The sequence below is a fragment of the Dipodomys merriami genome, unplaced genomic scaffold, assembly GCF_024711535.1.
Source record: "Dipodomys merriami isolate MVZ:Mamm:240054 unplaced genomic scaffold, mDipMer1.0.p SCAF_53, whole genome shotgun sequence".
Lineage (NCBI taxonomy): Eukaryota > Metazoa > Chordata > Mammalia > Rodentia > Heteromyidae > Dipodomys > Dipodomys merriami.
In genome coordinates this window covers 3673324-3745412 of record NW_027206102.1, presented here as the reverse complement: position 1 = coordinate 3745412, position 72089 = coordinate 3673324, and positions in this window count along the sequence as shown.

Sequence of the window (72089 nt, the reverse complement as noted above, 5' to 3'; positions counted from 1 at the left end):
CTAACCCTCACCCTAAACCTCACCGTCACCCTAAACCTATCCCTAACCCTAGTAATAACCATAACCCTCACCCTAACACTAACCCTCACCCTTATCCTAACCCTCAACCTAACCCTCAACCTAATCCTAATCCTAACCCTCTGCCTAACCCTCAAAATAACCCTAAGCATAACCCTAACCCTAACCCTCACACTAACCCTCACCCTAACCCAAACCCTAACCCTAACACTCACACGCACCCTAACCCTCACACTAACACTTAACCTCATCCTCTCCCTAAACCTCACACTTAATCGAACCCTCACCATAACTCTAACCCTAACCGAAACCTTCACCATCACCCTCACGCTAATCATACCCCTAACCCTCACCCTAACCCTAAACCTCACCCTAATCCTCACATTAAACCGCACTCTCACCCTCACTCTCACCCAAACCCTGAACCCAACCCTCATCCTAACCCTCACTCTAACCCTAACGCTAACTCTAACACTCACACTAACCCTCATACTATCATTTACCCACACCACAAACCTAGCCCTAAACTGAACCCTCACACTCAAACTAAACCTCACCCTAACCCTAAACCTAATCATAACCCTAACCCCCACCCTCAAACTAACCCTCATCATAACCCTTACCATATCCCTCACTCTCACCCTAACCATAACCCTCACACTAAACCTAACCCTCACCCTAAACCTAACCCACCCCTCACCCTAACCCTCACCTTAAACTTAGCCCTAACCTTAACCCTCACCCTCATGCTAGCCCTCACCCTAACCCTAATTCTAACCCTAACCCTCATCCTCACCCTAAACCTCACACTAACCTTAACCCTAATCCTCAATCTAACCCTAACCCTAACACTTACCCTAACCCTCACCCTAACCCTAACCCTTACCCTTACTGTAACCCTCACGTTCAGCCTAACCCTCAACTTTACTCTTACCATAACGCTAATACTAACCCGAACCCTAACCCGAACCCTCATCCTAACACTCCCCCTAACCCTAACCCTATCCATCAAAATAACCCTAACCCTTAAACTCACCATCACCCTCAGCCTAAACCTATGCCTAAACCTAAGCCGAACCCTAAACTTCACCCTCACCCTAGCCCTCACCCTAACCCTAATCCTATCCCTAACCCTCATGCTAACCCTCACACTAACCCTAAGGATAAACATCACCCTAAGCCTAATACTCATATCCACCCTTACCCTCAGCCTAACCCTAAGCCTAAGCCTAATCCTAACCCTAACCCTCACACTCACCCTCACCGTAACCCTAATCCTAACCTTAATCCCAACCCTAAACCTAAACCTCAACCTAACCCTCACCCTATACCTAATGCTAACCCTAACACTAACCCTAACCCTGACCCTCACCCTAACCCTCCCCCTCAACCTAACTCTAACCCTAAACCTCACCCTGACCCTATCCCTAATCCTAACCCTAAGCCTAAACCTCACCCTAACCCTAAACCTAACCCTCACCCTCTCCCTCACCCTCACCCAAAACATAGTCAAACCCTAACCCTAACATTAACACTAATCCTAACCCTAAAACTAACCCTAACCTAACCCTAACCTTCAACCACAGCCTCACCCTCACTGCAAATGTAACAATAATCATAACACTTACAACAACCCTAACCGTAATCCTAACCATCACCCACTCCCTAACCCTAATCCTAACCCTAACCATCACGCTAAAATTAACCCTCACCCTCACTGAAACCCTAACCATCATCTTAACTCTCACCCTAACCCTAAGCCTAACTCTCACCATAAACCTTAACGTCACCCTAATCCTAACACTAAGCCTAACCTAAACCTTACCCTAACCCTCGCCCTCAGCCTAATCCTAACCCAAACCCTAACCCTCAACCTAACCCTCACTCTAACCCTAACCCTAACCCTAAACCTCACATTTAACCTAACACTCACCCTAACCATAACCCAAACCCTCACACTAACCCTGATGCTAAATCTAACCCTCACCATTACCAGAACCCTAAACCTAACCATAAACCTCACCTTAAGGCTAACTCCAACCCTAAACCTAACCCTAACCCGCACCCTAACCCTAACCCTCAACTTCACCCTCACCCTCAGCCTAACCCTAAGCCTAAACCTAACACTAACCCTAACCCTCACACTCAACCTCACCTTAACCCTAATCCTAAACTTACCCTATCCGTAAAACTAACCCTCACCTTAAGCCTAACCCTAACACTAACCCTAACCCTAACCCTCACCCTAACCCTCACCCTAACCTTAACTCTAACCCTAAACCTCAACTTCACCCTAACCCTAAATCTAACCCTAACCCTAACCCTAAATCATAACCTAACCCTAACTCTAAACCTCACCCTCACCCTCAACATCACCATAAACATAAACCTAAACCTAACCCTAACAATAACCCTAACCCTAACCCTAAAACTCACCCTAACCCTTACCCTCACCCTAACGCTAAACCTCACCCTAACATTTACCCTCACCCTAACACTAACCCTCACACTAAACCTAACCCTCACCATAACCCTAAACATCACCCTAACCCTAACCCTCACCCTAACCCTAATTCTAACTCTAACCCTCACCCTAACCCTAACCCTCATCCTCACCCTAACACTCACCCTAACCCTAACCCTCACCCTTACCGTAACACTCGCCCTCAGACTAACCCTCAACTTTAACCTTAACGACACCCTCAAACTAACCCACACACTAACCATAAACTTAATCCGAACCCTAACTCTCACCCTGACCCTAACCCTAACACTCACCTAACACTAACCCTCATCTTCACCCTCACCCTCAGCCTAACACTAAGCCTAAACCTAACCCAAACCCTAACCGTCACACTCACCGTCTCCCTAACCCTAATCCTAAACCTCACCCTCACCCTAGCCCTCACCCTAACCCTAATCCTAAACCTAACCCTCACCCTAACCCTAACACACATCCGCAGCCTAACCCTCACACTAACTCTAACCCTAACACCAGCCCTAACAATAACCCTCAGCCTAACCCTCACCCTAACCCTATCTCTAAAGCTAAACCTCAAACTCACACTGACCCTAACCCTAACCCTAATCCTCACCCTAACACTAACCCTAAACCTCACCCTCACCCTAACCCTAATCCTAAACCTAACCCTCATCCTAAACCTTACCCTCACCCTAACCCTAACCCTAACCCATACTCTCAACCTAACTCTCAGACTAACCCTAAGCCTAACCCTAAACCTAACCCTAACCCACTCACTCACCGTCAACCTAACCCTAATCCTAACCATAAGCCTAACCCTAAATCTCACACTAACCCAAACATAAAATTAACCCTAACCCTAACCCTCATCCTAACCCTCACCTGAACCCTAACTCTCACCCTAAACCTCAACCTTACCCTAACCCTAACCCTAACGGTAACCCTAAACCTCTCCCTAACCCTAACCCTCACTCAAACCCTCACCGTAACCCTGACCCTCACCCTAACAATAACCCTCACCCTAACCCTAACCCTTACCCTAACCCTTACCCTGACCCTAAACATAACCCTCAACCTAACCCTAACCCTCAACTTAACCAAAACCCTCATCCTAATCCTAACCCTCTCCCTAACACTTACCCTCACCCTAACACTATCGCTCATTATACCACTAACCATCACACTAACCCTAACTCTCACCCTAACCCTAAACCTCACCCTAACCCTAACCGTCAGCCTCACCCTAGCCCTCACTCTAACCCTATTCTAACCCTTACCCTCACCCTAAAACTAAACCTCATCCTCACGCTAAACTCACACAAACCCTAACCCTAATCCTCAATCAAACCCTCACCATTACCCTAACCCTCACCCTAACCCTTACCCTAACCCTCACCCTAAACCTAACCCTCACCCTTAGGGGAACACTCACCCTCAGCCTAACCCTCACCTTTACTCTTACCGTCACACTCATCCTAACCCTAATCCTAACCCTAACACTCATCCTAACACTCACCCTAAACCTAACCCTGTCCATCAACCTAACCCTAACCCTCACCCTCACCCTCAGCCTAACCCTAGGACTAAGCCTAACCCTAAACCTAAACCTCACCCTCACCCTAGCACTCAGCCTTAACCTAATACTAACCCTAACCCTCATCCTAACCCTCACCCTAACCCTAACCCTAACCATCACCCAAAACCTATTCCTCACCCCCACCCTCATCCTCAGCCTAACCCTAACCATAACCCCCACCCTCATTCTCACCCTCACCGCAAACTTAACCCAAACCAAAACACTAACAATAACCCTAATTTTAACCCTAACCCTAACCCTAATCCTCACCCCCAACCTCACCCTCAGCCTAAACCTAAGCCTAACACTAGGCCTAACCCTAACCCTCAACCTAAGCCTAACCCTAATCCTAACCCGAACCCTAATCCTAAACCTAACCCTAATCCTCAGCCACACCCTCATCCTAACCCAAATCCTAACCCTAACTCTCACCCTAACGCTAAGTCTAAGCCTAACCCTAATCCTAAAGCTCACACTCTCCCTCACCCTAACCCTGATCCTAAACCTAACCCTATCCCTAACACTAACCCTCACCCTAACACTAACCCTAGCCCTCACCCTAACCCTAATCCTAACCCTAACCCTCACCCTCATACTCCATCTAAGCCTAAGCCTAAGCCTAAGCCTAACCCTAACCCTATCCCTCACACTTACCCTAACAATAACACTAACACTAACTCTAACCCTAAAACTAACCCTCACCCTAGCCCTAACTCTGACCCTAACTCTAACCCTAATCGTCACCCTCACCGTCACTCTCATGCTAACCCTAACCTTAACCCTCACCCTAACCCTAAACCTCACCCTAATCCTGACCTTAAACCTCACTCTCACCTGCACCCTCACCCTAACCCTAATGCTAACTGTAACACTCACCCTAACCCTCACGCTATCACTTACCCGCACCACAAACCTAACCCTAAACTTAACCCTCACCCTCACCCTAAACCTCACCCTAACCCTAAAACTAATCCTAACGCTCACCCTCACCCTAACCCTCACCCTCACCCTAACCCTCACCATAATCCTTACCCTCACCCTCACCCTCACCCTAACCGTAACCCTCACACTAAACCTAACCCTCACTGTAAACCTAAACCTACACCTCACGCTAACCCTCAACCTAAACTTAACCCTAAAACTAACCCTCACCCTCACGCTAGCCCTTACCCTAACCCTAATTCTAACCCTAACCATCACCCTAAACCTCATCATCACCCTAAACCTCACACTACCCCTAACCCTAATCCTCAATCTAACCCTAACCCTAACCCTCAACCTAAACCTAACCCTCACCCTTACTGTAACCCTAAGGCTTATACTAACCGTCAGCCTAACCCGAACCCTCATCCTAACCCTCACCCTAATCCTAACCATAGCTATCACCATAATAACACTAACCCTTACCCTCACCATCACCCTCAGCCTAAACCTATGCCTAAGCCTAAGCCTAACCCTAACCCTCACTTTCACCCTAGTCCTCTCCCTAACCCTACTCCTAAACCTAACCCTCATCCTAACCCTCACCCTAACCCTAATGCTAACCATCACTCTAAGCCTAATACTCACCCCCACCCTCACCCTCACCCTAACCATAAGCCTAACACTCACCCTAACCCTAACCCTCACCCTCATCTAACCCTCATCCTATCCCTAACCCTAACCCTACTGCTCACAGTCACCCTAACCCTAACCATCAAACTCACCTCACCCTCACCTTAAACCTAAGCCTAACCCTAACCCTAACCCTAACCCTCACAATCACCCTCACCCTAAGCCTAACCCTAACCCTAACCCTAACCCTCACAATCACCCTCACCCTAAGCCTAACCCTAACCCTAAACCTAACCCTCACCCTCACCTTCAACCTAACCTTAACCCTAACCCAAACCCTCAACCGAAACCTCACCCTCAACCTCACCCTAACCCTCACCCTCAACCTAAACATCACCCTAAACCTAACGCTCACCCTAACCCTTAGCCTAACCCTCACCCTAACCCTAAACCTCACCCTCACCCTCACCCTCAGGCTCATCATAACCATAATCCTAACCCCAACCCTCACCCTCATCCTCAACCTAAACCTATCCCTAACCCTAACCCTCACCCTAACCGAAACCTCTAACCTAACCCTAAGCCTCAACATAACCCTAACACTAATCCTAACCCTAACCCTAACCCTAACCCTCACCCTCACCCTCAGGCTAAGCCTAAGCCTATCCCAAACCCTCACACTAACTCTTACCCTAAAACTAACCCTAAGCCTCAACCTCAACCTCAACCTCAACCTAAACCTAACCCAAACACTCATCGGAACCGTCACCCTCACACTCACACTAACCCTCAACCTCACCCTAAACATCACCCTAACCCTAACCCTCACCCTAACCCTAACCCTCACATTAACCCTAACCCTCACTCTAACCCTAACCTTCAACCTAACCCTTACCCTCATCCTAACACTAAGCCTAATCCTAACTTGAACCCTCAGAGTAACCCTAACCCTCACCCTAACCCTAACCCTCACAGTAAACATAACCCTCACCCTAACCCTAACACTACACCTCACTCTACCCCTCACTCTAACCCTAACCCCAACCCTAACCCTCAACCTCACCGTCACCCTAACACTCACGCTAACCCTAACCCTCACCCAAACCCTAACTCTCACACTCTCAAGAACACTCATCCTAACTCAAACACTCACTGTGAAAATAAACATAACCCTAACCCTAAACTTCACCATGACCGTAACCCTAACCCTCACACTAACAGTAACCCTAAACCTCACCCTCACTCCAACCCTCACACTTACCTTATCCTCACCCTAACCCTAACCCTCACACTAAACCTAACCTTAACTCTAACCCTACCCCTCACCCTAACTCTAACCCTAACCCTCACCACAAACCTAACCCTTATCCTCACCCTCACCATAACCCGCACCGTAACATTAACCCTCACCCTAACACTAACCCTCATCTATACCTTAACCTTCACTGTCACCCTCACCCTAACCCTCATCCTCATTCTACACATCACCCTAAACATAACCCTCACCCTAACCCTAACCATATCACTTACCTTAACCCTAACACTAACCCTATCCCTCACTCTAACCCTAACTTCCAACGTAATATTAACCCTGACCCTAACCCTAATGCTAACCCTCACCCTAACCCTAAACCTCACCTGACCCTTAACCTCACTCAAACCCTAACCCTCACACTATCCCTAATCCTCACGCTAAACCTAACACTACCCCTCACCCTAACCCTCACTCTAAACCTAACCCCAACCCTAAAACTCACCCTCACCATCAACCTAACACTCACCTTAACCCTCAACCTTACCCTCACCCTAACCGTAACCCTAACCCTAAACCTCACATTAACCCTAACACTCACCCTAACCCTAACCCAAACCCTCACCCTAACCCTGATGCTAACTCTAACCCTCACCATTACCAGAACCCTAAACCTAACCATAAACCTTACCTTAAGGCTAACTCTAACCCTAAACCTAACCCTAACCCGCACCCTAACCCTAACCCTCACCTTCACCCTCACCCTCAGCCTAACCCTAAGCCTAAACCTAACACTAAACCTAGCCTTCACACTCACCCTCATCCAAACCCTAAACCTAATCCTAACCCTATCACTAACCCTAACCCTCACCCTAAACCTCACCCTACCCCTAACCCTAACACTAACCCTAAACTTCATCATAACCCTCATCCTAACCCTAACTGTAACCCTAAACCTCAACTTCAATCTAACCCTAAATCTAACCCTAACTGTAACCCTAAATCTCACACTAATCCTAACCCTAAACATTTCCCTCACCCCAACCCTCACCATAATCGTATCCCTAACCCTAAGCCTAACAATAAACCTAACCCTAACCCTAAACCTCACCCTAACCCTAACCCTCACCTTAACCCTAAACCTCACCCTAACACTTACCCTCACCTTAACACTAAACCTCGCACTAAACATAAACCTCACCATAACCCTAAACCTCACCCTAACCCTAAACTTAACAGAACCCTCACCCTAACCCTAATTCTAACCCTAACACTCACGCTAACCCTAACCCTCATCCGCACCCTAACTCTCACCCTAACCCTAAACTTAACACTAAAACTCACCCAAACCCTAACCCTCACCCTCAGCCTAACCCTAAACCTAACCCTAACCCACACACTCACCCTCACCCTAACCCTAATCCAAAAACTATCCCTAACCCTAACCCTCCCCCTAAGTCTCACCCTAACCCTAAACCTAACCCTCAACCTAACCCTCACCCTAAACATAACTCTAACCCTAAACCTCACCCTAACCCTAAACCTAATTCTAACCCTAACCCAAACCCTAAACCACACCCTATCCATCACCCTAACCCTAATCATCACACCCTCCCTCACACTCAGCCTAACCCTAAGCCTAAGCCTAACCCTAAACCTTACCCTCACAGTCACTCTCAACCTAAGCCTAATCCTAACCCTAAACCTAACCCTTAACCTCAACCTAACCCTCACCCTAACCTTAACCCTAACACTCACCCTAACCCTAACCCACGAACTAACCCTCCCCCTAACCCTAAATCTAAACCTAAACCTCACCCTCCCCCTAACCCTTATCCTAACCCTAACCCTAACCCTCACCCTAAACCTAACCCTCACCGTCACCCTCATCGTCACCCTCACCGTAACTCTAATCATTACCCTAACAATAACACTAATCCTAAAGCTAAAGCTAAACCTAACCCTAACCCTAACCCTAAAACTCAGCCTAACCCTAACCCTCGCCCTCACCATAACTCTAACCCTCATCCAAACCCTCTCCCTAACCCTAACCCTAACCCTAAACCTCAGCCTAACACTAAACCTAACTGTAACCCTCACCCTAACCCTAAACTTAACCCGAACCCTAACTCTCACCCTAAACGTAACCTTAAACCTCAACCTAACCCTAACCCTACACCTCATCCTCAACCTCAGCCTAACCCTAAGCCTAAGCCTAACCCTAACCCTCACACTCACCCTATCCCTTACCCTAATCCTAATCCTAACCCTAAGCCTAACCCTCACCCTCACTCTAACCTTCACCCTAACCCTAACTCGAACATTAACCCTAACCGTAAACCTCACAAACAGCCTCACCCTAACCCTAACTCTAACCATATAGCTCACCCTCACCCTAACCCTAACCCTAAACCTCACCCTAACCCTAACCCTAAACCTCACCCTCATCCTAATCCTCACCCTAACCCTAATCATAAACCTAACCCTCATCATAAGCCTCAACATAACACTAACCCTAAACCTAACCCTCACCATCACTGTAACCCTTACCCTAATGCTCACCCTAAATCTACACTTAACCCGAACCCCAACTCTCACCCTAAACCTAAGCCTAACCCTCACCCTAACCCTCACCTTAACCCTCACCCTCAGCCTCAGCCTAATTCTAAGCCTAACCCTAAACCTAACCCTCACCCTTACCGTCACCCTCACCATAACTCTAACTCTAACCCTAACAATAACACTAATTCTAACCCTAAACCTAACCTTAACCCTAACCCTAACCCTAATCCTAAGACTCACCCTCACCCTACCCTAATCCTAACCCTAACCCTCACACTAACCCTCACCATCACCCTCATTGTAACCCTAACCTTCATCCAAAACCTCACCTAACCCTAAAACTAACCCTAAACCAAAACCAAACCCTAACACACACACTCACCCTCGCCCTAACTCTAATCCTAACCCTAACCCTATAACCCTGAACGTCCCCCTAACTCTCACACTAACCCTAACCCTAACACTAACCCTAACCCCAACCCTCAACCTAACCCTCACACTAACCCTAACTCTAACCCTAACCATCACCCTCACCCTCACCTTCACTGTAACTGTAACAGTAACCCTAACCCTACAATAAAAGCAACCCAAACCCTAACCCTCACCCTAACCATAACCCTCACCCTAACCAAAACCTCACCCTAACCCTAACCCTAAACCTAACCAACACCCTCACCCTAGACCTCACCCTAATTCTAACCCTCACCCTCACCCTAACCCTAACCCTTACCTGAACCCTAAACCTAACCCTAACACAAACCCTTATCTTAACCATCACCCTTAGCCTAAACCTCAGCCTTAACATTAACATAATCCTCACCCTAACCCTCACACTCACCCTAAACCTCATTAAAACCGTCAACCTAAGCATCACCCTAAACCTAACCCTCAACCTCAAACACACACTCAAACTAAGCCTAAGCCTAATACTAAGCCTTACCCTAACCCTCACCCTAGCCTTCACCGTAACACTAACCCTAACCCTAACCCACAAACGTTAGTTTGTGGTTAACCTTAACCTTAACCTTAAGGTTAACCCTAACCTTAACCCTTGCCCTAATCCTCAACCCCACCCTTACCCTCAGCCTAACCCTAGGCCTAAGCCTAAACCTATCACTAACCCTAACACTCACCCTCACCTTAACACTAATCCTAACCCTAACCCTAACCCTAAACCTAAACCTCAACCTCACCCTCACACTAACCCTAATCCTAACCCTAACCCTAAACCTCACCCTAACCCTAACACTCACCCTCAACTTCAACCTCACCGTAACTCTAAACCTAACCCTAATCCTAAACCTAACCCTAAGACTAACCATAAACCTCAACATAACCCTAACCCTAACCTTAACCCTAACACTAAGCCTAACCTTAACCTTCGACCTAACCCTCCCCCTAACCCTAAATCTAACTATAAACCTCACCCTCACCCTTACCCTAAACCTCACCCTAACCCTAACCCCAACCCTCACCCTCACCCTCACCCTCACGGTAACTCTAACCCTAACCTTAACAATAACACTAATCCTAACCCTAAACCTAACCCTAACCTTAACCCTAACCCTAATCCAAAAACTCACCCTCACCCTAATCCTAAACCTCACCCTCACCGTAACCCTAACCCTCACCCTCACCGTGACCGTAACCCTAATCGTAACCCTCACCCTAACCCTAACCCGAAACTTAAACCTCTTGTTAACACCTACCCTAACCCTCTACGTCACCCTAGCCCTCACCCTAACCCTAATCTTAACCCTAATCCTCATCCTACCCCTCACCCTAACCCTAACCCTAACTCTCATCCTAAATCTAAACCTAACCCTAACCCTCAACCTAATCCTAACACTCATCGTCACACTAAACGTAACCCGAACCCTAACACACACCCTAACCCTAACTCTAACCCTCACCCTAATCCTAAACCTCACCCTCAGCCTAAACCTAAGCCTAACCCTAACCCTAACAGTAACCCTCACACTCACCCTAACCCTTACCCTAATCCTAATCCTAACCCTAAGCCTAACCCTCACCCTCAACCTAACCCTCAACCTAACGCTAACTCTAATGCTAACTCTAACCCTAACCCTCACCTCACACTCACCCTTACCCCAATTCTATCCCTAAACCTCACCCTCACCCTAACCCTAAACCTCACCCTCGCCCTAGCCCTCATCCTAACCCGAATCCTAACACTAACCCTCCTGCTAACCCTCACCCTAACACTAATCCTAACCCTAACCCTCACCCTCACCCTAAACCTAATCTTAACCCTCAACATAACCCCAACCGTCACCCTCACCGTAGCCCTTACCCTCACTTACACCCTAACCCTAAACTTAACCTGAACCCTAACTCTCAGCCTAAACATAGCTCTAACACTCAACCTAACCCTAAGCCTCACCCTCACCCTCACCCTCAACCTAAGCCTAAGCCTAAGCCTAACCCTCACACTCACCCTAACCCTAACACTAATCCTAACCCGAATCCGAACCCTAACACGATCCCTCACCCGAACCCTCACCTTAACCCTAACCCTAACATTAAACCTAAACCTAACCCACACCCTCAGATTCACCCTAACCCTAACAATAAACGTAACCCTGACCCTCACCCTAACCCTAAACTTAAACCTAAACCTCACCCTAACCCTAAAACTCAACCTCACCCTCAGCCTAGCCCTCACCTTAACCCTAATCCAAACCCTAAATCTCATCCTAAACCTCTCCATAATCCTAAGCCAAACCCTCACCCTAACCCTAACTTTCTCACCCTCAACCTCACCCTCAGCCTAACCCTAAGCCTAACCCTAATCCTAACCCTCACCCTCAACCTCACCCTCAGCCTAAACCTAACTCTAACCCTAACCCTCGCCCTAACACTAACCCTCATCCTCACCATCACCATAACTCTAATCTTAACCCTAACCCTAACCCTTACCTTCACACTCACCCTCACTTTAACCCTAATCCTAAACCTAACCCTATCACTAATCCTCACTCCCACAGTAAACCTCACCCTAACCCTTACCCTAACACTAACCCTAACCCTAATCCTAACCGTCACCCTAACCCTAACTCTAACCCTTAACCTCACCCTCACCCTAACCCTAACCCTAACCATAATCCTAAATCCTACCCTAAACCTAAACCTTACCGTAACACATACCGTCACCCTAACACTAACACTAACCGTAACACTGACCCTCACACTAATGTTAACCATCACCTTAAACCTAAACCTCACCCTAACCCTAACTCTAACCCTCAACTTCAACTTAGCCATCACCGTAACCCTAACCCTCATCCTCACACTAAACCTCACACTAACCCTAACAATAATCCTCAATCTAACCCTGTCCCTCACATTAACCATAACCCGAAACCTCACCCTTACCTTAACCTTCACCCTCAGCCTAACCCTCACCTTTATTCTTATTGTCACCCTCATCCTAACCCTCACCCTAACCCTAACCCTTATCCTAACCCTCACCCTAACCATAACCCTAACCATCACCCTAACCCTAACCTTAACCCTCACCCTCACCTTCAACCTCAGCCTAACACTAAGTCTAAGCCTAAACCTATCCCTAAACCTCACACTCACCCTAGCCCTCACCCTAACCCTAATCCTAACCCTAACCCTCATCCTAACACTAAACCTAACCATAAACTAAACCAGGATTCTAAACCTAATCCTCATCCTAATCCTCACCCTCACCCTCAGCCTAACCCTAAGCCTAAGCATAAGCCAAACCCTATCCCTAACCCTCACACTCACCCTCACCCTAACCCTAATCCCAACCCTAACCCTAACCCTAAACCTAAACCTCAACCTAACCCTCACCCTAAACCTAACCCTAACCCTAAACCTCACCCTTACCTTAGTCCTCACCCTAACCCTCACCCCAAACCTAAGCCTCACCCTCATCCAAACCCGAACCTTAACCCTCACCCTAACCCTACGCTTAACATTAACCCTAAACCTCACCCTAACCCTAACAATAACCCTCACAATCACCCTAGCCCTCACCCTAACCCTAATTGTAACCCTAAACCTCATCCTAAGCCTCACCCTTACCCTAACCCTAACGCTCACCCTAACCCTAAACCTAATTCTAACCCTCAAACTAGACCTAATGCTGACCCTCACCATAACCTTAACCCTAATCCTCAGCCTAAATCTAAACCTAACCCGAACAATAAACCTCACCCTAACCCTATCCCTAATCCTCACGCTCACCCTAGCCCTCATCCTAAACCTAATCCTAACCGGAACCCTCATGCTAACCCTCACCCTAACCCTAACACTAACCCTAACCTTAAACCAAGCCCTAATGCTATCCCTCACCCTATTCCTAAACTTAACCCTAACCCTAATCCTCACCCTCACATTAGCCCTCACACTAACCCTAATCCTAAACCTAACCCTCATCCTAACCCTCACCCTCAGCCTAACCCTAACCCTCACCCTCACACTCAGCCTAACCCTTAAGCCTAACCCTAACATTAACCGAACCCTAACCATCACACTCATCCTCACCCAAACCTTAATCCTACACCTAACCCTATCCCTTACCCTAAACCTCACACTAAAACTCACGCTAAACCTAACCCAAACACTAACCCTAACACTAACCCTCACACTAACCCTCACCTTAACACAAACTCTAAGCCTAAACCTCACCCTCACCCTAACCCTAAACCTCACCCTTAACCTCTCCCTCAGCCTTTCACTATGCCTAACCCTAACCCTAACCCTAACACGCACACTCACCCTCACCCTAACCCTCAGCCTTACCCTAAGACTAAGCTTAAGCATAACGCTAACACTAACCCTCACCCTAACCATAACCCTCACCCTAACCCTAACCCTCACACTAAGCCTAACACTAACCCTCACCCTCACCCACACCCTCACCCACACCCTAACCCTCACCCTGACCCTAACTCTAAGCCTCAACCTCATGCTCTGCCTTAGTTTAAGTCTAAGCCTAAGCCTAACCTGAACCCTCACCTAACCCTAACCTGAACACTAATCCTCTCTAACCCTAAACCTCACCCTCACCCTAACCCTAACCCTAACCCTAACTCTAAACCTCATCCTAACCCTAACCCTCACCCTCAACCTAGCCCTCACCCTAACCGTAATTCTAACATTAAATCTCATCCTAACCCTCACCCTAACCCTAACCCTAACCCTCACCCTAACCCTAGCCCTAACCCTAACCCTAACCCTCAAACTAATCCTAACCCTCACTCTCACCGTAAACCTAACCCTAACCCTCACCCTAACCCTAAACTTAACTGGAAAGCTAACTCTCACCCTAGCCCTAAACTTAACCCTCAGCATAACCCTAACCCTCACCCTCACCATCATCCTCAGCCTAACCCTATAGCTAATCTTAATCCTCACACTCACCCTAACACTTGCCCTAATCCTAATCCTAACCCTATTCCTAACCCTCACCCTAACCCTCACCCTAACCCTAAATCTAACCCTAGCCCTAACCCAAAACCTCACAATCAGCCTCACCCTAACCCTAACTCTAAACCTAAACCTCACTCTCACCCTAATTCTAACCCTAAACCTCACCCTAACCCTAACCCTAACCCTAAACCTCATCTTCACCCTAGCCCTCACCCTCACCCTAATCCTAAGCCTAACCCTCATACTAACACTCACCCTAACCCTAACCCTAGCCCAAAACCTCACCCTATGCCTAACCCTCACCCTCAACCTCAGCCTCAGCCTAAGCCTAAGCCTAACCCTAACAATAACCCTCACACTCACCCTAACCCTTACTCTAATCCTAATCCTAACCCTAACCCTAAACCTCACCCTCACCCTATCCCTCACCTTAACCCTAACACTAACACTAACCCTAAACCTAAACCTCACCCTCAGCCTCAACCTAACGCTAACACTAACCATAATCTCACCCTCAACCTAAACCTAACCCTACACCTCAACCTAACCCTAAACATAAACCTCACCCTCACTCTACCCCCAACCCTAGAACTCACCCTAACACTAACCCTCACACTTTCAGTAACCCTGACCCTCAGCCTAACCCTCACGTTTACCCTGACCATCAACCCCACCCTAAACCACACCCTAACCCTTAACCTCACCTTCATGCTCAGCCTAGGACTAAGCCTAAGCCAAAACTTAAACCTGACCCTCATTCTAACCCTAACCCTAAAACTAACCCTAACTCTAAACCTAAAACTAACCCTCACCCTCACCCTCAGCCTGAACCTAAGGCAAACCCTAACCCTAACATTAACCCTCACACTCACCCTAACCCTCACCTTAACCCTAACCCTAACACTAACCCTAACCCCCTAAGTCTCACCCTCAGCCTCACCCTAACCCTAATTATAACCCTAAACCTCACCCTCACCCTAACCCTAACCCTAAACCTAACCCTAACCCCAACCCTAACCCTCCCCGTAACACTCAACCTAACCCTAACACTAATCACTAACCCTAACTCTAACCCTAACCCTAACACTAAACCTCACCCTAACCCTAATCCTAACCCTCACCCAAACCCTAACCCTCACCCTCACCCTCACCCTCAGCCTAACACTAAGCCTAACAATTACCCTAACCCTAACCCTCACACTAATCCTAACAATAACCCTAATCCTAATCCTAACCCTAACCCTATCCCTCACCCTCACCCTAACCCCAACCCTAACACTAAACCTAACCCTAACCCTCACCTTCAACCTCACCCTCAGCCTAACTTTAAGCCTAACCCTAAACCTAACGCTAACACACACACTCACCCTTACCCTAACCCTAATCCTCACCCTAATGCTAACCCTAACCCTAACCCTCCCCCTAATTCTCACCCTCACCATAACCCTAACACTAAGCCTAAACCTAACCCTCACCCTATCCTTAACTCTAACCCTAAATCTCACCCTCTCCCTAAGCCTAACTCTAATCCTAAACCAAACCCTAAACCTCACCCTATCCCTAAACCTAACCCTAACCCTAATATTCACCCTAACCGTAACTCTAATCCTAAACCTCCCCCTCCCCTAACCCTAACCCAAAGCCTGATGTAAACGTCACCCTAAACCTAAACCTTACCCTAACACTTATCCTCACCCTAACACTAACAGTAACAATAACCCTCCACTTAACCCTAAGCATCACCCTTACCGTAACCCTAACCCTCATTCTCACCCTCACCCTAAACCTAACCCTAACCCGAAACCTCACCCTAACACTAACCCTAACGCTCACCCTCAGCCTAGCCCTCACCCTAACCCTATACGTAACCCTAACGCTCAAACTAAACCTAACCCTCAAGCTCAACGTAACCCTAACCCTAACCCTCACCCTAACCCTAAACTTAACCTGAACCCTAACTCTCACCCTAAACATAACCCTAACCCTCACTCAAAACCTAACCCTCACCCTCAACCTCACCCTCAGTGTAAGCCTAAGCCGAACCCTAACCCTAACCCTAACCCTCACACTCAACCTAACCCTTACCCTAATCCTAATCCTAACCCTAACTCTAATCCTAAACCTCAACCTCACCCTAACCCTAACCCTAAACCTCACCCTATCCTAACCCTAAACCTCACCCTCAATCTAGCCCTCACCCTAACCCTAATCCTAACCCTAACCCGCATCCTAACCCTCAAACTAACGATAACCTGAACCATCACTCTAAACCTAATCCTCCACCCCACCCTCACCCTCAGCCTAACCCTCAGCCAAAGACTAACCCTAACCATAACCCTCACACTCACCCTCACCCTAACCCTAATCCTAACCCTAACCCTAACCCTTAACCTAAACCTCAACCTAACACTCACCCTAAGCCTAACCCTAACCCTCACGCTCACCTTAGTCCTCACCTTAACCCTCACCCCAAACCTAACCCTCACCCTCACCCAAACCCTACCCCTCACCCTCACACTCACCCTAACCCTACCCCTAACCCTAATCCTAAACCTCACCCAACCCTAACACTAACCCTCACAATCACCCTAATCCTAACCCTAACCCTACCTCTAAAATTCATTCTAACCCTAAACCTGACCCTCAACATCACGCTCACGCTCAGCCTTACCTTTACCTTAACCCTAACCCTAAATCTAAGAATAATCCTAACCATAAACCTAACCCTAAACCTCATCCTAACCGTAACTCTAACCCTAACCCAAACCTTCACCCTAACCCTAACACTGACCCTAACCCTAACCCTAAACCTCATCCTAACCCTAAACCTAACCCTCACCCTAGCATATATCCTAACCCTAATCCTAACACTAACACTCACACTAACCCTCACTCTAATCCTCAACCTCACCCTCAGCCTCAGACTCAGCCTAACCCTAACGCTAACACTAACTCTAACCCTCACACTCACCATCACCTTAAACCTAATCCTAACCCTAAGCCCAACCCTAAACCTAAACCTAACACTAAAACTAACCCTCAACATCAACCTAACCCTAAACCTAACACTCACCCTAGCACATACTTTAAACCTAACCCTAACCCTAACACTCACCCTAACGCTAACCCTCACCCTACCCCTACCCCTAACCCTCACACTAACCCAAAACCTCACCCTAACCCTCACCCTAACGCTAACTCTAAACCTAAAACTCACACTCTCCCTAACCCTAACCATAACCCTAAACCTCAAACTAACACTAACCCTAAACCTCACCCTCACCCTAAACCTCACCCTCACCCTAATCCTAAACTTCACCCTCACCCTAGTCCTCACCCTAAACCTAACCCTAGCCCTAACACTCACCCTAACCATAACCCTCAACATAACCCTAACACTCACACTTACCCTAACCCTAACCCTCACCCTCACCCTAACCCTAACCCTAACCCTCCCCCTCACACTAAACCAAACGCTAACCCTAACCCTCACCCTAACCCTAAGCCTAACCCTAACCCTAACCCTAACCCTCACACTCACCCTCAACCTACACCTAATCCTAAACCTAAACCTAACCCTCACAGTAACCCTCAAACTAGCGCTCACACTAACCCTAATCCTAACCCTAAAACTCATCCTAACCCTCACCCTAACCCTAACCCTAACCCTCACCCTAACCCTAACCCTAACCTTTACCCTCATGCTCGGGCCTAAGCCTAACCCTAAGCCTAAGCTTAAGCCTAAACCTAACCTTCACACTAACCCTCAACCTAACACTAACCCTAACACAAAAGCTAACTCTAACCCTAAACCTCACCCTCACCCTAACCCTAACTCTAACCCTAACCCTAAACATAAACCTAACCCTCACCCTAACCCTAAACCTCACACTCACCTTAACAGTAAACCTAATCCTAATCCTAACAGTAACCCTAACCCTAACCCTCATACTAACCATAACACTCACCCAAAACCTAACCCTCACCCTAACACATAAATTCACCCTAACACTAAACCTAACCCTAACACTAGCACTCACACTAACCCTAACACTCCCCCTCACCCTAAACCAAGTCCTAACCCTAACTCTCACCCTAAACCTAAGCCTAACCCTAAACCTAACCCTCACACTCACCCTCAACCTACACCTAATCCTAAAACTTACCCTAACCCTCACAGTAACCCTCAACCTAGCGCTCACCCTAACCCTAGTCCTAACCCTAAACCTCATCCTAACCCTCACCCTAACCCTAACCCTAACCCTCACCCTCATGCTCGGCCTAAGTCTAACCCTAAGCCTAAGATTAAGCCTAAACCTAACCCTCACACTAACCCTCAACCTAACCCTAACCCTAACACAAAAGCTAACTCTAACCATAAACCTCACCCTCACCCTAACCCTAACACTAACCCTAACACTAAACATAAACCTAACCCTCAACCTAACAGTAAACCTCACACTCAACAGTAAAACTAATCCTAACCCTAACAGTAACCCTAACCCTAAACCTAACCCTCATTCTAAACATAACACTCACGCTAACACTAACCCTCACCCTAACACTTAAATTCACCCTAACACTAAATCTAACCCTAACACTAGCACTCACACTAAACCTAACCCTCACCCTCACCCTAGCCCTCACCCTAAACCTAACCCTCATCCTCATCCTAAACCTCACACTAACCCTAAAACTAATCCTCAATATAAACCTCACCCTCAACTTAACCCTTACCCTAACCCACACCCTAACCCTAACCCTCACCCTTAACTTAAGCCTCACTCTCAGCCTAACTCTCACCTTTACCCTTACCTGCACCCTCACCCTAACCCTCACCCTAAGCCTAACCCTCATCCTAACCCTAACCCTGACCGTAACCCTAAGCCTAACCCTAAACCTCACCCTCACCCTAGACATCATCCTAATCCTAATCCTAACTCTAAACCTATCCCTAACCCTCACCATCACCCTTAACCTAATCCTAAACCCCACCCTCACCCTCAGCCTAACCCTAAGCCTAAGCCTAATCATGACCCTAACCCTCACACTCAGCCTCATCATAACCCTAATCCTAAACCCAACCCTAACACTAACCCTAAACCTCAACCTAACCCTGCCCCTAACCCTCCCCCTAACTCTAACTCTAACCCTAAACTTCACCGTCACCCTCACCCTAACCCTCACCCTAAACCTAAATCTAACCCTCACCCTCACCGTAAGTCTAACCTTAACCCTAACAATAACACTAACCCTAACCATCACCCTAACCTTAACCGTAACCCTAAACCTGACCCTAACCCTAAACCAAACCCTCAACGTCAGCCTCACCCTAACCGTAAACTTAACCTTAACCATAACACTAACAATAACCCTAACCCTAAACCTAACCCTGAAACTAACCCTAACCCTAACCCTCACCCTAACCCTCACCCTCAGGTTAAGGCTAAGCCTTAACCCTATCCCTAAACCTAACACAATCACTCACCCTAATATTAACCCTAATCCTAAACCTAACCCTAACCCTAACCCTCATTCTAACCCTCACCCTAACCCTAACCCTAACACTAACCCTATCCCTAACACTCAACCTAACCCTAACTCTAACCCTAGACCTCACCCTCACCTTCACCCTAACCCTAATCCTAACCCTAAACCTCACCCTAACCCTAATCTTTACCCTCACCCTCACTGTAACTCTAAACCTAAACCTAACAGTGACACTAACCCTAACACTAACCCTCACCCTCACCCTCACCGTAACCCTAACCCTAACCCAAAACCTCACCCTAACCCTAACCTTAACCCTAACCTGAACCTCACCCTAACCCTAACCCTAACCGTCACCCTGAGCCTCACCCTCACCATAAACTTAAACCTAACCATAACACTAACAATAATCCTAACCCTAATCCTAATCTAACCCTCACTCTCACCCTAACCCTAACCGTAACCCTCACCCTAACCCTAACCCTCACCCTCACTGTAACCCTCACACTAACACTCACCCTAACCCTAAACTTAACGCTAACCCTAAACGTCACCCTAACGCTAACCCTATCCCTCACCCTCACCCTAGCCCTCACCTTAGCCCTAATCCTAAAACAAAACCTCACCCTAACCCTCACCCTAACCCTTAAACTCTAACAATCACCCTAATCCTAACCCTTAACCTCACCCTCACGCTCGGCCTAAACCTAAGAAGAAGGATAACCCTAACCCTAACTTTCACACTCACCCTCACCCTCATCCTCACAGTAACTCTAACCTTAACCCTAACAATAACACTAACCCTAACCTTAACCCTAATCCTAACCCTCACCCTAACAGTAAACCTCAACCTAAACCAAGCCCTCACTCTAACACTAACACTAACCCTAACCCTAAACCGCATCCTAACCCTAACCCTAAACCTCAAAATCACACTCACCCTCACAAAAACACTTATCCTAATCCCAGGCCTAACCCTAAAACTCACCCTAACCCTAGCCCTCACCCTAACCCTAAACCTAACACTAACCCTAACTCTAACCCTCACCCTAACCCTAATTCTAAACCTAAACCTCACCCTCACCTTAACCCTAACCCTAACCTTAACCCTAACCCTATAACTCACCCAAAACATAACCCCCAAACTTACCTTCACCCTAGCCCTCACCCAAACCCTAATCCTAACTCTAACCCTCATCCTCACCCTCACCCTAACCCTAAACATAACCATCACCCTATCCCTAACCCTCAGCCTCAACCTCACCCTCAGCCAAAATTTAACCTTAAACCTAAACCTAAACCTAACCCACACACTCACCCTCACCCTAACCCTAATCCTAATCCTAAACCTAAAAATAACCCTACCCCTAAACCTACCCCTTAAACTAAACACTCACCCTAACCCAAACCCACACTCTAACACTTACCCTCACCCTAACAGTAACCCTCACACTAACACTGAAGCTCACAGTAACCCTAAACCTCTCCCTAACCTTAACCCTAACCCTAACCTAAACATCACCCTCACCCTAGCCCTCACCTTAACCCTAATTCTAACCCTACCCCTCAACCTAAATCTATCCCTCAACGTCACCCTAAACCTCACACTAACCCTAACCCTAATCCTCAATCTAACCCTCACCCTAACCGTAACCCGAACCCTTAACCTAACGCTCACCCTAACCCTAACCCTCACCCTTATCTTAACCCTCACCCTCAGCCTAACCCTCACCTTTACCCTTACCATCACTCTCATCCTAACACTCAACCTTAACCTAACCCTAACCAAAGCACTCACCCTAACCCTAACCCTAAACCTCACCCTCACCCTCAGATTTACACTAATCCTATCACTATTCCTAACCCTAAACCTCACCCTCACCCTAGCCATGACCCTAATTCTTACCCTCACACTAATCCTAACTCTAACCCTAAACCTAACTCTCACAATAAACCTAACCCTCACCCTAACCGTAACCCTACCCCTTACCCTAACCCTCACCTTAACCCTAACACTAACCCTCAACCTAACCCTCACCCAAAACCTCACTGTCACCCTAAATCTGACCTTAACCCTAATAACAACCCTAACCCTCACCCTCACCCTAACCCTCACCCTAACCCTCACCCTAAAACTCACCCTAATCATAACCCTAATCCTTAGCCTAACCCTCACCCTAACCCTAAGCATAACCCTAACCCTAACCCTCACCCTAACCCTCACCCAAACCCAAATCTTAACCCTAACCCTCACCCTCACCCTAAACCACATCCTAACACTTACCCTCATCCTCACCCTAAACCTCACACTTAACCGAATCCCCACCGTAACTCTAACCCTAACCGTCACCCTCACCGTCACCCTCACGCTAAGCCTAACCCTAACCCTCTCCCTAACCCTAATGCTAAGTCTAACACTCACACTAACCCTCATGCTATCACTTATCCACACCACAAACCTAACCTTAAACTTAACCCTCACCCTCACCCTAAACCTCACCCTAACCCTAAACCTAATCCTAACCCTCACCCTCACCCTAACCCTAAAAATAACACTCACCTAACCCTAACCCTAACCTTCTACCTCACCCGAACCCTCACCCTAACCCTAATGCTCACCCACACCCTAAACCTCAAGCTCACCCTTACCATAACCCTCAACTGATCCTCACCCTAACCCTAACCATTACCTAACGAAGAGCCTAACCCTCACTCTCACCTTAACCATATCCCTAACCCTAAACCTCACCCTCACCCAGACCCTCTACCTCAGCCTTTCCTTAACCCTATCCCTAATCCTAACCCTAACCCTCACCCTCACCCTAACCCTCACCATAAATCTTAGCCTCACCTTCACTCTCACCCTAACCGTAACCCTTACACTAATCCTAACCCTCACAATAAACCTAAACCTACCCCTCACCCAAAACCTCACCATAAACTTAACCCTAACCCTAACCCTCACCCTCACGCAAGCCCTCAACCTAATACTAATTCTAACCCTAACCCTCACCCTAACCCTCATCCTCACCCTAAACCTCACACTAACCCTAACCCTAATCCCCAATCTAACCCTAAACCTAACCCTTACCCTAACCCTAACCCTAACCCTAACCCTAACCATCACCCTCACCGTAACAGTAACCCTAACCCTAACAATAACCCAACCCTAACGCTAACACTAACCCTAAACATATACCTCACCCTAATGCTAACCCTCACCCTAAAACTAACCCTAATACTAACACTAACCGTCACACTAACCCTAACCATCACCTTAACCCTAAACCTCAACATAACCCTAAACCTAACCCTCACCCTCACCATAGCACTCACACTAACCCTAACCCTCATCCTCACCCTAAACCTCACACTAACCCTAACACTGATACTCAATCTAAACCTCGCCCTCACCTTAACCCTAACCCTAATCGTCACCCTAACTCACACTCTAACCCTAACCCTCAACTTTACCCTTACTGTCACCCTCACCCTACCCCTAACAATCATTCTAACCCTCACCTTAAACATAACCCTAACCATCACACTAACCCTAACTCGCAACCTCACACTCAGCCTCATTCTAAACCTAAGCCTAACCCTAACCCTAACTCTGACCCTCATCCTCACCCTACCCCTCACCCTAACCCTATTCCTAACCCTAACCCTAAAAATAACACTAACCCTAACCCTAACCCTCATTCTAACCCTAACCCTCACCCTAACCCTTACCCTCACCCTAACACTTACCTTACCCTAACAATAACCCTAACCCTAACCCTAACCCTCATTCTAACCCTAAACCTCACCCTAACCCTTACCCTCACCCTAATACTTACCTTACCCTATCAATAACCCTAACCCACACACTAACCCTCACACTAACCCTAACCATCACCCTACCCTAACCCTAACCCTAAACCTCATCCTAACCCTAACCCTAACCCTCACCCTCACCCTCACCCTCAACATAACTCTGATCCTAACCTTAACAATAACACTAATCCTAACCCTAAATCTAACCCTAATCCTAATCCTAAACCTAATACCCACCTTCAGCCTCACCCTAACCACAAACTTACCCCTAACCATAACACTAACAATAACCCGAACCCTCACCCTAACCCTAACATTAACCCTCACCTTAACCCTAACCCTAACCCTAATCCTAACGCTATACCTCATCCTAACCCTCACCCTAACCCTAAACCTAAACCTCAACCTAACCCTAACCCTCACCCCCACACACAGCCTAAACCTAAACCTAAGCTTAACACTAACCCTCACACTCACACTCAAGCTAACCCTAAGCATAAATCTAACCCGCTCCCTAAACATAATCCTCACCCTAAACCTCACCCTAACCCTAACCCTAACACCAATACTAACACTAACCCTCACAATAACCATAACTCTAACCCTAAACCTTACCCTCACCCTCACCTTAACCCTGACCGTAAACCTCAGCCTAAACCTAAGCCTGACCCTAACCCTAACCCTCACACTCACACTCACCCTCACCCTAACACTAATCCTAATCCCAGCCCTAACCCTAACCATCACCCTAACCCTAACCCTCACAATAATCCTAAACCTAACACTAACCCTAACGCTAACCCTCACCCTAACCGTAACTCTAAACCTAAACCTCACCCTCAACTTAACCCTAAGCCTAACCCTAACCCTAACCCTAAACCTCACCCTAAACATAACCTTAAACTTCACCTTCACCCTAGTCTTCACCCAAACCCTAATCCTAACTCTAACACTCATCCTAACCTTCACCCTAACCCTAACCCTAACCATCACCCTAACCTTAGCCCTCAGCCTCAACCTCACCCTCAGTCTAAGCTTAAGCCTAAGCCTAAACCTAAACCTAACCCACACTCACCCTCACCCTATCCCTAATCCTAATCCTAATCCTAACCCTAACAATAAACCTAACCCTAAAGCTAATCCTCACCTTAAATATAACCCTCACCCTAACCCAAACCCTCACCCTAACACTTACCCTGACCCTAACACTAACCCTAACCATCACCCTAATGTTCACACTAACCCTAACCCTCACAGTAACCCTAAACCTCATCCGAACATTAACCCTAACCCTAACTTAAACCTAACCCTCATCCTAGCCCTCACCCTAACCCTAATTCTAACCCTAACACTCACCCTCAACCTCACCCTAAACCTCACACTAACCCTAACCCTAATCCTCAATCTTAACCTCACCCTAACTGTAACCCGAAACCTTAACCTAACCCTCACCCTAACCCTAAACCTCACCCTTATCTTAACCCTCACCCTCAGCCTAACCCTCACCTTTACCCTTACCATCACTCTCACCCTAACCCTCAACCTTACCCTAACACTCACCCAAGCCCTCACCCTAACCCTAACCCTAAACCTCATCCTCACCCTCAGATTTACACTAATCCTATCACTATTCCTAACCCTAAACGTCACCCTCACACTAACAGTCAGCTAATTCTTACCCTCACACTAATCCTAACCCTAACCCTAACTCTCACACTAAACATAACCCTCACCCTAACCGTAACCCAAAACCTTACCCTAAACCTCATCTTAACCCTAACTCTAACCCTCACCCTAACCCTCACCCAAAACCTCACTGTCACCGTAAATCTGACCCTAACCCTAATAACAACCCAAATCCTCACCCGAACCCTAACCCTCACCCTCACCCTAACCCTCACCCTAACCCTCACTCTAATCATAACCCTAACCCTCAGCCTAACCCTCACCCTAACCCAAACCTTAACCCTAAGCCTCACCCTCACCCTAACCCTCATCCTAACACTTAACCTCATCCTCTCCCTAAACCTCATACTTAACCGAATCCTCACTGTAACTCTAAACCTAACCGTCACCCTCACCATCACCCTCACGCTAAGCCTAACCCTAACCCTCACCCTAACTCTAAAACTCACCCTAATCCTCACCATAACTCTAATGCTAGTCTAACACTCACCCTAACCCTCATGCTATCACTTATCCACAGAAAAACCTAACCCAAACCTTAACCCTCACCCTCACCCTAACCCTAATCCTAACCCTAACCCTCATCCTAACCCTCACCCTAATCCTAAGCTTAACCATCACCCTAAGCCTAATCCTCACACCCACCCTCACCCTCAGACTAACCCTAAGCCTTAGCTTAATCCTAACCCTACCCCTCACACTCACCCTCACCCTAAACCTAATCCTAACCCAAAACCTAACCCTAAACCTAAACCTCAACCTTACCCTCACCCTAAACCTAATGTTAACCCTAACACTAACCCTAACCCTAACACTCAGCCTTACCCTCCCCCTCAACTTAACTCTAACCCTAAACCTCTCCCTCAGCCTATCCCTAATCCTAACCCTAACTCTAAACCTCACCCTAACCCTAACACTAACCCTCCCCCTCCCCCTCACCCAAACCGTAAATCTAACCCTAACCCTAACATTAACACTAATCCTAACCCTAAAACTAACCCTAACCCTAAGCCTAACCCTAATGCTAACACTCACCCTCACCCTAATCCTAATCCTAACCCTAACACTCAAACTAACCCTAACCCTCACCCTCACTGTAACCCTAACCCTCATCCAAAAGCTCACCCTAACACTAACCCTAACCATAACTCACCCTAACTCTAAACCTAACCCTCACCTTCACCCTAGCCCTCACCCTAACCCTAAGCATAACCCTAATCCTCATCCTAACCCTCACCCTAACCCTAACTCTAACCCTAACCCTCACACTAACCCTAACCCTCACAGTAAACCTAAAACTCACCCTAACCTTAACCCTAACCCTAACCTAAACATCACCCTCATCTTAGTCCTCACCCTCACCCTATTTCTAACCCTAACCCTAAACCTAACGGTAACCCTCAATCTCACCCTAAACCTCACACTAACGATAACCCTAATCCTCAATCTAACCCTCACCCTAACTGTAACCCGAACGCTTATTCTAACCCTCACCCTAACCCTTACCCTCAGCCTTATCTTAACCCTCACCCTCAGCCTAATCCTCACCTTTACCCTTACCATCACTCTCACCCTAACCCTCAACCTTACCCTAACCCTCAACCAAGCCCTCACCCTAAACCTAACCCTAAACATCACCCTCACCCTAAATCTCACCATAAACTTAACGCTAACCCTAACCCTCACCCTCACGCTAGCCCTCACCCTAACCCTAATTCTAACCCTAACCATCAACCTAACCCACATCCTCCCCCTAAACCACACACTAACCCTAACCCTAATCCCCTATCTAACCCTAACCTAACACTTACACTAACCCTAACACTCACCCTTACCCTAACTCTCACCCTTAGCCTAACCCTCAACTTTACTCTTACCATCACGCTCATCGTAACCCTCACCCTAACCCGAACCCTCATCCTAACCCTCACCCTAACCCTATCCCTATCCATCAGCATGACCCTAACCCTCACCCTCACCATCATCCTCAGACTAAACCTATGCCTAAGCCTAACCCTAACCTCAACCCTCCCCTCACCATAGCCCTTACCCTAACACTAATCCTAACCCTAACCCTCATCCTAATCCTCACCCTAACCCTAAGGTTAACCATCAACCTAAGCGTAATCCTCACACCCACCCTCACCTCAGCCAAACCCTAAGCCTAAGCCTAATCCTAACCTTAACCCTAACACTAACCCTAACCCTAACCCTCACCCTAAACCTCCCCCTCAACCTAAGTCTAACCCTAAACCTCAACCTCACCCTAACCCTAATCCTAACCCTAAACCTAAACCTCATCCTAAACCTAACACTAACCCTCAACCTCACCCTCACCCAAATCGTAAGTCTAACCCTAACCCTAACATTACCACTAATCCTAACCCTAACACTAACCCTTACCCTAACCCAAACCTTCACTCTCAGCCTCACCCTCACTACAAATGTAACCCTAACCATTACATTTACAATAACCCTAACCCTAATCCTAACCATTACCCTCACGCTAACCATAATCCTAACCCTAACTCTCGCCCTAAACTTAACCCTCACTATCACTGAAACCCTAAGCCTCACCCTAACCTAACCTTAACCCTCACCCTAACCCTTTACCTCACCCTAATTCTAACACTAAGCCTGACCTAAACCTCCCCCTAAACCTCTCCCTCACCCTAACCCTAACACAAACCCTAACCCTCAAACTAACACTCAACCTAACCCAAAACCTAACCCTAACCCTAAACCTCACATTAATCCCAACCCTCACCCTAACCCAAACCCTACCCCTCACTCTGAACCTCAAGCTAAGTCTAACCCTCACCCTCACCAGAACCCTAAACCTAACCATAACCCTAAACCTCACCTTAAGGCTAATTCTAACCCTAACCCTAATCCTAACCGGAAACCTAACACTAATCCTCACCTTCACCCTCACCCTCAGCCTAATCCTAAGCCTAACCCTAACCCTAACCCTAACCCTGACATTCACCCTCACCATAACCATAAACCGAAAACTAACCCAAGCCCTAACCCTTACCCTCAACCTAACCCTCACCCTAACCCTAACCCTAACACTAACCCTAAACCTAACACTAACAATCACCCTAAACCTCAACCTAACCCTAACCCTCACCCTCACTCTAACCCTCACCATAAACCTTAGCCTCACCCTCACTCTCACCCTAACCGTAACCCTCACACTAATCCTAACCCTCACCCTAAACCTAAACCTACCCCTCACCCTAAACCTCACCATAAACTTAACCCTAACCGTAACACTCACCCTCACGCTAGCCCTCAACCTAATCCTAATTCTAACCCTAACCCTCACCCTAAACCTCATCCTCACCCTAAACCTCACACTAACCCTAACCCTAATCCCCAATCTAACCCTAACCCTAACCCTTACCCTAACCCTAACCCTGACCCTCACCCTCACCCTCACCCAAATCGTAAGTCTAACCCTAACCCTAACATTACCTCTAATCCTAACCCTAAAACTAACCCTTACCCTAACCCTAAACTTCACTCTCAGCCTCACCCTCACTGGAAACGTAACCATAACCATAACATTTACAATAACCTTAACCCTAATCCTAACCATCACCCTCACCCTAACCGTAACCCTAACCCTAACCCTCGCCCTAGCCTTAACCCTCACTCTCACTGAAACCCTAACCTTCATCTTAACCCTCACCCTAACCTAACCTTAACCCTCACCCTAACACTTAACCTCACCCTAATCCTAACACTAAGCCTAACCTAAACCTCCCTCTCCCCCTAAACCTAACACAAACCCTAACCCTCAAATTAACCCTCAACCTAACCCTAACCCTAAACCTAACCCTAAACCAAACATTCACCTAACACTCACCCTAACCCTAACCCTAACCCTCACCCTAACCCTCAAGCTACCTCTAACCCTCACCCTCACCAGAACCCTAAACCTAACCCTAACCCTGAACCTCACCTTAAGGCTAATTATAACCCTAACCCTAACCCTAATCCTCACCTTCAACCTCACCCTCAGCCTAACCCTAAGCCTAAACCTAACGCTAACCCTAACCCTCACACTCACCCTCACACTAACCATAATCCTAAACCTAATCCTATCCCTAATCCTTACCCTCAACCTAACCCTCACCCTAAACCTAACCCTAACACTAACCCTAACCCTAACCCTCACCCTAAACATCACCCTAACCCTAACACTAATCCTAAACCTGACCTTCACCCTAACCCAAACTCTAACCCTAATCCTAACCCTAAACCTCATCCTAACATTCACCCTAACCCTCACTCTCACCCTAAACCTAACCCTAACCATAACCATCAAGCTGGGCCTAGGCCTAACCCTAAGTCTAGTCCTAACCCTAACGCTCACCCTAACCCTAACCCTAACACTAACCATAACTCTAACCCTAAACCTCACTCTCACCCTAACCCTAACTCTAACCCTAACCATAACCCTAATCCTCATCTTAACAATAAACCTAACCCTCACCTTCACCCTCACATTAAACATAACCTTAAACTTAACGCTAACAATAACTCTAACCCTAACCCTAACCCTCAACCTTACTATAAGCCTCGCCCTAACATTTACCCTTAACCTAACACCCTAATCCTAACAGTAACCCTCACACTAACCCTAACCATCACCCTAACCCTAAGCCTAACCCTCACCCTAACCATAAACCTCACGCTCAACATCACCCTCAGGGTAACCCTAAGCCTAACCCTAAACCTAACCCTAACAATAACTCTAAACTTAATCCTAACACTCATCCTAACCATAACCCTCACCCCAACCTAAACCCTTACCCTAACACTTACCCTCCCACTAACACTAACCCTAACCCTAACAATAACCCTCAAACTAACCCTAACCTAACCCTAAACCTCAACCTAACCCTCAACCTCACCCTAACCCTAACACTAACCCTAACCCTAACCCTCCCCCTAACCCTCCCCCTAACCCTATATCTCACACTAAATCTCACCCTCACCCAAATCCTTACCCTAACCCTAACCCTAAACCCCACCCTAACCCTAACCCTAACCCTGACCCGCACCCTCAGCCTAACCCGAATCCTAAGCCTAACCCTCAAACTAACCCTCACACTCACCCTCACCCTAAACCTAATCCTAAACCTAACCCTATCCATAAACCTCAACCTAACCCTCAGAATCACACTAAACCTAACACTAACCCTAACCGTAAACCTCAACCTAACAGTCCCCATAACCATAACTCTAACCCTAATCCTAAGCCTAAATCTAACCCTAACCGTCACCGTAACCCTAACCCTGACACTCAACCTAAACCTAAACCTAAACCTAACCCTAAACCAAACCCTAATCCTCAGCCTCACCCTCACCCTAATCCAAACCCTAACATTAACCCTCACCCTAACCCTAAGCTTAATCCTAAACCTAACCCTAACCCTCACATTCAACCTCAACCTAATCTTAATCCTAAATCTAACCCTATCCCTAACCCTAACCCTCAACCTAACCCTCACCCTAGCCCTAACCCTAACAGTAATCCTAACCCTAAACCTCATCTTAACCCTCACCCTCAACCTCATGCTCGGCCTAAGCCTAAGCCTAAGCCTAAGCCTAACAATAACCCTCACCCTAACCCTAAAATTAACACTAACACTAACTATAAACCTAAACCTCACTCTCACCCTAACCCTAATTCTAACCCTAACCCTAACCCTGAACCTCATCCTAACCGTAACCCTAAACCTCACTCTAACCCTCACTGTAACCGTAACCTTAACACTAACAATAACCCTAACCCTAACCCTAACCCTCACCCTAACTATAACCCTCACCTTAAACCAAGCCCTCACCCTAACACTCACCCTAACCCTAACACTAACTCTAACCCTAACATTAACACTCACACTAACCCTAACAGTAACCCTAAACCTTAACCTCAACCTAACCCTCACCCTCACCCTAACCCTAACACTGACCCTAACCCTAGCCCTACCGCTAACCCTCCCCCTAACCCTATATCTAACCCTAAACCTCACCCTCACACTAACCCTCACCCTCACCCTAGCCCTCACCCTAACCTTAATTCTAACCCTCACCCTCACCCTAACCCAGACCCTCATCCTCACCCTAAACCAAAACACTAACCCTAACCCTAATTCTCAATCTAACCCTCACCCTAAGCCTAACCCTTACCTAACCCTAAACCTAACCCTAACACTCAGCCTTATCTTAAACCTAACCCTCAGTGTAAACTTCACTTTTACCCTTACCATCATCCTCACCCTTACCCACACCCTAACCCTAAACCTCATCCTAACCCTCACGCTATCCGTAACTTAACCATCACCCTAACCCTAACCATCACACAAAACCTCACGCTCAGCCTAACCCTAAGCCTATGCCTAAGCCTTAACCTAACCCTCATCCTCACCCTAGCCCTCAAACTAACCCTAATCCTAACCATCACCATAACCCTAATACTGCCCGCCACCCTCAGCCTAACACTAAGCCTAAGCCTAACCCTAACCCTCACTCTCACAGTCACCCTCACCCTAAACCTAACCCTAACCCTAACCCTAAACCTCAACCTAACCTTCACCCTAACCTTAACCCTAACACTAACACTACCCCTAAACCTCGATCTAACCTTCCCCCTAACCCTACATCTAACCTTAAACCTCACCCTCACCCTAACACTAATCATAACACTAACACTAAACCTCACCCTAAACCTAACTCTCACCCCCACCCTCACCCTCACTCTCACAGTAAATCTAACCCTAACCCTAACAATAACACTAATCCTAACCCTAAACCTAACTCTAACCCTAATAGTAATCCGAAGCTCACCATCACCCTAACGCTAATTCTAACCCTAAGCCCCACTGTAACATTAACCCCCATGTCACCATAACCCTAACTCACCCTTTCCCTAACCCTAACCCTAAACCTCACACTAACAGTAACTCTAATACTCACCTTCACCCTAGTTCTCACCCTAACTCTAATCCTAACCCTAATCCTCAATCTAACCCTCACCCTAACCCTAACACTAAACCTCACCATAACCCTAAACCTAACCCTCAACCTAACCTTAACACTCACCCTAACCCTAACTCTCACCCTCACCATCAACCTCAGCCTAAACCTAAGCCTAATCCTAAATCTAACCCTAACACACACACTTAACCTCACCCTTACCCTAATCCTAAACCTAACCCTAACCCTAAACCTCCCCCTACCTCTCACCCTAAACCTAACTCTAACCCAAACCCTAAACCTGACCCTAACCCTAACCATAACCCTCACACTAACCCTAACCCTCACCCTAACACTTACCATGACCCTAACACTAATCCTAACCCTAACACTAACCCTCACATTAACTCTAAACCTAACCCTCACCCGCAACCTCACCCTCATTGGAACTCTAACCCTATCTCTAAAAATAACACTAATCCTAAACCTAACCGTCACCCTAACCCTAATCCTCAACCCCACACTCACCCTCATACTAACCCTAAGCCTAAGCCTAACCCTCACCCTATCCCTTACACTCAGCCTCACCCTAACCTAATCATAACCCTAAACCTATCTCTATACCTCATCCTAACCCTCACGCTCACCCGAACCCTAACAATCACCCTAACCCTACCGCAACCCTAACTCTAACCCTAAAGCTCAAACTCACCCTCACCCTAAACCTAAACCTCACCCTAAACCTCACCCTAACCCTAAACCCTCACCCTCACCCTCAACCTCACAGTAACTCTAACCCTAACAATACCACTAACACTAACCCTAACCCTAACCATAACCATAACCCTCAACCTCAGCCTCACCCTCACCGCAAACTTAACCCTAACCATGACCCTAACAATAACCCTAAACCTAACCCTAACCCTAATCCTCACCCCCACCCTCACCCTCAGCCTAACCCTAAGCCTAAGCCTAACCCTAACCCTAACCCTCACCATAACCCTAACCCTAACCCTAAACCTAAACCTAATCCTAAATCTAACCCTAAACCAAAACCTAATCCTCAGCCTCACCCTCACCATAACACAAACCCTAATCTTAACCCTCATCGTAACCCTAAGCCTAATCCTAACTCTAACCCTAAACCTCACACTCAACCTCACCCTAACCTTAATACTAAACCTAACTCTCACCCTAACCCTAAACCTCAACCTAACCCTCAACCTAGCCCTAACCCTAAACCTAATCCTAACCCTAAACCTCATCCTAACCCTCACCCTCAACCTCATGCTCGGCCTAAGCCTAAGCCTAAGCATAAGCCTAACCCTAACCCTCACCCTAAGCCTAAAACTAACACAAAGCCTAACTCTAAACTTAAACCTCACTCTCACCCTAACCCTAATTCTAACCCTAACATAACCCTAAACCTCATCCTTACCCTAACCCTAAACCTCACTCTCTCCCTCACTGTAACCGTAACTCTAACCCTAACCCTATCAATAACCCTAAACCTAACCCTAACCCTCACCCTAACCATAACCTCACCCTATCCCAAACACTCAACCTAACACTTATGCTAACCATAACACTAACCCTAACCCTAACACTAACCCTCACACTAACACTAACACTAACCCTAACCCTTAACCTCAACCTAACCCTCACCCTTAACCTAAGCCTAATACTAACCCTAACCATAACCCTCACCCTAACCATTCCCCTAACCCTACATCTAACACTAAATCTCACCCTCACCCTAACCCTAACCCTAAACCTAACCCTAAACCTCACTGTAAACCTCACCCTAACACTAATCCTCACCCTTACCCTCAACCTCACCGTAACTTTAACCCTAACCCTAAAAATAACATTAACCCTAACCCTAACAATAACCCTCACCCGCAGCCTCATCCTCACCGCAAACTTAACCCTAACCATAACACTAACAATAACCTAAACCAAACCCTAACCCTAACCCTAATCCTCACCCTCAGCCTAACCCTAAGCCTAACCCTAACCCTAATCCTCACCCTCAGCCTAACCCTAAGCCTAACCATATCCCTAAACATAACCCTCAACATAACCCTAACCCTAACCCTAAGTCTAAACCTAACCCTAACCCTAAACCTAACCCTAATCCTAAACATAACCCTAATCCTCAGCCTCACCCTCACCCTAACCCAAACCCTAACACTAATCCTCACCCTAACCCTAAGCCTAATCCTAACCCTAGCCCTAACTCTCACACTCACCCTCACCCTAAACCTAATCCTAAACCTAACCCTGTCCCTAACACTAAACCTCACCCTAACACTCACCATAGCCCTCACCCTAACCCTAAACCTAAACCTCATCCTCACCCTAGCCCTCAACCTAAACCTAAATCTATCCCTCACCCTCACCCTAACCCTAACCCTCATCCTCACCCTAAAAATCACACTAACCCTAAACCGAATCCTCAATCTAACCCTCACCCTAACCCTAACACTAACCCTTAACCTAACACGAAAAATAACCCTAAAACTCACCCTTATCTTAACACTTACCCTCAGCCAAAACCTCTCCTTTACCCTTACCATCATAATCACCCTAACCCACACCCTAACCCTAAACCTCATACTAAGCCTCACCCTAACCGAAACCCTCACCCTAGCCCTCAACCTAACCCTAATCCTAACCCTAACCCTCATTCGAACCCTCACCCCAACCCTAACCCTAACCATCACCCTAACCCTAATCCTCACCCCCACCCTCACCCTCAGTCTAACCCTAAGTCTAAGCCTAACCCTAACCCTAAACCTCACACTCACCCTCACCTAACCCTAATCATAACACTAACCCTAACCCTAACCCAAAACCTCAACGTAACCATCAACATAACCTTAACCCTAACACTAAACCTAACCCTAACCTCGAACTAACACTCCCCCTAACCCTAAATCTAACACTAAACCTCACCCTCACCCTAAAACTAATCCTAACCCTAACCATAAACCTCAAACTAACCCTAACCCTAACATTCACCCTCACCCTCACCCTTATCATAAATCTAACCCTAACCCTAACAATAACACTAATCCTAACCCTAAACCTAAGACTAACCCTAATCCTAACACTCACCCTCACCCTAACCCTAATCCTAATCCTAACCCTCAACCTAACCTTAATGCTCACACTCACAGTAATCCTAACCCTCAACCTCACCCTAGACCTCAACCTAACCCTAATCCTACCCCTAAACCTCATCCTAACCCTAACCCTAACCATCACAATATCTCTAACCCTAACCCTCAACCTAACCCTAACCCTCACCCTAACCCTAAACTTAACCGGAACCCAAACTCTCACCCTAACCCTAACCCTAACCCTCACCCTAACCGTAACCCTCACCTTCACCCTCACCGTCAGCCTAATGTTCACCCTAACCCTAACCCTAACACTCACCCTAAACCTAACCCTCTCCCTCAGCCTAACCCCAAGCCGAAGCCTAACCCTAAGCCTAACCCTCACACTCACCCTAACCCTTACACTCATCCTAACCCTCACCCAAACCCTAAATCTATCACTAACCCTAACCCTAACCCTCACCTTCAGCCTCTCCCGAGACCTAACTCTAATCCTAAAACTAACTCTCACCCTAACCCTAACCCTAACCTTAAACCTCACTCTAACCCTAAATCTCACCATCACCCTAATCCTAACCCTAACCCTCATCCTAACCCTCATCCTAACACTAAACCTAATCCTCACCTTGACTCCCAACATCACCCTAAGCCTAACCCTAAGCCTAACCCTAACACTCACGGTAACTCTTAGCCTAACCCTAAACCTAACCCTAAATCTAACCCTAAACCAAACCCTAATACTCAGCCTCACCCTCACCATAACACAAACCCTAAACTTAACCCTCACCCTAACCCTAAGCCTAATCCTAACACTAACCCTAACCCTTACACTAAACCTCACCCTAAACTTAATCCTAAACCTGAATCGATCCCTAACCCTAACCCTCAATTTAACCCTCACCCTAGCCCTAACCCTATCCCTAATCCTAACCCTAAACCTCATCCTAACCCTCACCCTCAACCTCATGCTCAGCCTAAGCCTAAGCCAAAGCCTAAGCCTTAACCTAACCCTCACCCTAAACCTAAAACAAACACTAAGCCTCATTGTAAACATAAACCTCAGTCTCACCCTAACCCTAATTCTAACAATAACATAACACTAAACCTCATCCTAACCCTAACCCTAACCCTCACTCTCACCCTCACTGTAACCGTAACGCCAAACTTAAACCTAACAATAACCCTAACCCTACACCTAACCCTCACCCTAACCATAACACTAACCCTAACCCAAACGCTCAACCTAACACTTACACTAACCCTAACACTAACCCTAACCCTAACACTAACCCTTACATTATCCCTAACCCTTAACCTCAACCTAACCCTCACCCTCACCCTAAACCTAACATTAACCCTAATCCTAACCCTCCCCCTAACCCTATATCAAACACTAAACCTCAACCTCACCCTAAACCTAACCCTAAACTTCACTCTAAACCTCACCCTAACCTTGACCTCACCCTCACCCTCAACCTCACCGTAACTCTAACCCTAAACCTAACCCTAACAATAACATTAACCCAAACACTAACCCTAACCATAACCCTCACCCTCAGCCTAGCCTTACTGGAAAATTAACCCTAACCATAACATTAACAATAACCTAAACCAAACCCTAACCTTAACCCTAATCCTCACCCCCACCCTCACCGTCAGCCTAACCCTAAGCCTAACCCTATCCCTAAACCCAACCCTCACCATAACCCTAACCCAAAACCTACCCTGAGTCCTCAGCCTAACCCTAAGCCTAATCCTAACCCTAAACCTAAGCCTAATCCTAACCGTAACCCTAAACCTAATCCTAAACCTAACCTTATCCCTAACACTAAACCTTACCCTATCACTCACCCTAGCTCTCAACCTAACCCAAAACCTAAACCTCATCCTTACCCTAGCCCTCACCCTAACCCTAATTCTATCCCTCACCCTCACCCTAATCCTAACCCTCATCCTCACCCTAAACCTCACACTAACCCTAAACTGAATCCTCAATCAAACCCTCACCGTAACCCTAACACTAACCCTTACTCTAACCCTAAACCTAACCCTAACCCTCACCCTTATCTTAACACTCACACTCAGCCAAAACCTCTCCTTTACCCTTACCATCATAATCACCCTAAACCAAACCCTAACCCTAAACCTCATACAAACCCTCACCCTAACTGTAAACCTAAAAATCACCCTAACCGAAACCCTCAACCTCAACCTCAAGCTCAGCCTAACCCTAAGCCTAAGCCTTACCCTAATCCTCACCCTCACCCGAGCCCTCACCCTAACTTTAATCCTAACCCTAACCCTCATTCTAACCCTCAACCTAACCCTAACCCTAAGCATCACCTTAACCCTAATCCTCACCCCCGCCCTCACCCTCAGCCTAACCCTAAGCCTAAGCCTAACCCTAACCCTAACCCTACCCAAAACCTCAACATTACAATCAACCTACCCATAACCCTAACACTAACACTAACCCAAAACCTCAAACTAACATCACTCTCACCCGAGCCCTCACCCTAACCTTAATCCAAACCCTAACCCTCATTCTAACCCTCAACCTAACGCTAACACTAACCATCACTGTAACCCTAATCCTGACCCCCACCCTCACCCTCACCCTAACCCTAATCCTAACCCTAAACCTAACCCTAACCCTAAACCTCAACCCTACCCTCACCCTAAACCTAATGCTAACCCTAACACTAACCCTAAACCTAACACTCACCCTTACCCTCCCCCTCAACCTAAATCTAGTACTAAACCTCTCCTTCACCCTATCCCTAATCCTAACCCTAACTCTAAACCTCACCCTAACCCTAACCCTAACCCTCACCCTCACCCAAACCGTAAATCTAACCCTAACCCTAATATTAACACTAATCCTAAACCTAAAACAAACCCTTACCCTAACCCTAACCTTCACCCTCAGCTTCACCCTCACTGCATAAACATAACATAACCCTAAACATAACATTTACAATAACCCTAACCCTAATCCTAACCATCACCTTCACCCTAACCTTAATCCTAACCCTAACCCTCACCCTAACTTTAACCCTCACCCACACTGAAACCCTAAACCTCATCTTAACCCTCACCCTCAAACTCACCCTCACCCTCACCGTAACTCTAACCCTAACCCAAACAATAACACTAATCCTAACTCTAAACCTAACCCTAACCCTAAGCCTAACCCTAATGCTAACACTCACCCTCAACCTAATCCTAATCCTAACCCTAACACTGAAACTAACCCTAACCCTCAACCTCACTGAAAACCTAACCTCGTCCAAAAGCTCACCCTAACCCTAACCCTAACCCTAACCCTAAAACTCACCCTAACACAAACCCTAACCCTCACCGTCACCCTAGCCCTCACCCTAACCCTAATCATAACCCTAATCCTCATCCTAACCCTCACCCTAACCCTAACTCTAACCCTAAAATTCACCCTTACCCTAACCCTAACTAAAACCCTAACCCTAACCCTAAACCTCACCCTAACCCTAACCCTCACCCTCACCCTCACTGTAACACTAACCCTAAACCTAACAATAACCCTAAACCTAACCCTAACCCTCACAATAAACATAACACTCACCCTAACCGTAACTCTCAACCTAACACTTACCCTAACCCTTACCCTAACCCTAACTCAAACACTAACCCTCACAGTAACCCTAACTCTCACCCTAACCCGAAACCTCACACTCACCCTAACCCTAACCCTAACCCTCACCCTCACCCTAGCACTCACTCTAATCCTAATTCTAACCATAACCCTCACCCTAACCCTCAACTTCAACCTCAGCCTAAACATCACACTAACCCTAACTCTAATCCTCAAACTAACACTCACCCTCACCTTAACCCTCACCCTAAACCTGATGCTGACCCTCACCCTAATCCTAACACTCACCCTTAGGGGAACACTCACCCTCCGCCGAAACCTCACCTTTACTGTTACCGTCATGCTCACCCTAACCCTCACCCTAACCCTAACACTCATCCTAACACTTGCCCTAAACCTAACACTATCCATCAGCCTAACCCTATCACTCACCCTCACCGTCACCCTCACCCTAGCCCTTACCCTAAAACTTATCCTAACCCTAACCCTCATCCTAACCCTCACCCTAACCCTAACCCTAAACATCACCCAAAACCTATTCCTCACCCCCACACCCTCATCCTCAGCCTAACCCTAAGCCTAAGCCTAAGCCTAAGCCTAACCCTCACACTCACCCTAGCCCTCACGCTAAACCTAATCCTAACCCTAACCCTCATCCTAACCCTCACCCTAAGCCTAACCCTAAAAATCACCCAAAACCTATTCCTCACCCCCACCCTCACCCTCAGCCTAACCCTAAGACTAAGACTAACCCTAACCCTCACCCTAGCCCACACCCTAACAGTAGACCTAAACCTAACCCGAACCCTAATCCTCACCTTAAACCTAACCCTAACCTTAACCCTCACCATAGCCCTCACCGTAACCTTAATCCTAACCCTATACCTCATCCTAACCCTCACCCTAACCCTAACCCTAACCCTCACCCTAACCCTAACCCTCACGCTCACCCTCAGCTTAACACTAAACCTACCCTAACACTAATCCTCACACTCACACTCACGCTAAACCTAATCCTAAATCTAACCCGATCCCTAAACATAATGCTCACCCTATCCTTCACCCTAAACCTAACCCTAACACAAATCCTAACACTAACCCTCATACTAACCCTAACTCTAATCCTAAACCTCACCCTCACCCTCACCTTAACCCTCACCCTCAACCTCAGCCTAAACCTAAGCCTAAACCTAACCCTAACCCGAACCCTCACACTCACACTCACCCACACTTTAACACTAATCCTACTCCCAGCCCTAACCCTAACCCTCACCCTAACCCTAACCCTCACCCTAACCCTAAACTGAACATTAACCCTAACCCTTACCCTCACCCTAACCCTAACTCTAAACCTAAAGCTCACCCTCACCTTAACCCTAAACCTAATCCTAACCCTAACCCTAAACCTCACCCTAAACATAACCCTAAACCTCACCTTCAACCTAGCCCTCACCCAAACCCTAATCCTAACTCTAACCCTCATCCTAACCCTCACCCTAACCCTAAACCTAAACCTCACCCTAACCCTAAACCTCACCCTCACCCTCAGACTAACCCTAACACTAATCCTCACACTCATACTCACACTAACCCTAATCCTAAATCTAACCTGATCCCTAACCATAACCCTCACCCTAAACCTCACCCTAACCCTAACCCTAACACCAATCCTAACACTAACCCTCGCACTAACCCTAAATCTAACCCTAAACCTCACCCTCACCCTCACCTTAACCCTCACCCTCAACCTTAGCCTAAACCTAAGCCTAACCCTTAGCCTAACCCAAACCCTCACACTCACACTCACCTTCACCATAACACTAATCCTACTCCAAGCCCTAACCCTAACCCTTATCCTAACCCTAACCCTCACCCTAAACCTAAACCCAACATTAACCCTAAGCCTAACCCTCACCCTAACCTAATCTCTAAACCTAAACCTCAGCCTCACCTTAACCCTAACCCTAACCCTAACCCTAAAACTAAACCTCACCCTAAACATAACTCTAAACCTCACCTTTACCCTAGCCCTTACCCAAACACTAATCCTAACTCTAACCCTCATCCTAACCCTCACCCTAACCCTAACCCTAAATATCAACCTAAACCTAACCCTCAGCCTCAACCTCACCCTCAGCCTAACCTTGAGCCTAACCCTAACCCTAACCCACACACTCACCCTCACCCTAACCCTATTCCTAATCCGAACCCTAACAATAACCCTAACCCTAAACCTAACCCTCAACCTAAACATAATCCTCACCCTAACCCACTCACCCTAACACTTACCCTCACCCTAACACTAACCCTAACTCTAACACTAACCCGCACACTAACCCTAACCCTCACAGTAACCCTAAACCTTAACCCTAACCCTAACCTAAACCTCACCCTCATCCTAGCCCTCACCCTAAACCTAATTCTAACCCTAACCCTCACCCTAACCCTAACCCTCAACCTCACACTAAACCTCACACTAACCCTAACCCTAATCCTCAATCTAACCCTCACCATAACCGTAACCCGAACCCTTAACCTAACCCTCACTCTAACCCTAAACCTCACCCTTATCTTAACCCTCACCCTCAGGCTAACCCTCAATTTTACCATTACCATAACTCTCACCTTAACCCTCAACCTTACCCTAACCCTCACCCAAGCCCTCACCCTAACCCTAATCCTAAACCTCACCCTCACCCTCAGCTTTACATTAATCCTATCACTATTCCTAATGCTAAACCTCACCCTCACACTAACAGTCACCTAATTCTTACCCTCACACTAATCCTAACTCTAACCCTAACCAAACTCTCACAATAAACCTAACCCTCACTCTAACCGTAACCCTACCCCTTACCCTAACCCTCATCTTAACCATAACTCTAACCCTCACCCAAAAACTCACCGTAACCCTAAATCTGACCCTAACACTAATAACAACCCTAACCCTCACCCTCACCCTAACCCTCACCCTAATCATAACCCTAACCCTCAGCCTAACCCTCACCCTAACCCTAAGCATAACCCTAACCCTAACCCTCACCCTAACCCTCACCCTAACCCAAACCTTAACCCTAAGCCTCACCCTCACCCTAACCCTCATCCTAACCCTTAACCTCATCCTCACCCTAAACCTCACACTTAACCGAATTCTCACCGTAACTCTAACCCTAACCGTCACCCTCACGCTAAGCCTAAACCTAACCCTCACCCTAACCCTAAAACTCACCCTAATCCTCACCATAACTCTAATGCTAAGTCTAACACTCACCCTAACCCTCATGCTATCACTTATCCATACCACAAACCTAACCATAACCTTACCCCTCACCCTCACCCTTTTTCTCACCCTAACCCTAAACCTAATCCTAACCCTCACCCTAACCCTAACCCTAACACTAACCCTCACCTAATCCTAACCCTAACCTTCTACCTCACCCTAACCATCACCATCACCCGAACCCTCACTCTAACCCTAACCCTCACACACACCCTAAACCTCAAGCTCACCCTTACCCTAACCCTCAAATAATCCTCACCCTAACCCTAACCATTACCTAACCAAGACCCTTACCCTCACCCTCACCTTCAACCTAAACCTCACCCTCAACCTAGACCTCACCCTAACCATAACCCTAACCCTAAACCTCACCCTAACCCTAACCCTTACCCTCAACCTCAATCTCACCCTAACCCTCACCCTCACCCTCACCCAAATCGTAAGTCTAACCCTAACCCTAACATTACCACTAATCCTAACCCTAAAACTAACCGTTACCCTAACCCTAACCTTCACTCTCAGCCTCACCCTCACTGGAAATATAACCCTAACCATAATATTTACAATAACCCTAACCCTAATCCTAACCATCACCCTCACCCTAACCATAATCCTAACCCTAACACTCGCCCTAACCCTCATTTTAACCCTCACCCTAACCTAAACATAACCCTCACCTTAACCCTTTACCTCACCCTAATCCTAACACTAAGCCTGACCTAAACCTCCCCCTAAACCTCCCCCTCACCCTAACCCTAACACAAACCCTAACCCTCAACCTAACCCTCAACCTAACCCTAACCCTAACCATAACCCTAAAACTCACATTAACCCTAACCCTCACCCTAACTCTAACCCTACCCCTCACCCTAAAACTCAAGCTATCTCTAACCCTCACACTCACCAGAATCCTAAACCTAACCCTAACCATAAACCTCACCTTAAGGCTAATTCTAACCCTAACCCTAACCCTAACCGGCACCCTAACCCTAGTCCTCACCTTCACACTCACCCTCAGCCTAACCTTAAGCCTAAACCTAACCCTATCCCTAACCGTCACACTCACCCTCACACTAACCTTAATCCTAAAACAAACCCGAGCCCTAACCCTTATTATCAACCTAACCCTCACCCTAACCCTAACCCTGACCCTAACCCTCACCCTAACCCTCACACTAACCATCACCCTAACATTAACACTAACCCTAAACCTGACCTTCACCCTAACCCTAGCTCTAACACTAACCCTAACCCAAAATGTCACCCTTACCCTAGCATTAAACCTCACCCTCACCCTCACTATCACCCTCACCGTAACTGTAACCCTAACCCTAACAATAACCCTAACACTAATCCTAAGCCTCACCCTAACCATAACCCTCACCCTAAACCTAAACCGCGCCCTAACACTTACCCTCACCCTAACACTAACGCTCACACTAATCCTACCCCTCAGCGAAACCCTAAACCTCACACTAAACCTAACACTAATCCTCAATCTAACCCTCACCCTCACCCTAAACCTAACCCTAACCCTTACCCTATCCCTCACCCTAACCCTAACCCTCCCCCTTACCGTAGCCCTCACCCTCAGCCTAACCCTCACTTTAACATTACTAACACCCTCAACCTAACCCTCACCCTAACCCTAAACTCGAACCCTAACTCTCACCCTAAACCTAACCATAAGCCTCACCCTAACCCTAACACTCACCCTAACCCTAACACTCACCCTCACCCTCACCCTGAGCCTAACCCTAAGCCTAACCCTAACTCTAACCCTCACACTCACCCTCTCACTGACCCTAATCCTAATCCTAACCCCAACCCTAACACACAACCTCACCCTAACCCTCACCCTAACCCTAACGCTAACCCTAACACTAACAATCACCCTAACCCTCAACCTAACCCTATCTCTAACACTAAACCTCAAACTCACACTGACCCTAAACTTAACCCTAACCCTAAACCTCACCCTAAACCTAACCCTAAACCTCACCGTCACCCTAGCCCTCACCATAACCATAATCCTAAAATTAACCCTCTTCTTAACCCTCATCCTAACCCTAACCCTAACCCTCACCCTAACCCTAATCCTAACCATAACCCTAACCCTAAACCTCACCCTAACCCTAAACCTAAAACTAACCCTAACCCTAACCCTCATCCTCACCCTCACTTGAATCCTATCTGTAACGATAAACCTCACCCTCACCCTCACCCTAACTCTAACCCTAAACCTAAACCTAAACCTCACCCTAACCCTAACCCTCACCCTCACCCTCAACGTAACCTTAACTCGAAACTTAACAATCACCCTAAACCTAACCCTAACCCTCACCCTAACCATAAAAGTCACCCTAACCCTAACCCTAACCCTAACCCTTACTCTCACCCGAAACCTAAACCTCAGCTTAACCCTAACCCTAACCCTCAGCCTCACCCTAGCCCTCACCCTAACCCTAATTCTAACCCTAACCCTCACCCTAACCCAAACCCTAATCCTCACCCTAAACCTCACACAAACCCCAACCCTGATCCTCAATCTAACCCTCACCCTCACCCTAACCCTCATCCTAACCCTTACCCTAACCTCAACCTAATCCTAACCCTCACCCTTAGGGGAACACTCACCCTCAGCCCAACCCTCAACTTTATTCTTACCGTCACACTCATGCTAACCCTCACCCTAACCCTAACCCAGATCCTAACACGCACCCTGAACCTAACCCTATCCATCACACTAACCAAAACCCTCACCCTCACCCTCACCCTAAGCCTAACCCTAAGCCTAAGCCTAACCCTAACCCTAACCCTCACCCTCACCCTAGCTCTCACCCTATACCTAATCCTAATGCTAAGACTCATCCTCACCCTCAACCTAACCCTAACACTATCCATCACCCAAAACCTATTCCTCACCACCATACTCACCCTCAGCCTAACCCCAAGACTAAGCCTAACCCTAACCATAACCCTCACCCTCAGGCTCGCCCTCACCGCAAACTAAACCCAAACAATAACACTAACAATAACACTAATTTTAACCCTAACCCTAACCCTAATCCTCACCCCCACCCTCACCCTCAGCCTAACCCTAACCCTAACCCTAAACCTAAACCTAACACTAAAACTCACCCTAATCCTCAGCCTCAACCTCACCCTAAACCAAACCCTAACATTAATCCTCACCCTAACCCTAAGACTAATCCTAACCCTAATCCTAACTCTCACACTCAATCTCAACCTAAAATTAAACCTAACCCTAAACCTCACCCTAACCCTCACCCTAAACCTATCTCTAACCCTAAACCTCAAACTCACCCTGACCCTAACCCGAAACCTAACCCTCACCCTCACCCTAACCCTCACCCTATTCATAACCCTAATCCTCAGCCTAACCCTCACCCTAACCCTAAGCATAACCTTAACCTTAACCCTCACCCTAACCCTCACCCTAACCCAAAACATAACCCTAACCCTCACCCTCACCCTAACCCTCATCCTAACACTTAACATCATCCTCACCCTAAACCTCACACTTAACCGAATCCTCACCATAACTCTAACTCTAACCCTCACCCTCACGCTTAAGCCTAACCCTAACCCTCACCCTAACCCTAAAACTCACCCTAATCCTCACCCTCACCCTCACCCTAACACTAATGCTAAGTCTAACATTCACCCTAACCTTCATGCTATCACTTATCCACAGCACAAACCTAACCCTAACCTTAACCCTCACCCTCACCCTAAACCTCACCCTAACCGTAAACCTAATCCTAACCCTAACCATAATCCTAACATTAACATGAACCCTCACCTAGCCCTAACCCTAACCTTCTACCTCACCCTAACCCTCACCATCACCCGAAACTTCACCCTAATCCTAACGCTCACCCACACCCTAAACCTCAAGCTCACCCTTACCATAACCCTCAACTAATCCTCACCCTAACCCTAACCATTACCTAACCAAGACCCTCACCCTCACCTTCATCCTAACCCTCACCCTCACCCTAGACCTCACCCTAACCTTAACCCTAACCCTAAACCTGACCCTCACCCTCACCCTCAAACTCAGTCTATCCCTAAACCTATCCCTAACCCTAACCCTAACCCTCACCATTACCCTAACCCTCACCATAACCCTTACCCTCACCCTCACTCTTGCCCTAACCGAAACCCTCACACTAAACCTAAGCCTCCCCCTAAACCTAAACCTAACCCTCACCCTAAACCTCACCATAAACTTAACCCTAAACCTAACAGTCACCCTCACGCTAGCCCTCAACTTAATCCTAACTCTAACCCTAACCCTCACCCTAACCCTCATCCTCACCCTAAACCTCACATTAACCTAACCCTAATCCCCAATCTAACCCTAACCCTAAACCTTACCCTATCCCTCACCCTAACCCTAACGCTAACCCTCACGCTCAACCTCACCCTCACCCAAATCGTAAGTCTAACCCTAACCCTAACATTACCACTAATCCTAACCCAAAAACTAACCCTTACCCTAACCTTAAACTTCACTCTCAGCCTCACCCTCACTGGAATTGTAACCCTAACCATAACATTTACAATAACCCTAACCCTAATCCTAACCATCACCATCACCCTAACCATAACTCTAACCCTAACCCTCGCCCTAACCTTAACCCTCACTCTCACTGAAACCCTAACCCTCATCTTAACCCTCACCCTAACCTAACCTTAACCTTAACGTCACCCTAACCCTTAACCTCAACCTAATCCTAACACTAAGCCTAAACTAAACCTCCCCCTCACCCTAACCCTAACCCTCACCCTCAAGCTGGGCCTAAGCCTAAGCCTAAGCCTAACCCTAGTCCTAACACTAACCCTCACCCAAACCCTAATGCTAACACTAACCCTAACTCAAACCCTAAACCTCACTCTCACCCTAACCCTAACTCTAACCCTAACCCTAAACCTAAACCTCATCCTAACACTAAACCTAACCCTCATCCTCACCCTCACTTTAACCATAACCTTAAACTTAACCCTAACAATAACTCTAACCCTAACCCTAACCCTCACCCTTACCATAAGCCTCAGCCTAACATTTACCCTCAACCTATCACTCACCCTAACCCTAACACTAACCCTCACACTAACCCTAAACATCACCCTAACCCTAAGCCTAACTCTTACCCTAACCATAAACCTCACCGTCAACATCACCCTCAGGCTAACCCTCAGGCTAGCCCTAAACCTAACCCTAACAATAAACCTAACCTTATCCCTAACCCGCACCCTCACCCTCACTGGAAATCTAACCCTAACCCTAACAATACCACTAACCCTAAACAAAACCATCACCCTAACCCTAATCCTAACCCCCACCCTCACCCTCAGCCTAACCCGAAGCCTAAGCCTAACCCTCAACCTAACCCTCAACTCACCCTCACCCTAAACCTAATCCTAAACCTAACCCTATCCCTAAACCTCAACCTAACACTCACAAATCACCCTAACCCTAACACTAACCCTAACCCTAAACCGCAACCTAACAGTCCCCCTAACCATACCTCTAACCCTAATCCTAAACCTAAGCATAACCCTAACCGTCACCGTAACCCTAACCCTAAACCTAAACCTAACCCTAAACCTAACCCTAAACCAAACCCTAATCCTCATTCTCACCCTCACCCTAACCCGAACCCTAACCTTAACCCTCACCCTGACCCTAAGCCTAATCCTAAACCTAACCCTAATCCTCACATTCAACCTCAACCTAACCTTAATCCTAAAACGAACCCTATTCCTAACTCTAACCTTAACCTAACCCTCATCCTAGCCTTAACACTAACCCTAATGCTAACCCTACACCTCATCCTAACCCTCACCCTCAAACTCATGCTCAGCCTAAGCCTAAGCCTAAGCCTACGCCTAACCCTAACCCTCACCCTAACCCTAAAATTAACACTAACCCTAACTCTAAACCTAAAACACACTCTCAGCCTAACCCTTATTCTAACCCTGATCCTAACCATAAACCTTATCCTAACCGTAACCCTAAACTTCTCTGACCCTCACTGTAACCGTAACTGTAACCCTAACTCTAACAATAACCCTAACCCTAACCCTAACCCTCACCCTAACAATAACCCTCACCCTAAACCAAACCCACACCCAAACACTTACCCTCACCTTAACACTAACTCTAACCCTAACACTAACACTCACACTAACCCTAACCGTAACCCTAAACCTTAACCTCAACCTAACCCTCACCCTCACCCTAACCCTAACACTGACCCTAACCCTAACCCTCTCGCTAACCCTATATCTAACCCTAAACCTCACCCTCACCGTAACCCTCACCCTCAGCCTAGCCTTCACCCTAACCTTAATTCTAACCCTCACCCTCACCCTAACCCATACGCTCATCCTCACCCTAAACCTCACACTAACCCTAACCCTAATCCTCAATCTAAACCTCACCCTAAGCCAAAACCTAACCCTTATCCTAAACCTAAACCTAACCCTAACCCTCAGACTTATTTTAACCCTAACCCTCAGCGTAAACTTCATTTTTACCCTTACCATCATCCTCACCCTTACCCTCAACCTTACCCTAAACCTCACCCTAACCTTCACCCTAACCTTAAATTTAACCATAACCCTAACCCTAACCCTCACCCAAAACCTCACGATCAGCCTAACCCTAAGCCTAAGCCTTACACTAACCCTCACCCTCACACTAACACTAATCCTAACCATCACCATAACCCTAATCTTCAACCCCACCCTCAAACTCAGCCTAACCCTAAGCCTAAGCCTAACCCTAACCCTAACCCTCAAACTCACACTCACCCTAACCCTAACCCTAAACCTAACCCTAAACCTCAACCTAACCCTCACCCTAACCTTAACCCTAACACTAACCCTAACCCTAACCCTCGATCTAATCTTCCCCTAAACCTACATCTAACCTTAAAACTCACCCTCACCTTAACACTAATCCTAACCCTAACCTTAAACCTCACCCTAAACCTAACTCTCACCCTCACCCTCACCCTCACTCTCACAGTAAATCTAACCCAAACCCTAACAATAACACTAATCCTAACCCTAAACCTAACCCTAACCATAAAACTAATCCTAAACCTCAGCATCACCCTAACCCTAATTCTAACCCTAAGCCCCACCCTACCACTAACACTCATGTCACCATAACCCTAACCCTCATCCTAACCCTCACCCTTTCCCTAACACTAACCCTAAACCTCACACTAACACTAACCCCAATACTCACCCTCACCCTAGCCCTCACCCTAACACTAATCCTAACCCTAATCCTCAACCTAACCCTCACCCTAACCCTAACCCTAACCCTCACCATAACCCTAAACCTAACCTTCAACCTAACCTTAACACTCACCCTAACCCTAACCCTAAACCTCACCCTAACCCTAACTCTCACCTTCATGCTCACAGCCTAACCCTAAACCTAACCCTAACCCTAACCCTAACCCTCAGACTTACCCGAAAGCTTACCCTAATCCTAATCCTAACCCTAAGCCTAACCCTAAGCCTAAACCTCACCCTCACCTTAATCCTAAATCTAACTCTAACCCTAACCCTAATGCTCAACCTCAGCCTCACCGTAACACTAACTCTAACCCTAAACCTCAACCTCACCCTAACCCTAACCCTTACCCTATCCCTAAACGTCACACTAACCCTAAGCCTAAATCTCACACTCAAAATAGCCCTCACTCTAACCCTAATCCTAAAATTAACCCTCATCCTAACTCTCACCCTAAACCTAATGCTAATCCTCACCCTCACCCTAACCCGAACCTTCAAACTAATCCTAACCCTCTCCCTCAACATAACCTTTACCCTAACCCTCACCCTAAACCTAAACGTAACCCGAACCTTAATGCTCACCCCAACCCTAACCTTCATCCTCAACCTCACCCTGAGCCTAAACCTAAGCCTAATCCTAAACCTAACCCTAACACACACACTCACCCTCAACCTAACCCTAATCCTAACCCTAACCCTAACCCTAAACCTCCCCCTACCTCTCACCCTAAACCTAACTCTAACCCAAACCCTAAACCTGACCCTAACCCTAACCATAACCCTCACACTAACCCAAACCCTCACCCTAAAACTTACCATGACCCTAAAACTAATCCTAACCCAAGCACTAACCCTCACACTAACACTAAACCTAAACCTCAGCCGCACCCTCACCCTCACCGGAACTCTAAACCTAACTCTAACAATAAGACTAATCCTAACCCTAACCATCACCCTAAACCTAATCCTCACCCCCACCTTTAGCCTCATCCTAACCCTAAGCCTAAGCCTAACCCTCACCCTAACCCTTACACTCAGCCTCACCCTAACCCTAATCCTAACCCTAATCCTATCCCTAAACCTCATCCTAACCCTCACCCTCACCATAACCTTAACACTAACCATAACGCTAAACCTCACCATAAGCTTCCCCCTAACACTAACTCTAACCCTAAACCTCACCCTCAGCCTAAACCTAACCTTAAACCTCACCCTAAACCTCACCCTAACTCTAAACTATCACCCTCACCCTCAACCTCACAGTAACTCAAATCCTAACCCTAACAATAACACTAACACTAACCCTAACCCTAACCATAACCATAACCCTCAACCTCAGCCTCACCCTCACTGCAAACTTAACCCTTACTATAACACTAACAATAACCCTAACCCTAACCCTAACCCTAACCCTCACTCCTACCCTCACCCGCACCCTCACCCTCAGCCTAACCCTAACCCTAACACTAACCCTCACCATAACCCTAAACCTAACCCTAAACCTAACGCTAAATCTAACCCTAAACCAAAACCTAATCCTCAGCCTCACCCTCATCATAACCCAAACCCTAATCTTAACCCTCACTCTAACCCTAAGTCTAATCCTAATCCTAACCTTAACCCTCACACTCAACCTCACCCTAACCTTAATACTAAACCTAACTCTCACCCTAACCCTAACCCTCAACCTAACCCTCACCCTAGCCCTAAACCTAAACCTAATACTAACCCTAAACCTCATCCTAACCCTCACCCTCAACCTCATGCTCGGCATAAGCCTAAGCCTAAGCCTAAGCCTAAGCCTAACCCTAACTCTCACACTAACCGTAAAACTAACACTAATCCTAAATCTAAACCTAAACCTAACTCTCACCCTAACCCTAATTCTAACCCTAACATAACCCTAAACCTCATCCTAACCCTAACCCTAACCCTCACTCTCTTCCTCACTGTAACCGTAACCCTAACCCTAACCATAACAATAACCCTAACCCTAACCCTAACCCTCACCCTAACCATAACCCTCACCCTAACCCAAACCCTCACCCTAACACTTACGCTAACCATAACACTAACCCTAACCCTAATACTAACCCTCACACTAACATTAACCCTAACCCTTACCCTTAAACTCAACCTAACCCTCCCCCTTACCCTAAGCCTAACACTAACCCTAACCATAACCCTCACCCTAACCTTACCCCTAACTCTATATCTAACCCTAAATCTCACCGTCACCATAATCCTAACCCTAAACCTAACCTAAACCTCACCCTGATCCAAACCCTAACAATAATCCTCACCCTAACCCTAAGCCTAATCCTAACCCGAACCCAAACCCTCACACTCACCCTCACCCTAACCCTAATCCTAAACCTAACCCTATCCCTAACACTAAACCTCAACCTAACACTCACCCTTGCCGTCACCCTAACCTGAAACCTAAACCTCATCCTCAACCTAGCCCTCACCCTAACCCTAATTCTATCCCTCACCTCACCCTAACCCTAACCCTCATCCTCACCCTAAAGCTCACACTAACCCTAAACCAAATCCTCAATCTTACCCTCACCCTAACCCTAAAACTAACCCTTAACCTAACCCGAAAAATAAGCCTAACACTCACCCTTATCTTAACACTCACCCTCAGCCAAAACCTCTCCTTTACCCTTACCATCATAATCACCCTAACCCACACCCTAATCTTAACCCTAACCCTAATCCTAACCCAAAACCTCAACCTAACCATCAACCTAACCTTAACCCTAACCCTAACCCTAACCCTAACCCTTGAACTAACACTCCCCCAACCCAAAATCTAACCCTAAACCTGACCCTCACCCTAACCCTAATCCTAACCCTAACCATAAACCTCACCCTATCCTTAACCCTAACCTTCAACCTCACCCTAACCCCACCTTACCATAAATATAACCCTAACCCGAACAATAACAGTAATCCTAACCCTAATCCTAAACCTAACCCTAAACCTAACCCTAATTCTAACACTCACCCTCAACCTAACCCTAATCCTAACGCTAACCCTCAACCTAACCCTAATCCTCACCCTCACTGTAACCCTAACTCTCATCCGAACCCTCACCATAACCCTAATACTAACCCTCAAACTCAACCTAGTCCTCACCCTAACCTAAATCCTAATTCTAATCCTCATCCTAACCCTAACCCTAACCCTAACTCTAACCATCACACTATCCCTAAACCTAACCCTCAAAATAACCCTAACCCTCACGCTGACCTTAAACATAAGCAGAACCCAAACTCTCACCATAATCCTAACCCTAATCCTCGCCCTAAGCCTAAATCTAAACCTAAAGCTCACCCTCACTCTAATCCTAATTTTAACACTAATCATAAACCTCACCCTAACTCTAACCCTAAACTTCACCCTCACCCTCACCATAAACCTAACCCTAACCCTAACAAGAACACTAATCCTAACCCTAAACCTAACCCTAAACCTAAGCCTAAACCTAATCCTAACACTCACCCTCACCCTAACCCTAATCCTAACCCTAACCCTATACCTAACCCTAATCCTCAACCTCGCTGTAACCCTAACCCTCATCCAAACCCTCACCCTAACCCACACCCTAACCCTAAAGCTCAAACTAACCCTCACCCTAACTGAAACCCTCACCCTCAACCTCAAGCTCAGCCTAACCCTAAGCCTAAGCCTTACCCTAATCCTCACACTCACCCTAGCCCTCACCCTAACCCTAATCCTAATCCTAACCCTCACTCTAACCCTCACCCTAACCCTAAACCTAACCATCACCCTAACCCTAATCCTCACACCCACCCTCACCCTCAGCCTAACACTAAGCCTAAGCCTAAGCCTAACCCTAACCCTCACACTCACCCTCACCCTAAACCTAATCCTAACCCTAAACATAAACCTCACCCTAACCCTAACCCTAACCTTCACCCTCACCCTCACCCTCACCCTTACCATAAATCTAAACCTAACCCTAACAATAACACTAATCCTAACCCTAAACCTAAGCCTAACCCTAATCCTAACCCTCACCCTCACCCTAATCCTAATCCTAACCCTAACCCTCAAACTAACCCTAACCCTCACCCTCACTGTAATCCTAACTCTCATCCAAACCCTCACCCTAACCCTAACGCTAACCATAAACCTCACCCTAACACTAACCCTATAACCCACATCCTCACCCTAGCCCTCATCCTAACCCTAAACATAACCCTAATCCTCATCCTAACCCTAACCCTCACCCTAAACATCACACTATCCCTAACCCTAACCCTTAACCTAACCCTAACACTCACGCTAACCCTAAACTTAACCCGAACCCAAACTATCACCCTAACCCTAACACTAACCCTCACCCTAACCCTAAACCTCACCCTCATCCTCACCCTCAGCCTAACCCTAAGCCGAAGCCTACCCTTAACCCTAATCCTCACACTCACCCTAAACCTTAACCTAATCCTAAACCTGAGCTTAACCCTCAACCTCAGCCTAACCCTCACCCTAACCCTAACCCTAACACTCACACTAAACCTAACCCTCACCCTCAGCCTAAACCTAAGTGGAAGCCTAACTCTAACCGTAACCCTCACACTCACCCTAATCCTTATATTCACCCTAACCCTTACCCTAATCCTACCCTTAAACCTAAGCCTAACCCTCATCCTCACATTAAACATCACCCTAACCCTAACTCTAACACTAACCCTAACCCTAACCCTCACTCTCAGCCTCACCCGAGACCTAACTCTAATCCTAAACCTCACCCTCACCCTAAACCTAACCCTAAACCTAAACCTCACCCTAAAACTAAACCTCACCCTCACCCTAATCCTAACCCTAACCCTGATCCTAACCCTCACCCTAACACTAAACATAACCCTCACCCTCACCCCCACCCTCACCCTCAGGCTAACCCTAAGCCTAACCCTAACTCTAACCCAAACCGTACCGGAACCATAAGCCTAACCCTAAACCTTACCCTAAATCTAACCCTAAACCAAACCCTAATCCTCAGCCTCACCCTCACCATAACTCAAACCCTAATCTTAACCATCACCCTAACCCTAAGCCTAATCCTAACCCTAACCCTAACCCTCACACTCAACCTCACCCTAACCTTAATCCTAAACCTGACTCTTTCAATAACCCTAACCCTCAACCTAACCCTCACCCTAGACCTAACCCTAACCCTAATCCTAACCCTAAACCTGATCCTAACCCTCACCCTCAACCTCATGCTCGGCCTAAGCCTAAGCCGAAGCCTAAGCCTAACCCTAACCCTCACCGTAAACCTAAAACTAACACTAAGCCTAACTGTAAACATAAACCTCAGTCTCAACCTAACCCTAATTCTAACCCTAACATAACATTAAACCTCATCCTAACCCTAACCCTAACCCTCACTCTCACCCTCACTGTAACCGTAACCCTAACCCTAACCCTAACAATAACCCTAAACCCACCCCTAACCATCACTCTAAACATAACCCTCACCCTAACCCAAACGCTCACCCTAACACTTACCCTAACCCTAACACTAACCCTAACCCTAATACTAACCCTCACACTAACCCTAACCCTTAAACTCAACCTAACCCTCACCCTCACCCTAAGCCTAACATTAACCCTAACCCTAACGCTCACCCTAACCCTCTCCCTAACCCTATATCAAACCCTAAACCTCACCCTCACCCTAACACTAAACCTAACCCTAAACCTAAACCTCACCCTAAACCTCACCCTAACCCTAACCCTCACCCTCACCCTCAATCTCACCGTAACTTTAACCCTAACCCTAATAAAAACATTAACCCAAACCCTAACCATAACCATAACCCTCACCCTCAGCCTCACCCTCACTGCAAACTTAACCCTAACCATAACACTAACAATAACCTAAACAAAACCCATCCTCACCCTCAGCTTAACCCAAAGCCTAACCCTATCCCTAACACTAACCCTCACCGTAACCCTAACCCAAACCCTACCCCTAGTCCGCACCCTAACCCTAAGCCTAATCCTAACCCTAACCCTAACCCTCACACTCACCCTCACCCTAAACCTAATCCTAAACCTAACCCTATCCCTAACACTAAACCTCACCCTAACACTCACCCTAGCTCTCACCCTAACCCTAAACCTAAACCTCACCCTCACCCTAGCCCTCACCCTAACCCTAATTCAATCCCTCACCCTCAACCTAACCCTAACCCTCATCCTCACCCTAAACCTCACACTAACCCTAAACTGAATCCTCAATCTAACCCTCACCCTAACCCTAACACTAACCATTATCCTAACACGAAAAATAACCCTAACCCTCACACTTATCTTAACACTCACCCTCAGCCAAAACCTCTCCTTTACCCTTACCATCATAATCACCCTAAACCAAACCCTAACCCTAAACCTCATACAAACCCTAACCTTAAACCTAACCATCACCCTAACCGAAACCCTCACCCTCAACCTCAAGCTCAGCCTAACCCTAAGCCTAAGCCTTACCCTAAACCACACCCTCACCCAAGCCCTCACCCTAATCTTAATCCTAACCCTAACCCACATTCTAACCCTCAAACTAACCCTAACACTAACCATCACTGTAACCCTAATCCTCATCCCTGCCCTCACCCTCAGCCTAACCCTAACCCTAAGCCTAAACCTAACCATAAACCTCATACTCACCCTCATCCCAACCCTAATCCTAACCCTAACCCTAATCCTAACCCAAAACCTCAACATAACCATCAACCTAAACTTAACCCTAACCCTAAACCTAACCCTAAACCTAACCCTAACATTAACCCTCGAACTAACACTCCACCTAACCCAAAGTCAAACCCTAAACCTCACCCTCACCCTAACCCTCACCTTACCATAAATCTAACCCTAACCCTAACAATAACACTAATCCTAACCCTAAACCTAAACCTAACCCTAAGCCTAACCCTAATCCTAACACTCACCCTCAACCTAAACCTAATCCTAATGCTAACCCTCAACCTAACCCCAATCCTCACCCTCACTGTAACCCTAACCCTCATTCAAATCGTCACCCTAACCCTAACACTAACCCTCAACCTCACCCTAGTCCTCACCCTAAAATTAATCCTAACTCTAATCCTCATCCTAACCCTAACCCTAACCCTAACTCTAACCATCACAGTATCCCTAAACCTAACCCTCAACCTAACCCTAACCCTCACCCTAACCCTAAACTTAAGCGGAACCCAAACTCTCACACTAATCCTAACCCTAATCCTCACCCTAACCATAAATCTAAACCTAAACCTCATCCTCACCCTAACCCTAATCCTAACACTAACCATAAACCTCACCCTAACTCTAACCCTAAATTTCACCCTCACTCTCACCCTCACCCTTACCATTAATCTAACCCTAACCCTAGCAATAACACTAATCCGAACCCTAAACCTAACCCTAAAACTAAGCCTAACCCTAATCCTAACACTCACCCTCACCCTAACCCTAATCCTAATGCTAACCCTATACCTAACCCTAACATTAAACCTCACTGTAACCCTAACCCTCATCCAAAACCTCACCCTAACCCACACCTTAACCCTAAAACTCATATTAACCCTCACCCTAACCGAAACCCTCAACCTCAACCTCAAGCTCAGCCTAACCCTAAGACTAAGCCTTACCCTAATCCTCACTCTCACCATAGCCCTCACCCTAACCCTAATCCTAATCCTAACCCTCATTCTAACCCTCAAACTAACCCTAACCCTAACCATCACCCTAACCCTAATCCTCACCCCCACCCTCACCCTCAGCCTAACCCTAACCCTAACTGTAACCCCCACACTCACCCTCACCCTAACCCTATTCCTAACCCTAACCATAACCCTAATCCAAAACCTCAATGTAACCATCAACCTAACCTTAACATTAAAACTAACCCTAAACCTAACCTCGAACTAACACTCCCCCTAACCCTAAATCTAACCCTAAACCTCACCCTCACCCTAAACCTAATCCTACCCCTAAGCATAAACCTAACCCTAACCCTAACCCTAAACTTCACCCTCACCCTCACCCTCACCCTTACCATAAATCTAAAACTAACCCTAACAATAACACTAATCCTAACGCTAAATCCATGCCAAACCCTAATTCTATCCCTCACCCTCACCCTAACCCTAACCCTCATCCTCACCTTAAATTTCACACTAACCCTAAACTGAATCCTCAATCTAACCCTCACACTAACCCTAACACTAACCCTTACGTTAACCCTAAACCTAACCCTCACCCTCACCCTTATCTTAACACTCATGATCAGCCAAAACTTCTCATTTACCCTTACCATCATAATCACCGTAACCCTAAAAATCATACAAACCCACACCCTAACTGTAAACCTCACCATCACCCTAACCGAAATCTCACCCTCAACATCAAGATCAGCCTAACCCTAAGCCTAAGCCTTACCCTAATCCTCACCCTCACCCTAGCCCTCACCCTAACCCTAATCCTAACCCTAACCCTCATTCTAACCCTCAACCTAACCCTAACCCTAACCATCACTGTAACCCTAATCCTTACCCCCGCCCACATCCTCGGCCTAACCCTAAGCCTAAGCCTAACCCTAACCCTAACCCTCACACTCACCCTCACCCTAACCCTAATCCTAACCCTAACCCTAATCCTAACCCAAAACCTCAACATAACCACCAACCTAACCTTAACCCTAACCCTAACCCTCACCCTAACCCTCGAACTAACACTCACCCTAACCCAAAATCTAAACCTAAACCTCACCCTCACCCCAACCCTAATCCTAACCCTAACCATAAACCTCACCCTAATCCTAACCCTAAACTTCACCCTCACCCTAACCCTCACCTTATCATAAATCTAACCCTAACCCTAACAGTAACACTAATCCTAACCCTAAACCTAAACCTAACCCTAAGCCTAAATCTAATCCTAACACTCACCCTCAACCTAACCCGAATCCTAATGCTAACCCTCAACCTAACCCTAATCCTCACCCTCACTGTAACCCTAACCCTCATCCAAACCCTCACCCTAACATTAACACTAACATTCAACCTCACCCTAGTCCTCACCCTAACATTAATCCTAACTCTAATCCTCATCCTAACCCTAACCCTAACCCTAACTCTAACCATCACACTATCCCTAAACCTAACCCTCAACCTAACCCTAACCCTCACCCTAAATCTAAACTTAAGCGGAACCCAAACTCTCACCCTAATCCTAACCCTAATCCTCACCCTAACCCTAAATCTAACCCTAAACCACACCCTCACCCTAACCCTAATCCTAACACTAACCATAAACCTCACCCTAACTCTAACCCTAAACTTCACCCTCACCCTTACCCTCACCCTTACCATAAATTTAAAACTAACCCTAACAATATCACTATTCCTAACCCTAAACCTAAGCCTAACCCTAATTCTATCCCTCACCCTCACCCTAACACTAACCCTTATCCTCATCCTAAACCTCACACTAACCCTAAACTGAATCCTCAATCTAACCCTCACCCTAACCCTAAAACTAACCCTTACGATAACCCTAAATCTAACCCTAAACCTCACCCTTAAATTAACACTCAAGCTCAGCCAAAACCTCTCCTTTACCCTTACCATCATAATCACCCTAAACCTAAACCTCATACAAACCCTCACCCTAACCGTAAACCTAACCATCACCCTAACCGAAACCCTCACCCTCAACCTCAAGCTCAAACTAACCCTAAGCCTAAGCCTTACCCTAATCCTCACCCTCACCCAAGCCCTCACCCTAACCTTAATCCTAACCCTAACCCTCATTCTAACCCTCAACCTAACCCGAAACCTAACCATCACTGTAACCCTAATCCTCACCCCCGCCCTCACCCTCAGCCTAACCCTAAACCTAAGCCTAACCCTAACCCTAACCCTCACACTCACCCTCACCCTAACCCTAATCCTAACACTAATCCTATCACAAAACCTCAACATATCCATCAACCTACCCTTAACCCTAACCCTAATCCTATGCCTCAAACTAACACTCCCCTAACCCAAAGTCTAACCCTAAACCTCACCCTCACAATAACCCTAATCCTAATCCTAACAATAAACCTCACCCTAACCCTAAACCTAACCTTCACCCTCACCCTCACCCTCACCTTACCATAAATCTAACCCTAACCCTAACAATAACACTAATCCTAACCCTAAACCTAAACCTAACCCTAAGCCTCACCCTAATCCTAACACTCACCCTCAACCTAACCCTAATCCTAATGCTAACCCTCAACCTAACCCCAATCCTCACCCTCACTGTAACCCTAATCCTCATCCAAACCCTCACCCTAACCCTAACACTAAACTACAACCACACCCCAGTCCTCACCCTAACCTTAATCCTAACTCTAATCCTCATCCTAACCCTAACCCTAACCATAACTCTAACCATCACACTATTGTAGGGAGCCGAAGCGAGACTCCGCCCACTCCCTTGCAGTTTTTGAGGATTACCACTCCAGACGGTGCTTGGCGGGACGCCTGGGCTGTGCGCGTGCGCGAGCAAGGTAGTGTCCCCAGCCAATCCCATGACACCTGGTGACGGTAAAAGGCAGGCGACCAACAATAGAAAAGACCCGTGTTCGAATTCCCTATATAAGCGGCTGTATTTCGGGTGCACGCTCTCTCGCGCCCAAGCTCTCCTACAACTAAAAGGCTCTCCAATAAAGCGTGATCTGAGAAGACTCCTGGAGTGGTGGTCGTTTTTCCTCGCTGGTCGAGTAGGCGGTCACTACAACTGGTGCTGAAACCCGGGAACGAACCTGGGACGGGACCCGCACGAGAGGCCGAATTGGAGCCAGAACTCAACACGCGGAGAGGAGACGTTGGTAAATATCCCCCGGTATGCTGTTCACTGTAGATTTAGATATTTATTGGTTGCTTGCATTGCTTCTTCCCTTGTGGCTTGTCTTTTTGATGGTGCGCACTTGCCTTGAGGAGGGAGGGTTTGATTTAATCCAGGAAGGACGCAAAGTACTAACGCAGCATCAGGATAGTCTATCAGAGTCAGTATACAGTAATGGGGAGGAAAAGAGGCCTAAAAGAAAAAGGGAAAAAAGACAGAAGGATCCTAAAGAATTGAAGCGAGAGGGGCTGCAGCCCTCACAAAAGGAGAAGGGTTTTAGGGAGGGGGTCTCAAGGAGACCTCCGTGCCCTTCTTTAAAAGCAAACCGGTTCTCAGCCCTACATGTGGAAGGGCGGGACCAAGAATATAGTAATCTTGTGAGTGACTCAGAGGAAGAAATGTTAGAGGAGAAGGGAGAACAGCTCGATCCAGCTGATAGTGAAGACTTAGAAGAGGCTGCGGCGGAGCACGTGGCAGACAAATATGGAGGGTGGCGCCCCCTAGGGGTGGGAGTACCGCAACAGCCAGGGAGAGGAAACGGAGCTGGCCCTCACCCGTCGGCCCCCCCGCCGTGCCCGCTGGCAGGGAAGAGTCACTTTATTAAAGAAAATACCTGGTCGCAGCTGGCAGCTGCTTTCCCAGTTTTTGAAAATCCGATTACTGCTGAAAGAAATTTTGAGCCGGTTTCCTACTCCCAGTTAAAAGATTTAGTTGAGGCAGTCAGGACTTATGGAGTGACGGCCAATTATACCACTGCCTTGCTTCAAAGGCTAACTATTAATGCTATGATTCTGTGGGAGCAAAAACTGTTCAATATTTTCCTGAATTAGTGGCTAAACAGGCAATTTTGATCTGAGAAAAATAAAATTAAATTAAATTAAAAAAAATAAAAATTAAAAAAAAAAATTAAAAAAAAACAGGCAATTTTGGGTATAAAGTATTGTTTAATGCATTTTGCAAAAATTCCAGATAAATTAATTATTCCATACACCCGTGAGCAAGTTGAAATTTTAGCAGCCACAATGGATATGTGGGCAATTCTTGTTTGCTCATTTCCAAATGTAATTGATAATCATTATCCTAAGCATCCTCTGCTTGCCATAGTTAACAAAAATTTAGTGTATTTTCCTGTTGTCACTTCAAAGGAGCCCTTGGTTGATGCTCTAACCATCTTTACGGATGGATCAAAATCTGGACAAGGTGCCTTTTTTGTTCAAGGACACAAACAGCCGGTAGTCTTTAATTTTCGGCCGAATGTCCCACAGGCTGTTGAATGTTTAATTGTGCTTGAAGTTTTTAAAAGATTTGATCAACCTTTTAACTTATTTTCTGATTCATTATATGTTGTAAATGCCGTTGCTTCTCTTGAAGTTGCTGCTTCAGTTAAGCAGGCCAGTACAATTTCTAATGTTTTGTTACAGATTCAATCCCTTATCTTAAACAGAAAACATCCTTTTTATATTGGACATATTCGTGCCCACTCTATGTTGCCGGGCCCGATGGCAAAGTGTAATGATTTGGTGGACCAGGCAACTCGGGCTATGGCTCTGGTTGCTGCTGATCCTGTAGAATTGGCAAAAGACTTTCATAGATTGTATCATGTACCTGCTAATACCCTTAGGAAAAGATATAATTTGTCCAGGCATGTGGCAAGAGATATTGTTAAAGCCTGTAAATCCTGTGTTACCTTTCTTCATCCTCCCCATGTGGGGGTAAACCCCAGGGGGTTGAGACCAAATGCCCTATGGCAAATGGATGTTACTCATCTGACGGAATTTGGTAAGTTGAAATATTTACATGTGTCTGTGGACACCTTTTCCGGTGTCATTCATGCCACACCTTTGGCAGGAGAAAAGGTGTCTCACGTCAGAATACACTGCTTAGAAGCTTGGGCAGCTTGGGGAAAGCCCCTTAGACTCAAGACGGATAATGGCCCTGCTTATACTTCCCATGGTTTTCGCGCCTTTTGCGCACAAATGCAGGTTGCCCACACCACCGGATTGCCCTACAATCCTCAAGGACAAGGTATAGTGGAAAGAGCTAATAGAAGCATAAAAGAAATGCTTCAAAAACAAAAAGGGGGAGTTGCTGAGTCCGCGTCCCCCAGGGAAAGACTTTCTCTTGTGCTCTTTACCCTTAATTTTTTAATTCTAAATGACAACGATCAGTCTGCCGCAGATCGGCATATGACAAGAGACTCCATGGATACTAAAGACATGGTTATGTGGAAGGATGTTATTAATAATAAATGGTATGGACCGGATCCGGTAATAACGAGATCCAGGGGAGCTGTTTGTGTTTTTCCACAGAGTCAAGAAGTACCTCACTGGGTGCCAACGAGACTGACCAGGCCAGTGGAGACTGCAGAAGAACCCCATCTTGAAGATGCCATCCACTCGTCTCCTGATACAGCTGATCTTCCTGCTGTTAGCAACAGTGCTAATAGCAATCCCTGTGATAGCTAAACCGATGATGCTGTGGGCTGTCACAATTTACTGACTGGATTGCCTCTGCGGTGTCCTTTGTCAAAGAGCGGGTGGGAGTCGGAATGTTTTTAGCCTGCTGCTTGGGAGGATGCGTGGTCTGCCTATGGTTGGTCTGTCGCCTTCGAGCCCAAACCAGAAGGGACAAGGTTGTTATCTTGCAAGCATTAGCCGCTTTGGAGAGTGGATCCTCACCCCAGATTTGGCTGTCGGCCCTGAGAGGCAGTTAAGCCTTACCATCCTGCATAGCCTTAGCACCCCGAGGGATCAGGGGATCCCATTGCACCGGGACAGGTATGCAATTTGCAATTTGGGACAGGGTGCAAGGCAAGTGCACTGCACTTGAGGAGATGGTTCTCATCTCCTCAAGAAGAGCATGCTGGGTTGCAAGTGGGTTGATGCCCAAGATCCCACCTCTGCAAAAAAGGCATCGGACGGGCCTGGTCATCACTGGGGAAGGCGCCCCTCAGGCGAAGGCCAGTGCAAGGACCTCTCATTAATGTCTTAGACAGAGGCCCAACCTCTACTCTTACCTGTTGCCATAAAACAAAGAAGGGGGAACTGTAGGGAGCCGAGGCGAGACTCCGCCCACTCCCTTGCAGTTTTGAGGATTACCACTCCAGACGGTGCTTGGCGGGACGCCTGGGCTGTGCGCGTGCGCGAGCAAGGTAGTGTCCCCAGCCAATCCCATGACACCTGGTGACGGTAAAAGGCAGGCGACCAACAATAGAAAAGACCCGTGTTCGAATTCCCTATATAAGCGGCTGTATTTCGGGTGCACGCTCTCTCGCGCCCAAGCTCTCCTACAACTAAAAGGCTCTCCAATAAAGCGTGATCTGAGAAGACTCCTGGAGTGGTGGTCGTTTTTCCTCGCTGGTCGAGTAGGCGGTCACTACACACTATCCCTAAACCTAACCCTCAACCTAACCCTAACCCTCACCCTAAATCTAAACTTAAGCGGAACCCAAACTCTCACCCTAATCCTAAACCTAATCCTCACCCTAACCCTAAATCTAACCCTAAACCTCACCCTCACCCTAACCCTAATCCTAACACTAACCATAAACCTCACCCTAACTCTAACCCTAAAGTTCACCCTCACCCTCAACATGAATCTAACCCTAACCCTAACAAGAACACTAATCCTAACCCTAAACCTAACCCTAAACCTAAGCCTAACCCTAATCCTAACACTCACCCTAACCCTAATCCTAACCCTAACCCTATACCTAACCCTAATCCTCAACCTCGCTGTAACCCTAACCCTCATCCAAACCCTCACCCTAACCCACACCGTAACCCAAAACCTCATACTAACCTTCACCCTAACCGAAACCCTCACCCTCAAACTCAAGCTCAGCCTAACCCTAAGCCTAAGCCTTACCCAAATCCTCACCCTCACCCTAGACCTCACCCTAACCCTAATCCTAATCCTAACCCTCATTCTAACCCTCACACTAACCCTAACCCTAACCATCACCATAACCCTAATCCTCACCCTCACCCTCAGCCTAACCCTAAGCCTAAGCCTAAGCCTAACCCTAACCCTCACACTCACCCTCACCCTAACCCTAATCCTAACCCTAACCATAACCCTAACCCAAAACCTCAACGTAACCATCAACCTAACCTTAACCTTAACACTAACCCTAACCCTAACTTCGAACTAACACTCCCCCTAATCCTAAATCTAACCTTAAACCTCACCCTCACCCTAAACCTAATCCTAACCCTAACCATAAACCTCACCCTAACCCTAACCCTAACGTTCACCCTCACCCTCACCCTCACCTTTACCATAAATCTAAAACTAACCCTAACAATAACACTAATCCTTACCCTAAACTTAAGCCTAACCCTAATCCCTAACACCCTCACCCTAACCCTAATCCTAACCTTAACCCTCAAACTAACCCTAACCCTCACCCTCACTGTAATCCTAACTCTCATTCAAACCCTCACCCTAACCCTAACGCTACCCATAAACCTCACCCTAACACTAACCCTACCCCTCAACCTCACCCTAGCCCTCATCCTAACCCTAAACCTAACCCTAATACTAATCCTAAGCCTAACCCTCACCCTAGCCCTAACTCTAACACAAACCCTAACTCTAACCCTCACCCTCAGCCTCACCCTAAACCTAACTCTAATCCTAAACCTCACCCTCACCCTAACCCTAACCCTAAACCTCACCCTAAATCTATACCTCACCCTCACCGTAATCCTAAACCTAACCCTAATCTAATCTTAAAGCTCAACCTAAACCTAAAGCTCACCGTCAAATTAACCCATACCCTAACCCTCACCCTAAACCTAAACTTAACCGGAAACCTAACTCTCACCCTAACCCTAACCCTAAACCTCACCCTAAAACTAAACCTCAGCCTCACCCTCAGCCTAACCCTAAGCATAACTCTTACCCTGACCCTAAACTTCACACTCATTCTAATCCTAATCCTAACACTAACACTAAACCTAACCCTCAACCTAACCATCAAATTAACCCTAACCCTAACAATAACCCTAACCCTAACCCTCACCCTCATCCTCAGCCTCACTCTAACCCTAACTTTAACCCTAAGCCTCACCCTCATCCTAACCCTAACCCTAACACTAACACTAAACCTCACCAAAACCATAACCTCACCCTAATGCAAACCCTCACCCTAACACTTAACCTCACCCAAACATTAACCCTAACCTTAACACTAACACTCACAATAACCCTAACCCTAACCCTTAAGCCTAAACCTTAACCAAACCCTCACCCTCACCCTAACACTAACACTAAGCCTCACCCTAACCGTCCCCCTAATCCTATATCTAACCCTAAACCTCACTGTAACCCTAACACAAACCCTATCCCTAGTTCACACCCTAACCCTAAGCCTAATCCTAACCCTCACCCTAACCCTCACACTCACCCTCACCCTAAACCTAATCCTAAACCTAACCCTATCCCTAACACTAAACCTCACCCTAACACTCACCCTAGCCCTCACCCTAACCCTAAACCTAAACCTCACCCTCACCCTAGCCCCAACCCTAACCATAATTCTATCCCTCACCCTCACGCTAACCCTAACCCTTATCCTCACCCTAAACCTCACACTAACCCTAAACTGAATCCTCAATCTAACCCTCACCCTAACCCTAACACTAACCCTTACCCTAACCCGAAAAATAACCCTAACCCTAACCCTTATCTTAACACTCACACTCAGCCAAAACCTCTCTTTACCCTTACCATCATAATCACCCTAAACCAAACCCTAACCCTAAACCTCATACAAACCCTCACCCTAACCGTAAACCTAACCATCACCCTAACCGAAACCCTCACCCTCAACCTCAAGCTCAAACTAACCCTAAGCCTAAGCCTTACCCTAATCCTCACCCTCACCCAAGCCCTCACCCTAACCTTAATCCTAACCCTAACCCTCATTCTAACCCTCAGCCTAATCCTAACCCTAACCATCACCGTAACCCTAATCCTCACCCCCGCCCTCACCCTCAGCCTAACCCTACGCCTAAGCCTAAGCCTAACCCTAACCCTCACATTCACCCTCACCCTAAGCCTAATCCTAACCCTAACCCTATTCCTAACCCAAAACCTCAACATAACCATCAACCTACCCTTAACCCTAACCCTAACCCTAACCCTAACCCTCGAACTAATACTGCCCCTAACCCAAAATCTAACCCTAAACCTCACCCTCACCCTAACCCTAATCCTAACCCTAACCATAAACCTCACCCTAACCCTAACCCTAAACTTCACCATCACCCTCACCCTCACTTTACCATAAATCTAACCCTAACCCTAACAATAACACTAATCCTAAACCTAAACCTAAACCTAATCCTAAGCCTAACCCTAAACCTCACACTCACCCTCAGCCTAACCCTCATCCTAACCCTAACCATAACCCTAACCCAAAACCTCAACGTATCCATCAACCTAACCTTTACCTTAACACTAACCCTAACCCTAGCCTCGAACTAACACTCCCCCTAACCCTAAATCAAATCCTAAACCTCACCCTCACCCTAAGCCTAACCCTCACCCTAACCCTCACCCTACTCCTCAGCCTAACCCTAATCCTAACCCTAAACCTCATCTTAATCCTCACCCTAACCCTAACCTTAACCCTCACCCTAATCCTTACCCTAACCCTCACCCACATGCTGGGCCTAAGTCTAAGCCAAAGCCTAAGCTTAACCCTAACCCTAACGCTAACCCTAACTCTAACCCTAACACTCACCCTAACTCTAACTCTAAACCTCACTCTAAAACTAATCCTAACTCTAAACCGAAATGTAAACTTAAACCTCATCCTAACCCTAACCCTAATAATAACCCTAACAAAAACCCTTACCCTAACCTTACCCTAAACCAAACCCTAACCGTAACACTAAACCTAAACCTAAACCTAGCCCAAACCCTAATCATAACCCTCACCCTAAACCTAACACTAAACCTAATCCTCACCCTCACCCTAGCCCTCACCCTAAGCCTAAACCTCATCCTCACCCTCAAACTCACACTAACCCTAACACTAATCATCAATCTAACCATCACCCTCACCCTCACCCTAAACCTAATCCTCACACTAACCTTCACCCTAACCCTAACTCTACCCCTAAACCTCACCCTCACCCTAATCGTATCTCTAACCCTAACCCTAACTCTAAAAAGCTCACCCTAACTCTAACCCTAACCCTCAACCTCACTGTAACGGTAACCCTAACCCTAACAATAACCCTAACCCTAACCCTAATCCTAACCCTCAACCTCACATTAACCCTAATCCTGACCCTAACCCTCAGCCTAACCCTAACCCTCACCCTTACCGTAACACTAACCCTCATCCTAACCCTCACCCTAACACTAACCCTAAACCTAAAACTCACCCTAACAATAAACATACCCCTCACCCTCATCCTCACCCTCAACCTCACCTTAACCCTAACCCTAACATTAACACTAATACTTATCTTAAACCTAACCCTAACCCTAATCCTAACACTCACCGTCAACCTAAACCTAACCCTAACCCAACCCTCACACTCAGCCTCACCCTAACCTAACCTCTAACCCTAAACCTCACCCTAACCTTAACCCTAAACCTCACCCTAATGCTAGCCCTCACCCTAACCCTAATCCTAACCCTGACACTCATCCTAAACCTCATCCTAAAAATAACCTTAACCCTAATCCTCACCCTCACCCTAACCCTAAACCTAACCCTAACCCTCAACCTAACCCTAACCCTCAACCTCACTGTAACCCCTACCCTAACCCTCACCCTAACCCTAAACTTAACTCAAACCCTAACTCTCACCCTAACCCTATCCCTCACCCTAACTCTAAGCCTCACACTCACCCTCACCCTCAGCCTAAACCTAAGCCTATCCCTATCCCTACCCCTTACCCTCACACTTAACCTAACCCAAATCCCAATCAAACCCTAACCCTGACGCTCACCCTCACCCTAAGCTTCACCTTAAGCCTAACCCTAACATTAATCCTAACCCTAACCCCATCCCTAAACCTCACACTAACAATAACCCTAACCATCACTCTAACACTAACCCTCACCTTAACACTAACCCTAACCCTCACACTTACCCTACCCTCACCCTAACCCTAAGCCTCATTCTCACCCTAAACCTGACACTAACCCTAACACTAATCCTCAATCTAAGCCTCACCCTCACCCTAACCCTAACACTAACCCTCAACCTAGCCCTAACCCTCACCCTTACCGTAACCCTCACCCTCAGCTTAAATTTCACATTTACCCTTACCATCACCCCCACCCTAACCCTCACCCTAAACCTAACCCTCATCCTAACCCTAACTCTACCCCTAAACCTCACCCTCACCCTAACCCGAACTCTATCCCTAACCCTAACACTAAACCTCAACCGAACCCTAAAGCTAATCCTCGCCCTCAACCACATGCTCAGCCTAAACCTAAGCCTAAGGCTAATGCTTACCCTAACCATCAACCTCACACTAGCCCTAATGCTAACCCTAATCCTAAACCTAACCCTCATCCTAACACTCACTCTATCTCTAACACTAAACCTCAACCTAAACCTAACCCTAAACCTCACCCTCACCCTAGCCCTCATCCTAGCCCTAATCCTAACCCTAACCCTCATACTAACCCTCCCGATAACCCTAACCCTAACCCTCAACCTAACCCTAACACTCAGCTTCACCCTCACACTCAGCCTAATCCTAAGCCTAAAACTAACCCTAACCTTAACCCTCAATCTCACCTTAATCCTCACCCTAACCCTAACCCTAACACTAAGCCTAACCCTAACCCTCACCTTCAGCCTCATCCTAACCCTAACTCTAACCCTAAACCTCACCCTCACCATAACCCTTAGCCTAACCCTAACCCTAAACCTGACCCTAACCCTAACTCTAAACCTACCCTTATCCTAGCCCTTACACTAACCTTAATCCTAACCCTAACCCTCATCCTAACCCTCAGCCTAATCCTAACACTAACCCTAATCCTCACCCTCACCCTAGCCCTCACCCTAACCCTAACCATCACCCTAGGCCTAACCCTCACATTTAACCTTATCATGACCCCCACCTTAATCCTCAGCCTAATTGAACCCTAACCCTAACCCCCACCCTAACCCTCACCCTAACCCTAACTCTAACCCTAAATCCCACCCTCACCCTAAACTACTAAATCTCACCGTAACCCCAACCCTAATCCTAACCCTAACCCTAACCATAACCATAACCACAACCCTCACCATAACCCAAAACTTAACCCTAACAATAACCCTCACAGTAACCCGAACCTCACGCTAAATCTAACTCTAACCCTAACCATAACACAAAAAACCTCACCCTAACCCTAACCCTAAACCTCAACCTCACCATAATCGTAACCCTAACCCTATCCCTAACAATAACCCTAAACCTAACCCTAATCATAATCCTCAAACTCACACTAACGCTAATCCTAAACCTAAACCTCAACCTAACCCTAACCCTCACATTTATTCTAACCCTAAACCTCATCCTAACCCTCACCCTAAGGCCTAAACCTAACATTAAAATTCACCCTAACACTAAACCTAACCCTCACCCTCAACCTATACCTCATCCTAACCCTAATCCTAACCCTACTTCTCATCCTAAAACTCACCCTAAACCAAACCCTAAACCTCACCCTAAACCTAACACTCAACCTAACCCTAATCCTCACGCTCAACTTAACACTAACTCTAACCCCCACCCTAACCCTAAACTTTACCTGAACCCTAACTTTCACCTTAACCCTAACCCTAACCCTCACCCTAACCCTAACCCTCACACTCACCTTACCCTTACCTTAATCCTAATCCTAACCCTAACCCTAAGCCTCAACCTCCGCCTCACCTTATCCCTAACTCTAACCCTAAACCCCACTCTCACCCTAACCCTAACCCTAAACCTAAACCTAAACCTCACCCTAACCATAACCCTAAACCTCACCCTCACCCTAGCCCTCACCCTAACCCTACTCCTAACACTAACCCTCATCCTAACCCTCCCTATAACCCTATCCGAAACCCTCACCCTATCCCTAACCCTCACACTCACCCTCACCCTCAGCCTAACCCTTAGCCTAACCACAAGCCTTACCTGAAACCTAACCTTAACCCTCAAACTCACCCGCACCCTCACCCTCACCATAACTCAAAACCAAACCATAACCCTAACCCTAAACCTCACCCTAACCCTAACCCTAACCCTCACCCTCACCCTCACCCTAACCCTAACACAAACCCTAACCCTAACCTAACCCTCAACCTACCCCTCCCCCTAACCCTGTATCTAACCGTAAACTTCACCCTCCACCTAACCCTAACCCTAACTCTAACCCTAAAACCCACCCTAACCTTAACACTAACCCTCACCCGCACCCTTACCCTCACCATAACACTAATGCTAACTCTAAAAATAACACTAAGCCTAACCCTAACCATCACCCTAACCCTAATCCTCACCCCCACCCTCACCATCAGCCTAACACTAAGCCTAAGCCTAACCCTCACCCTAACCCTCACACTCATGCTCACCCTAACCCTAATCTTAAACCTAACCCTATTCCTAAACCTCAACTTAACCCTCACCCTCACCCTAGCCCTAACACTAACCCTAACCATAAACCTCCCCCAAAACCTCCCCCAAACCCTAACTCTAACGCTAAACCTCACCCTCACCCTAACCCTAAAACTCACCCTAAACCTAACCCTCACCCTCACCCTCTAACTCACCCTAACTCTAACCCTGTCCCTAACAACACTAACCCTAAACCTAACCCTAAACATAACCCTCACCCTCAGCCTCACCCTCACTGAAAACTTAATCCTAACCATAGCACTAACAATAGGACTAACCGTAAAC